This window comes from Triturus cristatus, chromosome 2_2 (assembly GCF_964204655.1).
Source record: "Triturus cristatus chromosome 2_2, aTriCri1.1, whole genome shotgun sequence".
Taxonomy (NCBI): domain Eukaryota; kingdom Metazoa; phylum Chordata; class Amphibia; order Caudata; family Salamandridae; genus Triturus; species Triturus cristatus.
Window position 1 is genome coordinate 239,735,004 of NC_140582.1, and position 72,089 is coordinate 239,807,092.

Below are 72,089 nucleotides of genomic sequence, written 5' to 3' on the forward strand. Positions count from 1 at the left end.
GGTGGGGGCCGGTTTTGGACCCCTGGGGGGGGCGGTTTTGTTACTGGGGGCTGGCAATATCGCCCCCCTGTTACAAAATCGGCCGAAACCAGCCCTCGCAAACTGGTTGGCTGCCCTCAACCCAGGGGGGGGCGGCTGAGCAGTTTGTCAGGGCCGGTTTCTGTTCCCAGTCCGGCCCTGCCTGATCCCCCAGGATCGTGGAAACGATACACTACTTTTCGCTCTTTCACTCGTGCTCACTTAGTTTGTCTCAGATATACACAGAATAAACAGTCTGGGCTTTTCAATAAAGAATTATTGAACAGTTGTTATTCTAGTGTAGAATAGATTTGCTGCTAGAACCATTAGACAGTAGCAGGGATATATTATTAGCAGTACTACGAAAGTAAAGGGATAGTACAGTTCTACCATTTTGCAGCAATCATGTATATATACAAGTACATAAAACACATAATAAGAAAGTGCGTACTCCTATGTTGCCTCCCTAACTAGGTGTACCTACATGAACCTAGCATCGGTGTAGGTGTTATGCCAAGAATCCCTCTAAGGTCTAGTCAACCCCATTACCTGAGAAAGAAGAGAATATGGGACCCCGTCCTGGTCTCAAGTTGGACACTCCGCAAGGGATGTTAGACCACTGCGAGCTGGAGTGTCTGCATGCAGGAACCTCAGCGTCTCTGGTCAGTGTGTCAGCTGGGAAGTCACGGTCTCCTCTGTCTTTCTAAGCAAGACATTATGTATATATACCCACAGTTATCCCCAGGAGTCCTACCTCGCTGTGTTACTGTGTCGGCCTAAAGGATGACGTTGGGCTTGAACTTTATACATAGATTAAAGGAAATCAGGATGCGTTAAAAAAATTAAAAAAAGAAAAGTTTTCTTTTCATTATTTAAGAGCAGGCAGTGGTCCCTAAGACTTAAATAAACATTCTTTTGACTGACTGACTGAGTGGCAAAAGACTAGCCTGATCAAATCACAGTCCATCTCTGTGAATGAAACAAGTCCCAGATATGGATCTTTGGAATCCATACCTATGTTTGCCAAACTATGATCTATATCAGGTAGAAACCCAAGTCAGAGTGCCAGGATTCCAATCAATCTGAGTGAGGACACAGAGCAGTGTGGGTGAGAAATAATTGTGACCCAGAGCCAGGATCCCTGATAGCAGGCCTCCTTTTCACGTGGGGACCTCCTGGACAAGACCCCTGCAAGGAGACCTGTAGACTGCATGGAGGAAGAACTCCCTACAGGAGGAAGAAGATTGGTGGACGATATCTTCATTAGGAGAGCCTGTCTTGTGCCCAGTGACTAAGGACCTTCTGAAGATGCTGCATCTATCTTGAGGGAAGAGGTTAACACATTGAGAAGGAGTACCGGGAGAGTACCATGCAGAAGGAGACCATCTAGAAAAACATGTTCAGCTGTGCAAGAATGACAGAGAAATATGACCATCTAGAGTTGACTCTAAGAGAGGGCATGGTCGGCTAGAATATAGCACTTGGGAAAGTGCAACAGTTGTCAAGATTTTGCATTTAAAGTAGGAGTGCGCTAAATTAACGCAATTTGCTTTCATGTAATTACACAACATTTCTGCAAAATTGTGAGAAATTACTTGAAATGCGAATCAGTTTTTAGAGTGAGGATGCTTAAAATAGTGCAAAAAAGCCTTGCAAACAACAGCCACTTGCATTCTATTGTTCACATGTATTCACTGTAACTTTTTACAGTGAATGGTGTGTTCGCTGTACGTTGTTAATGCAAATGGCACATAATTAGGTAAAGTGGCATAATGGCATAATTTCGTGAATTTCTCATAACAAACATAACACTAAATTCCCAAAACTATGAGAATTATGGTGCTTAATTCAAATTTCATCCAGGCATGATTTGAAGATGCCCTTTGTGTGAATCTTTGTTAGGCCCAAAAGTTGCAGGCCCCCATTAGGCAGGAAAATTTACACTGTGACTACGTGTTGTGAAGCTAAACCCCTTGGATGTTCTGGACCAAAGAAACTATAAAAATGTGTTGATGTTTCTCTATTCCCTTGTGTGACGAGACCACACAGGTGACTGGTGACCGATTATTTGCTTTCACCACCGCAGCCCAGGAATCAAGATCATGAGGGACACATTGCTGTAGGTCATACCAGGAAGATCCACAAGTCTATGCCTTCCTACCCTGATAGTAGCAGTCCTCGCTTTGGCAGCTTCCCAACCCAGCTCCCGTGGTGCATGTAAGTGTACCCATAGGGAAAGGAGCAAGAATGTGGGAAAAGCTGCAAATGTGCATGATCACTAGAGGCTGCAGAAGGAACAAGCTTGCTGCCTCTGGGCCTCCAGCACACCCCAGACACCCTTACATCAGGGAGAAAAGGGTAAATACCAGTAAAGGGGTTCCCCAGGGCACCAAAACCACACACACCAAGCATTCAGAGGGTCAAAAAGAGGACAACAGCACACCTCAGATGGACGCAGCAGAGGAAGACTGTGTGACGCATTACATCTACCCATAGTCAGATAGTAGGTGCACAGGAGCAGGATGGCACCTGGTTGAGTTGCCTTGCTCGGCCAAAATTGTGTCAAGGCCTTGTGACATAGGACATCTGCAACTGCTGTGAGGTGCAGAGGAGGCAACTAGTAAACTAAGCCTTAATGATGAGCAAATTACATCTCCCTTTAAATCATTATTCCTTCAGGAAGGTATTCACTATTTAGCACAATGTTTTGCCATTTATATGTTGTGTAATGTGTTTTAATTTTGCATGTAATATTTAGCTGTGAGCGCATTGAAATACTTTTCCTTTTTTTTAAAAAAATCACTGACTAGACAATGAGTTATTCAATGCTACTACATATGTTACTAAATTATGAGTTTCCAACTCACATCTCCCTAAGTGAGATATTGACTGCTCTTCTGTCACTAACTTAAGAGTGACCTTCACAGGTTTTTGCTCGGGTTTCAGTTTGGGGGGTGGCAACAGAGACCCTGGGACACCAGTGGTAAATTACCTCAGTTGACACAATTGAGGCCTAATACACCTTGCATGACATTGAACCCTTTGAACCAATCCTCATACACTGTCTCCCCATCCCACAAAAATCAGAGCTCAGTAACGGGCATATGTTTCTACTCCAGTCAGCTCAATTGATTTTGCCTCTTGGCAGCTGATTGGGACAAGCAATGCAACTTCTATAGAGGGAAGTTTACATTTTGCCTCAGAGTAATTTTAAGCTCGTCTAAGAAGCAATTTCCTTATCACATTAAGCTGCTCAAAGGTCAGCCTTCCTCTTGGACTCTGGCCCAGCAGACTCTGAATGTTGTTTTCCCTCCAAGATCCTCACTATACACAAATAATGATAGGAAGGGTTTCAAAGCACCGACCTTCTGCAAGCTGATGAGCTTTTTGACAAGATGTGCACTTCAAAAATCATGAACACTATATCCCAAAAGAAGAAATAGAACTTACAAGTTTTAAGGGATGAAGAACAGCAAAAAACATGTTCATGTACAACAAAGTTAATGCCAGTTTTTTGGCAATTATATGTTTTTCAGAAAAGTGCATCCCTACTGCATCCTCTTTTCTGGCCTTACTACATTGTTGTATTTTATGAGAAGGCAACTGCAAAGGTCATCTTAACTAATGACTGGGTGTCCTTCCTATGGTTTTCCAAAATCCACATTGAATTCTTCTTCTAGACAGCAAAATCTTTCACCCCATAGATTACTTTCATATTAGCCCCTACATGAGTTAAAATGCATGCTCGATATTGGTTTAAACAATTAACTCAACTGTATCAGTTTATTATTTGTGTCTGTCTGATCAGCATATATGACTGTGGAGCACGTTTTACTAGTATCATGTCTCAGTTTCAGTTTGTAAATAAAATGTATTTAAAGGATTTCAGATTTAAACTATAGGCTCTTGTTTTAACAGACTTAGGGCCTTATTACCAGTTTGGCAGTCTGACCGCAGTAGGACCGCGTCTGCCACCGCTAGCAGCCCACGGCACTGGCGGTTCAAAGACCACCGTATTACAAGTTGACCACGGTGCTGGTGGTGTGGAGGTGGGGATTTTGCAGCAATTGTGAGTACTTTTCTCAAATATAGCGATGCCTGTGTGTGCATTTCAACTGCAGATGTGTCGGATGCACACATATGCAGGATACGAGATTGCGAGATAGGCAATTTCCTAGCGGATCTTGCCACCCTCCAGCTTACACAATGTGTCCTAGGCTGCACCCACTCTGCGAAACACCTGCTAGATACGGTTTTCTCCAATCTATCTACCCTCGCGGTTAACAGGCCCATTCCGATGAGTTGGTCTGACCACTACCTGGTATCCATGGCACTCCAGGGAGTAGGATCCCTTCAGGGTGTAGCTTGGAAATCGGTCTTAAAATGCCGTGGCACAAACTTGACATCGAACATTTCCATGCCTTTCTCCTAATGAGTACACCCAGCCTGCCGGATGCCCCGGATGTGTCCGAAAGTACCCTATATGACTGGATCTTTCACTCCCTTGATACTCTCATTCCTGCTAGGTGGTCACAGAGCTACAAAAGTCAATATAATAGCAATCTGGCCACGGCCCGAAAAGCCTGCAAAAGCATGGAACGGGTGTGGACACGGGACTACGACCCAGTTCTGAAAAGGCAATATTGGGCAGCTATCAAAAACTATCACAGGGCGATCCAGAACGAAAGAGCAGCCTACTATGCGGATGAGATTAGAAACAGCAGCAACCCTGCCAAATGCATCTTCTCTATACTTAAAGATCTCAAATCCTCGGGCAACCTAAAGCTCCCCTCTCTCCTCTAATCAGCAATGTGAAGTCCTTGCCGCCTTCTTCCTCAATAACGTTGAGAACATCTACAGGACCTTCTCTCACACTGCGATCAGGACAGGCCCTGCACGAGGGCCCCACGTTACCCCCACACTTTCTGCCTTCCCGTCACTCTCACAAGAGCAGATGCACATGATCGGCAAGAAAATTAAATCAGGATCTCCTGCAGACCCTCTTAAACTGGATAAATTCCTTAAATCTCTGCCTCAGCTTCTCTCCCCTTTTTGCAAGGTGATCAATATATCCCTGTCCACGGGGGTAGTCCCCAGGGCCTGGAAACTGGCCAAGGTGTCCCCTTACTAAAGAAACCCACACTGGATGCCTCTAAATCAGAGAACCTTTGCCCTCTTTCTCTCCTGCCATGGGTACCTAAGATCGCTGAAGCCTATATCAACTCCATCCTAATGAGATTCATAGAAAATAACAATCTGCTTGACCCTTCTGAGAATGGATTCCGCCCACGTCACAGCACGGAGACTGCCCTCCTTGCTGTAACCGAACATCTAAGGGGCGCTCTGGATCCCAGGCGCACGTCAGCTCTGATATTATTGGATCTAAGCGATGCGTTCGACACAGTGTCCCACCAGATCCTGCTGCAGCGCCTAGAGGAGGCTGGCATTGGAGGCCCAGCCTTGGGCTGGTTTGCCTCTTTTCTATCTGAGAGAACCTTTCAAGTGTCGGTCCCTCCCTTCAGCTCCCAGGTACATGCTTTCCATCAAGGGATCCCACAGGGTTTAGCTTTGAGCCCAAATCTATTCAACATATACATACAACCCTTAGCAGTAGCCAGGAGCAGAGGACTAACTGTGGTATCCTATGCAGATGATACACAGTTAGTGGTGGCACTATCAGATGACTCTGCGCAGGATGCGCGTAAGTTTAGGGATAATTTAACAGTTATAGCAGACTGGATGACTGCCAACTGCCTCCAACTGAATGCGAGCAAATCTGAGATCTTGCTAGTGGGGAGAGATACTGAGCTGTGGAGTGAGCGTTGGTGGCCATCCACTCTGGGCTGTCCGCCCATCCATAAAAAGGCGGTCAAAAATCTGGGAGTATTGGTTGACTCCGCCCTTACCTTTCAGGCCCAAACGAAAGTGGCAGCTGGGACCTGTTTCGGACTCCTGCGTGGGCTCAAACCACTGTTGGGATTTTTTGACCCCACCGTCCATCAGGCCACCATTCTATTCTAATCTATCTATCTATCTATCTATCTATCTATCTATCTATCTATCTATCTATCTATCTATCTATCTATCTATCTATCTATCTATCTATCTATCTATCTATCTATCTATCTATCTATCTATCTATCTATCTATCTATCACCATTCTATGGACTATGCCAGCTCACTTTACTTGGGGGCAAATAAAGCCGAGATTCTCCGCCTACAAAGGGCATAAAATGCTGCTGCCCGGACACTACTCGGCCTGTTTAAAACTCTGCATCGCCCTCAGAATTCTGAACCTCCATTCTCCGGATCTCTTGGCGAATCTCATTTTGCCCTACACACCCACCTACCAGCTACACTCATTGGCCAGCACCTGGCCGATGTCCCCCGGGTGAGGAAAGTCGGAGCGGGAGGATGCTCCTTTCGCGTCCTTGTTCTGAAGCCCTGGAACTCTCTTCCTGTGTGTATCAGAAGTATTAAAAACCATGCTCCATTCTGCAAAGCCATTAAAACTCATCTCTTTCCTGTTTAAAAGGTCTCCGGTGTCTCTCCCACAGTGTTTTTAACAGTTTGCAGTTTCAGCGCTGGGACGCCCCTTAGCTGGGGCATTTGTGCACTTTACAAAACATATAACATAACATACATGTGTGAAAATACCTTGTACCTATTACCAGGGTTCAGCCCATATGTGGGCAGTCCTGGCAATGGGTATATGGTACGAGAAGGACTTACCTGTAGATTACAGCAAACAGGATCATAATCCTCTGCCTGAAGATCCTTCTGTGAAGTTGAGACATGGAGGAAGGAATCCACATCGGAATCTGCCTGGCAGCACAAGAAAGGGGTGAGTACGCACCCCAATTCCTTTGTCACCGCCACCGTAAAGCAGGCGTTCGAAATGCCGCGGTCCGCTCGGGGAACAGGCAACTTGTAATACCGATGGTGGTGCAGCTCCCATGAACTGTCCTAGTGCAGCTGCCTTTCCCCGATTCCGAACGTGGTGATCTGCTTGCGTTCTCAGCGGTCCAGCGGCAATCTTCGCAAAGGCAATCCACCAAACTCGTAATACGGCAGTCGGACTGCCAGGTTCTCCATGCTCGGACCGCCATCGAAAATAAGGTGGTCCACGGGACCACCAAACTCGTAATAAGGCCCGTAGTGATCAATTAGAGTATGGCAAGTGGTCCGCAAATCCTTCAGTGCATCAGACGCCCTCACCCACATTTCTTATAGCTCTCCACTGGCTTGTATGGGAGTGGTCTGGCGAAAGTACTTCCACCTGGAAGGTGAGAGCACTTTTGTCAAAACTGTAATGCTGCTGTAATATTTAACTTGCATCTGATTTTACTACTATAAACTGGGAGTGGCACGTCTTTGCATATTATTAGGAGTGGTTACACAGCATCTCCAATAACTCTAATATTTATCCTTCAACATATGCTGCTTGATGCACTCCAAGAAGAGACCTGCCTGAAACCTGAAGAGGAAAGGAGATTTCACTGACTGCTGCTGCTCAGAATCCCTTCCTGTCTGCCCCAGTATCGAGCTCTGGTTTGTAAATACTGCTCCTACATTTCCAGGGTGCGAGCTTCCTGCTTATCCAAAGGACTAAAGTGTTACCGGTGCTGTAGCTTCCGAAGTCAGACGATGCAGAAAGTGTTGAGATAACGGGAATAGCTCAAAATGGTTCATCACATGCCAACCCATTTCGATTTTGGAAATTAACCACTATTTTTGCCAAATTCAGTAATTGATAATGAAGTGAATTTGGAAGATAGTGTAATAGTTTGCCTCACTGTGATTTGTTTTTGTCTTTTGGAACTCTCCCTCCTAACGTTTTGCAATTGGCATCAACAGATGCCAGGCCTGATGAAATGTCTGGAGGAGGTTAAAGGCTGGATGACAGCTTCCGCCTTAAAACTCAACGGAGATAAGACTGAGGTCATGCTCCTGGGCCCAGCTTCCCCAGTACTTTTTTCCTCCCTATGGCCTCCATGTCTGGGCACGCCCCCCATCCCTAAAGAGAGCGTAAAGAGTCTGGGAATTTGGCTGGACAAAAATCTTACCTTCACTCACCAGGCGACCAAGCTATCTGCCACGTGCTTTGGCCTGCTCAGAACACTTAGGAAAGTCCTGCCTTTGTTACCAACGGAGGCCAAACAGGTAGCAGTACAAGGCCTGATACAGTCCAGGCTGGACTTCAATAACGCCCTCTACGTGGGTGCCCCAGAACTGACTCTACGGAAGTTACAAGTTGTCCAGAACTGTGCAGCACGCACCCTGCTTAACACTCCACGTACGCAGTCAGCCAGACCCGGACTGAAAAGTCTACACTGGCTACCGGTGAAGCAGCGAGTGGCTTTTAAGGCACTATGCATTTCACATCATGCCTTCTGGAAAACAGGCCCAGCGATAAATGATAATTTGGTCACCCGCTACCACCCAAGCAGGAATTTACGCTCCGCCGAAGCTTTCCTGGCCGTGGTCCCAAAAGTTAAGAGAGCGAGATCTGGAGGCAGAATGTTTGCTCTGAATGCCTCAAAACTCTGGAATTCACTCCCGCTTCAACTCAGATGCAATCCCAACCTGCAATCGTTCCGCAAACAATTAAAGACTCTTCTGTTTGCTAGGTCCGTCCTGACCTAATCTTGTCTTAAACTTCCGCCGTACCTCCCCTCTCTGACTGCATCCTTAGCGCTTGGACGCCCTTCGGGCAGCAATCGCGCTCTACAAATCGATATACAATACAATACAAGATAGAAAGGTAAATATTGCTTACCTGCTATGTTCTTGCATTCTCACTTGACCTTTTGCTATAAGCAATGTATGAGTCCAATAATGGAAACACTGGATGCAATGATGCCGTGGCTATAATGAGAGCTGATACTAATTAAATGTGCACAAGAAATGATGGTTGTCTATTGATGAAAACAATTTTATATTTTTTCAAAATAGTGATTTTCTTTCTCTAAATTGGTAATGATTTTTAAATCTTCACATAATATAAAAGTACTGAATTCAATTGTATTTATTGTGTTCTGTAAATAAACTCGTTTCATGTTTCTATGATGTAATTGCTTGATATAATTCATGTATTTATTGCTGTTTACAGACACGTTGGCCGTATTTGAGGTATGTGCAAGATATATATTTTCAAATGGATGTTCTGAGTGCAATATGCCCAAGAGGTTTGCTGTAAGCATACATGGGTGTAGTAATGGATACCACTGAGTAAATAGATTACAACCGAAGGAAACATAAAGTCATGTTTCAGTTATTAACCATGATACCCTGCTTCTTCTATTCATTTCATGACGACCCTTCTATTCATTTCATGATGAGCCATTAAAATAAATGCCAATTATTCTAAGCTGTGAAGTGACAAGAGGGGTGATGTGGTCAAAATGTGGGTACTGGAGATGAAGGGACCTATTCACAAAAACATTCATGAGTACAAGAAGTTGTACCACAGAAGTACTCTTTTAAGAAGCCTTACATGCTTTGTAAGTCGCCTGAAATATTCAAGTTTCTATTGGAAAAGGTGAAAAAAGGTGAAAAAAGGCTACAGTCCTTTCTCGTTGTACTAACTGTATATAAATATTCTCTGAATAATCATATTTTATTTCCATTATAGATATCTTGGAGCTAAAGGCATGTATAAGGGAACCTGCAGGAGAACAATTGTACGTATTCCAGAATGCCTCTGTGAAAAAGTCTCAAAGTTCACAATTTTATGTTGTGTGGCTTTGAGCGGTGCCAAGCAGTGTTTTTAGAAGACCCATAAAGAGGCCTTTGCCATAGTCAAAACAGGGAAGTTCGAGGGCCTGATTCGCACGGTACATATATAGGATCAGAATTAGGCGTTTACATTGGAATTAGAGACATTTAATCACGTATTTGAAGTGGAAGTCAAGTTGCAGCTTGAGTTCCAGAACACAACCTAGCAGCCTCTGGATATCATCTAAAAATTGCATAATATTTTGAAGAGGTGGCATCTATTTACAGTAAACAGAAGGTTGAAGTACAGATCAACACAAAGCAGAGTAAAGACTTGTGTGCCTGATTCACAAACTGCATTTTGTAATACAAACCTTACTACAAAATGCAATTCATAAAACAATGGTTTGAGATTTTCACCTCCACTTCTACTATCTTTTCTAAGGGCAGATCTCTGCACATGTAAGTTTAATACTTAGGGCCCGTTATGATGTCGGATGGACCGGAGTCCATCCGACATCGTTTGGGAACTAGAACCGAACTATCGCCTGTCGTCGGTTTCAGCCCAGCGAGTAGGATGCGACCGAACACTGTTCGGTCTCAATCCTATTCTTTACAATGGGAGCATGCTCTCATTGGAAAGAGCAGAGGTGCAGTTTATCCCTGTAACCCGTGTGCCTGCCACGGGGTGCAGGGATCAACAGGGACACACCATAGGTCCCCCCTAGGCCACCATCTGGAGGTCTTGCAACCATGGGGGCCCTGCTGGGGGCCCCCAAAGTCAGATTCCCACAGCCTTTCTTTGTCGGAAAGGCCGGCACTGAAAGGCTGTGGGAATCTTCCATCATAATCCCTCTGCCAGAAAGAGCCGCCCAAGGGATTGGTGGAGGATTTCCGAATGGCAGCCGGGCTCTCTGAGCCTGTCAGAGGCCATTCGGAAATCTAGTTAAGATTCCTTTCCGACTGACCCCATTAAAAGGGGTCGGTCGGAAAGGAACCTGAACGGGACATTTGAATGCAGTCGGAATGGTTCCGACCAATGGTCGGAGCAGTTTCGGACTGCATCGAAATCAGCCCCTTAGTAGTAAATTTGGGAGAAACCAGGAGGAGTGATGGGAAAATCAGGAATATCCTCAACAAAATGTGTGGGGTATAGGACAAGGGAATTAGGGGATTATGGATTAGCTAAGTACTACAAACAGCCTCCTTCAAAAGAGGAAGCCCATTGCTATTCACAAACAAAACTTCTAAAGGTACTACAGCCTTAACGATGACAAAACAGTAGTAAAAGTATCCCAGACTTACCTTGAAGTAAGTCATGCACCACACATGGCCACTCACAGGTACTGTAACACATACCCAAAGAAAATAATGGAGGTAGGGACATTAAATAACACCCCATAGCAACTAAAGGTAAATAGATACACTTATTTCAGCTTTTAAACTATGGGTCTAAAGAAGTTACACAACGCAGCATAGTAAGAAAAGTTTGTGCACTGCGTTACATCACTTGGAGAGACCAAAACCACACCATATCTTCAAAGAAATGGTGCAGTTCTGCTCTATCGTAGTGTTGGGGTACTTGTTGCTGACTAGTAGCAGCCCAGGCACCCTTGTGCCATAGAGTACGTTTGTCTGTGTTGTGGTCAGGATAGTTTTGTGCTGGAAGGGGTATCTTCCTGCACAAAAACCATCCTTTGAGGCTATTCCCTCTTTGCATTTGTGCTGCCGAATGCCGCACACATGCAGAGAGAAAATAATGGGAAGGAATTAAGATATTTCTCTTGGTACGTCAGCCTAAGGGAGGTGCACCAGTTTGGTCAAAGTGATGTCTGCATCTATTTGTAAACCCATGGTGAATGCAGGGGAACATCCATGCACCTCCCATGGAACTCTTCCCTGAGGCAAAGTAACAGAAGGCATTGCTATGAGCTGCGTTGCGTTACTTTTTCTTTTAAAGTCAAACAAATCAACATTTGCGTGCCTTTGTAAATACCAAAAAAGGATTTTGCTTCTGGCTGTATTGAAAAAGTAACGCAACCCATACACAAATATTTTGTAAAACTGGGTCAGAATTATTTGTTTTTCTGAAATGTTGAAAAATTACAAGTAATTATCCATTATGTTATTATTTTTAAATCTACGAACAACTATAATTTAAAAATTAAATTAACATTTTAAACTTTTAACAAAAAGCTAGAATAGTTTCATTTAATACTATACAGAACTTATCAAAATATAATACATTTTAAATGAAAATGAATATGCTATCGTGGGTGATCTTTTTTGTTTAATTATTCTTTAAGAAATATTATTTATAAATATATTTTAATTAGTTATTACCCGTGGTGGCTGTCCCTGGACTGCCAGACTGGTGGTCCGATTGATGTATTACAACTACGGTGATGGGACTGCCACAGGACTGCTGCAACTACTGGTGGCGAGTGATGTGAAACTATAATATGCTGGCGGTTTAGCTGCAGTACCGCCAACCATATTAAGAGTTTCCTCACTGTGACCCTTTTCATGGGGATGACGGGAGTGAATTTAGGGGGGCACTCGGAGTGTCCCCCTGCCTGTATGCACCCCCTGTTCCTGCACGGCATGGTCTGCACAGTTCATGCCATGCAGAAACGTTCTTTGGTGCTCCAATAGCGCTGCCTTTCTAAGGCTCACATATGAGGCTTTGAAAGGCACCGCCGTTGGATCACCAAAGCAGGACCGCCTGACCTGTATTACACTTGTTATCCGGTGGGCATTCTCACCATAGGTTTGGAGGTGTGGCAGTGGGGTGCAGTGCAGCGAATTACAGGGGAGGGCTACAACCGTAGGCCATGGAGGCAAAGGGGGCCCTGTAAGGGGTACCCAAAGTTGCTTTCTTAAACCCTTTCTGTGTCTGAAAGGCTACAACCGACATCGTAATCCCAACTGCAGAAACGCCCTCCTATGGGGATTAAGGGCCGGTCTCCAAGTGGCCTACGGGCTCCTTGAGCCCATTGGAAGCCAGTCGGACTCACCGGCCGGTTTTAATTCCAACCGCCACCGATGTCGATCAGGAAGCCTCAGACCTGCGTTCGAAGGCTTTCCAACCTACATTGTAATCGCCCCTTAGTGTGGTATTCATTGGTATTCTCTGGGATCAGGCTGGCGATTACCTCCTGATAGCAGGTTCAGACTCGAAAGTGAAAAATGTTTCTGTGAAGTAGATATTTTCTTAGCAGCAGCAAAGAAGGGCAGATGCATAATATGTGGGTGATAGTTTCCTTGTTCAAGCCAAAGAGAATCACATTGCTTCTTCAGCTGCAGTATTCCTCCATACCGGGAGGGGACTCCAGCAGATCCACTCCTCCAGTCTAAGTGCCAGTACGTTATTTAATTCACATATATTTAATTAGCTCGTTTGCTGTAACATTTTATTTTAGCAAAACCAGGGCCATGATAAATATTTACATTTACATTATCATATGTTTTAATATTTTTTTAAATAATAATATGCTTTCATAAGTTTCCCTGTACATTTCCATAGGGACATCTTCGCCACAGTGATGAAGATCTCCTCCTATATGTGGAAAACTACTGGTAGAAACTTTTTGTTCATAAATCCTGTTGTAGAAGGCGCCACCAGGAGGTGGAGACATGGGAGTCTACACTTAGGTGGTAATCTACACTCTGAAACAGTGAAATCATAAAAAAATGTACATTAACATCTAGGTGCAGAAGTAGGTTTACACACGAACTTATTTACATGTGTAAATGCACCTTTGTGAATTGCCTCACCTTGTGTTAATTACATTAGCCTCATTCCCAGTGAGCTTTACCTGATAGCAGATATGAAGGGAGACCAGATATCCTCAAGGACATTTAATTGACTGCACACTCTGAAAGATCTCTTTATATTACCATGGTAAAGAATCTATGTAAATACATGACTTTTTGTTCTTTTTGTTTTGTTTACCCCGCTAAACAAACTGCTTTGATGAGTCATCAAGTGTTCTGTTGACACTGAGAATGCGTTGCTCTCATCTTTGTAACTAGTCAATTTAAAAACAACAACTTAATAATACAATCGTTGTCATAATATTAATTCAATTCATATTTGAAAAATACTTTTTGCTCATCCAATTACAACATAGGTGCTCATAAAAAACTGTGAGCTAACGTCTGTCTTGTTTCACAGAATCAGGAATGGAGGATTTTTACACTTGTACATGAGATTTGCACATAAGAAAATTTAGCCAGTATGATGGAATTTCACCAATCACATACCTAGGATTAGAGGTGTGTGTGTGGGCTTTTCTGGATGTACATGCCTACATGAGATGATAAAGATTCAAAAACTCATATATTTGTAGGTAGTCGATAATTAGTAGGAAATTTCGCAGACTGGAGTTTGACATAAATCTATGGTGGTCAAGAGCAGGCTATAGGCCTTATTATTACTTTGGCAGTGTGGCAGTGGGCTGCCGTGCCAGCACCCCACTGCCACACCGCCAAAGCCATATTGAGACCACCTGCTGGATTCCAACTGGAATCCAGGTCGGGCGGTCCTGCGGCACCTGGCCCGCGGCAGTGCAGTGCTAAGGCTCATAAGCAAGCCTTAGCAAGGCACCACAATGGGAACGCCATTGCACATTCCTGCAGGACATGTTATGTCAAATTCATGCCCTGTAGAAACTGGGAGTGCATGCATCCATGGGGGACCACCATGTGCCCCCCTGCATGCATCCCTTGGCACAGAAGAAACAGGGGGCCTTGTAGGGCCTCCTATTTTTCGTCACGCCACCCTTTTCATGGTGGGCTCACTGCCATGAAAACTGTGGCGGTGAGGAAACTCTTAACATGCTTGGCCGTGCCACAGCTGCACTTCCACTACAAAAAAGAAAAAAGGAGACCCTGAAGGTCTGAGGGGACCAAGGGTGAATGTACGCTAAAGAGAACAGTGGTCCCATACATGTTAAATTAAAACAATATCACAATTTAGTAATCAAAATTGGAATTACAAATGTATCAATGAAAATTAAGGATTTTAATTAACAATTAGGTTGAACGCAAAGATAATATACAAGAAAGTGAGTGAGCAAGACGTGACAGGGCAGAGGGAAATCAGCCGATTCCTTACCACAGGCAAGTGGCTTAAAAGGTGACTTTTCAATATGTGAGATTGTAGGTAAACAAAAAGTCACAATCTGAGTTACATCTCATACTCCACAATTAAATACAAATATTAGTATAGAGTTGAAGATGTATGTGTCGACGACGTTTAAATGCCAGTAAAGGTATAGGGATCTCATCAGGACTACCTGAGAAAACACCTCCAGCTTATTAGGGACCTCAGAGAGCTGCAAGGATGCCAGGGATCGAGGATCCCTAGTGGTAGAAGTGGTCCTATGGTGGTCTGTCTGCCCTGCTTGTAATAGGGTGGTCGGACCACTGCCACCGTGGGTTTGGAGTTCTATCGGACTGCCAAACTCATAATAAGGTCCTTAGTCTATTTGTCTAGTGGGAATAAGAAAAAACACAATCTATTATTGCAGGAGGTGCAAGGGAACCAATCTGTCAAGAAGCAAAATATTCCAGTTGAGAAGCAAAAAATCTAAATATGTAACTGCGATTGGACTTCTAAAACTACTAACAATTTTTTAATGGTAACTCCACAGGAGCAATTTCCTTATTTTTTTCTCTCATACGTTTGTGAATGGAGCACTGGATGTTTTTGTCAGTCTTTGAGAAACTGCAACATGTAAAAGTAAGTATTTTCTAAATTTTAAACTACCAAGAACATTAAGCAAATATAGTTTGTTATAATCAAAAGGCTATAAAATCTGGTTATATGAAAAATAGCTGACACCACCAATTCAGTTTATTGTACTAGCCCACATCAATAACAGCACACCTAGCACATTATATATATTATTCATACCATATGTGATAACAAAGTCGTTATTATAAATACATTTCAAAGTGCAGAAACAAGCATGATTAAACACAACCTACCTTAAAATTCCCACTGTGTAAAAGATAATCTAAGTGAAATGTATCCTTTTATGCAATACAAGCCACGCTGAAATATCCCTATATGCAATAGAGTTATATGTGCCTGTGCACATATGCAATATGAATTAAAAGTATCTCTGCATAAAACATATTTTAAAAAACACTGTCTCATAATATAAACAATGTCAAAAGCATGTTAGCATAAAATATATCTGAACAACATATTATTCCTGTGTCCAAAATAAACCATTTTAAATGTGCCTTTCCATACAGATAGGACAACTAAAAAAATATAAGATACAACATTATCCTACAAATATAATTTATCTGCATAGCTTATATTGTGACATGAAGTATTGCCTGGAAAATATATTAAACAGCGAATTTATTTTTTCAAGAAACACTACCCTAAATTACAAATTCCTGGCAAAAATTGACCCACACATATTGTTCAATTTAAAATAAAATTGTAGGCACACATTGTTATTCATCACATAAATATCCCCGCACAGTAATATCCTGAAAAAATAAATACAATCAGAACATATTGCTTTAAATAATATAACCAGAATTAAAACACACCTGCATGAGATATGAGTAAAGCAACATTTTACCAGCATAGCATATACGCCAATGAAACAATTTCAAGGTCTAAAAAAACCCTGGCATGATGTCAAATGTGATGGTTTGTGGGTTACCAAAGGTTTACTAGAGGAACTCATTTAATATAAGGGGCCGTAAAAGATTAGGTCCTGAGTCACAAAAAATCATAAATCTAGCTTTTAAAGTTACCCCTTAGTTTTGTGTACATTTATAGTTTTTATGAATTCTCAAAGAATTCCAAGAATATCCTTGAAAGCTGTGACAATCACAGCTGTCCTGCACTACTCAGAGTTTAGTTGTATATGGTGTTCAATTACACATGCGTAAATGCTAATCAAAATTGCAGCACTGCTTTTTTCTTTTTGGTCTTCACTTTGAAAATATTTTTCTTTGTGGAGGAAGAAACCTCGAGCATATTTATAATGCCCCTGCTGCACTTTTACCACCCCGGAGCGTCACTTTTTTGCCTGTCCATATTTACAAGGCCATGCAAAGCCACCCTGCATGGATTTACATGGCCTTTCTGCGTGGAAGGGGTGTTGTATGAGTGTTGCTGTGCGTGTTCCTACGCAACACCTATGGTTTTTTACACTGCCCCAGATTTACAACATAGAGTAAATCTGGGGCTGCGCCAAAACTAACACCTTACCAAAGCAGGGGTAATGAGGAGGAATATTAACATTTCTCCTCGTTTTTTCCTCTTTCCATGTGTGCTGCATTTTGTAGCATACTTGGAATGAGGAAAATGCCTCCTTTGATTTTGTGCAGGAAGGTGTCCTTTCAGGGCAAAAAAAAATCATGCCAACAACACAGACACCCTTGCAATATGGCGCTCGGCTGCAGTTTGTGCGGCGGCGCTGGCAGAAAGGATAGGAATGCTTAGTATCTTGTATTGCATTCCTGCCCTTTTCTTTTGACGTAGGGCAGTGCAGCTAGAAGGTTTGCGGCACTGCCCTACGCCAAAATATTGTACACATGCCCCCTCTTCTCTTAAAACCACAGCATTGTTGGGGATATCCTCTCGCCTTTCCGATACTCAATAGACCCTTGCTCCTGCCCTTGACAGGAGTAAATCTCCAATCGTATACAGGACAAAAATGTGACTGGGAACGTTAATAAATACCCCAAAACCTATCCGTTTGTGTGTGTGATTCAAATTGTCGAGGCAGTTCCACCATGCAACGGCCATTCCCATCCCTGTGAACATGTTCAATTACCCATAACATTACTTCATACGGGACTAAAACTGTTTGCAAGAAAATTAAGTTAGTGGTGTAAATTCATGTTTGTGAATCGTAAACGTGAATCTGCACTCGTGAAATAATTTGTTCTGCGTATGGCTTTGTGAGCTGTCCCTAAAAACGCACATGTAAAACTGCATATTAATGTACGAGTTGCATAGACATGGAAAGACTTGATGCTGGGGCTTGTAGATATCACCAGTGCCAAACACACAATGATGCTATTCACAAAGGTATGGAGTTAGGCATACAATCTGTGCAACTCATGCAGGTGAGTTGGGAGTATTTGGGTATTCGTGTACATTTTTTTTGCAATATTAAGTAAAATTACTCTTTTCTTAGTATTTCTGTGTATAATAATGATGTAGTATAGTGCCGCTATCATGTATGACTATGTTTCTAATCCCACAGTACATTTGCCCAGTATGGGTAAACACAGAGGGCCTGATTTACAAAGGTAAACATAGTTTTGTGTAAGATTACAATTGTTTGCTATTCACAAAGGTATTTTGCGAGTAGTATTTTTAAAACTGCGGAGTCTCCGCACATACAAAGGTAGGACTGTCCTATATTTTAATGTACGGAGACTCCACAGTTGTAAAGATGCTGCTTGTAAAATACCTTGTGAAAGTGTAAGTTTACATTTGTGATTCAGGCCCTAGGTCTTTACAGGGTTGTGAAAAATTATAATATTTCTGAACATTATCTGTCAAAGCTCTCATTCTTTTCAGAGTAAAATGTTAACATACCTGGCTCTCCTCCCCACACAGTTCTTACAAATACTGCATGAATAGACACACTCTTCTGAACTTTCTGCAAAACATACACAAGTCATTTTCTTGAAAATCGGGAGCAGAATTGTACACGCCTACACATCTGTGAAGAATTTAATGCCTACCAATTTGAGAGTGGAGCTCCGGGCTAGATTAACAAGCAGTAGCCATAAATTTACTCCTGTAGCGTTCTGCCTAGATACAGTTGTGTCTGGCATGGCTCGCGGGTGGTGGGGCGTGGGGTCACGAGAGGAGGGGGGGTCATGTAGGGAGGTCGCGTGGGGGGTTAGTTAAAAAAAAAAATAATAAACTTAACTTTCCACTGGCCGGGTCCTGTCTCTTCTCTGCTCCTGCTCTCCGGTGAACAGGAACAGGAAGCAGGCAGCCAGGCTCCCTCCCCTAAGCCAATCACAACGCTGCAAGCAGCGTTGTGATTGGTCGGGACGCTGCCAAGCCAGCGGCTTATGGGAAGGCCATCTTCTCCATGGAGAAGGGCAGAGTATGCATGACTGGTTTGGGAGGCCCCCAGGGGGCCGACCAAACAGTCTTTGTGAACTCAGGAGTGGGCAGGCACACCGCTCTCCCCTGCCTGCTCGCAGAGCAGCCCTGCCCGCAACCAAACAAAAAAGGGTAATAACTGAAAGTTGTTACCATTTTATGTTTCTGCTTCTCACACTGCGATAAAGCAGTGGGGCGACGCTCCTCCACCCTAGTGGAGGAGCCGCCCCTGCCTAGATATGGAGTAAACTTCTGGCTCCCATGGAATGGATTCTACAACTCCTGGTGGAAATCTGCAACTATTGCAGATTATCAGGATCAGTACTGGAATAGTGTAATAGTTGCTATTTTTGAATGTGTAAACGTATATAGTGTGCATCTGTTCATGCTCACTTTTATAGCATACAATTCAGAGTGAACCTTCTCAGAGAAGCTCGACATTGATTATGATCTTTGAAAGAAGCTTTACCACCAGATAGATTGCTCTACCACCAGGCAGTTCTTTACAACCAAACAGATTCTTAACTACTAGTTGTGTTGAGTTAGGAAAGGACCACAGTGAGAGGAGATGGACCCAGTGTGGAGACAGCAGGATGACAAAGAAGGGTTCACTCCCGCTCTGGGTCGCTGCTATCAAGAGTGGCCTAAAATGGCAGACATCTGACCTTATTAAAATTGCATGCATGCATGTTCGCACAGTTCTCTACAAGACACCAGTAACATAAAACATTCAGCAATGAAAATGGGGCTGACTACTGACTTTCTGCCAGTACTAACCACGGTTACACTTTGTCTCTAATGCCAGGATTGAAACCAGTCTCCCAACGTCAAGTCAATTGAAAATAGGATTTCTAAACACCACTAATACCCGCGGGTGTCTATTGCTACAATCTTTGTAACTTTTGATTCATCTACGCATCACTCGACTATCTCTTGCATAAAATAGCTGACTCAAGTCACTGTGAATTTGTGTACAGTACTGTTTGATATTCTGAATTAAAATGCATAAATTCATTATAGCGAGGAAATATTTTCTATAATTTATTGTGGCATTGGATCAATTGTAGCTGCAGTGCAAAACACTGCATTTGCCTGTTATTCCTACGAATGTTTAAGGATAAAAGACAAAAGAAATATAACGCAGTTAGAACATTGTAACCAGTGAAGACATAATGCTCTGGGTTAAACTTGAACAAACAGAAAGATAATTAGAATACATGAATATTAAGAACTTTACTGAAGGAGATGGAATTGCTCATAGACAATAATGGTTGGTGCAGGCCTTCTGCTCCAACATCCTGGGGCCGTATTATGCATTGTGATTGTTTGCGCCCGGCGCACATTTTAAAAGGTGAGCCGGGCGCAAACAATCACAATGCGCCCTATTATCATGCATGCGCTGCCCCAGGTCAGCCGCAAACTCGGCTGCCCTGGAGGCAGCGCATTCATGTGAAAGCACGGAGCAGACGCTCCGTGTTTTCACAGTGCAGGCGGCAACCGCTTGCACTTTAACAGGGTAATAGAGATCCTCTTGCAGGCGGATGCAGTCACTGACTGCACCCGTCTGCAATGGGATGTCTGGGGGTCCATAGGACCCCTTTACCCCCTGCAGAGGGCTGCTCTCAGGAGGAGCACTGACAGTGTGCCACCTTTTAAATGGCGCACTGTCAGTGCACCTCCTGAGGGCTGCTTTGACTCTGCGCCCGCGTCTGTCATATGGCGGGGGCGCAGAGTCAAAGGAATTCCCTCATTTGTATAGGGCACGCCCCCTATGCAAATGAGGGAACGCCCTCTGTTGATAGCGCTGGCACTTTAAGTGCACCAGTGCTATCGGTATTATAGAAGGGGAAGCACAAAGCGTCTGCGCCACCTTCTATAATACCAATATGCCCCGGGGGCGTGCAATGCGGGCGCAAACATCCCATTGCACCCCCGGGGCACTTATTGTCATACGGCCCCTGATGTTTTTGGGCTTTTTTCTTTCTCCCTTTTTAATTTAGAACATTCTTCCCCAGTGGTTGGAATGTACTTATAGAATTACAGCCCTTCTACCCTGGGAATTATTGGTTGTCAAAGGGCCTCTCCCTCGTTAAAGGTCCTCGTCTGCAGCTCAGGCCTATAAATCGGGTTCGGAGCCCTTAACAAGCGATATTGCCCTCAGCAGCGGTCCATAACTTTGATATTGGGGTGTTGAAGCGGAAATCCCCGTTCAACACTCCAGTTTTCTAGCAGCTCTAGAAGCCTTTTACTATATTCTCAGGGCTTAGTCAGCTAAAAGTACTAAGGTGCTTAGAAGATAAACTGTGATGTCGATCATCAAACCGAATTGTCAGAGGACCAACATGTACAGCCCAGGCTTTTCCTAGTGCCTCAACCTAAAATGAGTTGCCCGCTCGTGCTGAGGAACTTTTATGCACAGCTTTGTTTCATTAAAGATTTTGAAAAATAAATTAAACGTTAAACGTTCGTGGCTTGATAATTATATAGCGCGCATTTGCCACCCCAAAGTATTTCTCCGGTGTTTATTTTTGGGGCTCAAATGGAAAGGAAACTAAATTCCACATAACTATAAAAATGCACTGAATTTTACCACTGAAAAGTAATTTGAATATTTATGTGACCGTAAAGTTTGCTAGGAAATTGCAATAAATAAAGGCTCATTCTGGCGTAGAATAGGAAGCTAATGTATGAAAATGGCAGCTTCCACGGAGTGCAGCGGCTCTGGACCGGCCTTGGCAGGAAGTGGAATTAGGAGTTTACAATATGTTCTGTTACAGAGAATTCCACTTTCATGAAGTCCGGAGAAGAGATCCTTCTCATTTATTTTAATTTAATTTAAATGTTTTCATTGCTCTTTGCCCCTCTTTAAAACTCGCTATAAATGTCTAGGTTTTAAACAAAACCCACACAGAGCCGAAGCTGGAAACGGAATATGAACCAGCTGCACTATAAAAACAGAGAAGCAAACCGGAGGGAAGGCCCAGCCAGGAAGAGAGCGAAACGTGTCCGCTTCCTGGTCAGCACACTGCTTAATTTGTTAAAAAAGAAGTGCCACTTTTTCTTTCTGTCCTCTCTCTTTCCTCTCCTTTTCCTTTCTTTCTCCTCCTATCCTCTCCTTCTTTAATTTCCCTCTTTCCTTTTTGTTAAAAAATTGACTCTTCTATTTAAATAGTATATTCACTCTATTACCTATTTAGGAGTTTTATATTTCATTGTGGTATACCATGCTTTGCTTTTTATTCCTTGTTCTTAGCAATATTTACGATTACTGCTTATACTGTTTATAACCTTTTTTTTTATGTAGAATTCGCCTATTGTATAGTCCTCATTTATATATGCTGACATGCTTACAACTTATTTACTCCTACTGGCTAAATATGTATTTGTAATCCTGTGTGTTTTTAACTTCAATAAAAACTATTTAACTAAAAAAAAAAAAAGAAGTGCCAGGGCTCTCGTCAGGTGGCCACTGCAGCTTGCACCACACATTGTCCCTGCTGTGCTGCCAATGATAGTAACAACACAACTAACTACTAACCATCACACTCTTACAAGTGTGACAGTTCAGACTATTACAGGCCCCCCAAGCTAAAATAAGGGCCTGGGCGGCACGTAATAGTCATTTTTAATGTATCTACAATTATTACTATTGTTGTGGTAATCTCTACATTAGCCAGACATCGCCACCTTGTTGCAGACTGTCAAACTCTGGGTGTTGACAATGGAGCACCGGAATCCACCGGCTCAAAGTAAGCACTGGGTCAATATAATCCACAGGGCGGACTGGCCTATAGTAGGGTAATCTGGTAGTGCCAGAAGGGCTCATCTGACCGGTCAGTGTGTGGGACAGTTTTTTTAGTGTGTATTGGCCTTTTTTCGGTCTGATGGGTCGGGTTTTACAATTGATTTCCATGACATTGCCACTTATGTTGCCTGAGCAAGTACAAATGTATGCAGTTCCCAGTCCTTTGCAAATCATCTATATAGCATGTCTTTAGAAGTTCACAATTTCCCCAATTTGCAAACGGGGGCCATTGTTTTAAAACTATTTAATTAAATAAATTGGGATGCTTTTTTTTCATGCCTTGGCCCATTTTCTATCCCAGTTCAACCCCCATAACGCTGGGTGCATCTCTACCACAATAAATTAACGAAAGTGAGCTTGTTTTTGTATTGTGAACTCAGAACACAAAAAATGAAATTACTTACCTCGTTTTTAACTTGTATACCTATTTGTATGAATTTTTTGTTTTCTAAATTGTCTTTTATTGTTTTGATTATATGGGATTCAAAACTATTCTGAAATAAAGCTACACATGATCACGTATCTTTATCTGCTTGAGGTCAAAATACTGTCAGTAAGATGCCTAAGACAGGCGAAAGTCTGTAAGACCCATATCTGCTGCATGTGACCTTGGACAAAAGGGCCTGGCCTAAAGGCAGGCCTTGTGTCCATCTCCTGTCTCACCCAAAACAACTGTGTACAGTTGTAGGCCATGAGCTGGTAGCTCTGGGAAAAGACCCAATGCTTTGCAAACAAGCGGTGCAAGACCCTGGCCTTGTACAGTAGGCTCGGTCATCCCATCCAGACAAGCTGTGTTTGGCCTTCGGATATGCAAATAGTATGTGGTTTAGTGGCATGTGGTTCAATGACAGCCTTGTACCAACCAAACCAGCAATGCTCAACCCTCGTCCATGTGCAGCAATCTTTGACCATACAGGGGCGACAGATATAAATATAGATAACAAGGCTCAAACAATTCATCTTTGGTTATTGGTTGAGCATTTACAATAGCAGATCCTATCTATTGACTGCTTGTCTGCCATTCACCCTTCTGTAACATACCCAAAGTGCTCTATGACTACTGTATGTTGATTTGCAGCACCGTACAATAGTCTGATCCTCGGCCACATTATGATTGTTTCTTCTGTAGTCCAAAATCCGCTTCGGAGTGAAGGCCTTCACTTTATAAGCAGTTGTATATAGCTAGATTTGTAACCAGAAATGTACGAAAATCTAGGTGTAAGAAATTGGGTTACTAATTGAGGAGTGTGAACCCCTTTTCAAGCAGCAACCATAAATCTTATCAGGGTGAAGTCACAAGTAGACCCTAAATTAACCTGTGCTAACCCTCAGGTAGCTTGGCACATAGCAGTCAGGCTTAAGTCCAAGGCAATGTGGAGCTCAGAACAAATAAAAAAAAAATAGAGTGATTTTTAATAAATACAACAAGACCAAAACAACAAAAATCTAATAAGTTGAATTAGAGATATTCAATGTTAAGTTTCAAGTTTCAAGTTTAAGTTTATTATGTTTTTGGCTCTCTTAAGAGGGCCACATAAAATAAACACACAATTATACAACAATACATACAATAAAATCACAAAAGGACGGATGAGAAGGTAATACATCATATTCTCTGGTCAAACAATCGTCTAATATTTCTCTATGTATCATTTAATAAATATCTAAAAAGCCTTTAACCCCTTCAGTGCCCATGACGAGCTGGACTCGTCATGGGCCGCGGTGGCGCTGTGCCCATGACGAGTCCAGCTCGTCATAGACCCTGCCCGCTAATGCAACGGCCGGCACTGGGCGGGGAAAGAGGCGGGCACTGAAGGGGTTAAAAAAGTTAAAAACTTTAAAACAAAACATTTCGTTTGGCGGACAATAAAGTGCATGGAAGAAGGTATTTACATTTAAAATTCCTAATTGTAAACAAATAGGTTTCAACCATTTATAACGCAATGAGCGTAAGGCGGGACAAATAAACAAGACGTGATTACGATCCTGTACAGTATAATGACAGAGATTACATATAGGAGATACACCATGCCATTTAGCTAAGAGGGGATATAGTGGGAGCAAATCTTGTCTTAAAAGGTACCATAACCTACGGACTCTGTGGGGGATATTCCATGTAAGGTATTGTTGTGCCAGCTTTGGTGTGTATGTATTTAGAAGAAGTTGCCTTTCTGTTTTTCCTTGTTGGGCAATCATATCCAATTTGTAACTGAGTTCCCAAGATGCACTTTTTAATTTAGACTTTAGTTCAGAGGGAGTAAGTAAAAACAAAGTGCTTACATCCAACTCTAACAGAGTTACTGCTTTTCTAAAGTTTTTTACTAACAGGGAAAACTCGTTAAAATTGCCCAGAAGCTCATTTTTAATGGCTTCCCGTAAGGAATCCGTTTTACCTCTAGCTAAGCAAGCTACCCACCTTACCAGGGCAATCAACCCCTGTACCCAACAACTTCGGAGTCCGAATTCCAGTCTACATGAGGATACAGAACAAGCTGTATTGATAGAAGTAATTCTTCTTAATATCTTTCCTTCCATTCTATGTAAAAATCCCCAATGTTTTAACTCCACTAAGTCTAACCCATACAGTAAGGTTGCGGGAATCTTTGCCCTAAATACATCCAAAAATAGTGTGAGATATCTCTTCCCTGTAGCCTTGTACAAGGAGCATAACCCCATACCATGAGCTAATGCTTTACGCGAATTATGGTCTGTATGGGGTTTCTCACTTAGGTTTGCAGAGATTATTTTACCTAAGAAGGTATAGGTTTTAACCACCTCTAGATTATGTCCGCCTATGGCCCATCTATAATTTTCAGACCTACATTTTTTCTTTCCAAAAATACACATGATTTTACTTTTCGAAGCATTAATCTTCATGTAATTTGCTTCTGCGAATTGATTTAATGCATGTAAGCGGTTAGACAAGCCCTTCGGGGTTAAGTCTAATATGAGGATATCATCTGCATACATTAAAATTTATACTGATGATCCTCCAATTATCGGGGCTATCCCACCGCACACTGAAATGGAAGAAGGAAGGTCTGCCGTATAAAGAGAAAACAATTTAGGGGCCAGTATGTACCCTTGTTTCAGCCCATTAGGAGAAGGAATAGATTGAGACAAACCTCTTTCTCCGCCTTGTAGTACCTTACACCACGTGTTCGAGTGAAGAGATTTTACAAGTTCAAGTAACTGTAACGGCATGCCTAAAGTAGCAAGCTTTCTCCACAGCGTTGGACGGTCCACCTTATCGAACGCTGTGGAGAAATCAATGAATGCCGCATATATTCCACCACCACGAACACGTACGTATTTATCGACAATCACCTGTAATGCTGTTAAATTATCAAGTGTACCATGCTCTTTACGGAATCCAGTTTGTTCCAAGGGTAAGATGTCATTTAGTTCTATCCATTCAGAAATTAAAATCAAAAGACATTTAGCAAAGATTTTCCCTATAGAGTCCAATAGAACTATTAGACGATAATTCCCAGGATTATCCGGCTCTCCCTTTTTAAATATCGGGATTAATATACTTCCCCTCCAAGAATTAGGGACTGATCTTGATAGAAAGCAGGCATGAAATACTGGAAGGAGAATCCTACTCCAGGAAGTGACATCTTGCTTTATTATTGACATGGGCAACTCGTCCGGACCCATAGCTCCGGAAGCACTCATACTCTTTATCACTGAAGCAATAGTTTTCTCAGTCGGAAGCTCTATATTAGGCTGACTATTCGGGGCTGGGTCCCAGTTGTCACCCTCTACGCTGTTAGGGGCATACAAACTAGATATAAATAATATCCAGACATCTTCAGCAATAGAGATGGGGATGGGGGAAGTTCTTACCCCACATCCTTTCCCTATTAGGGACCAGAATTCTCTAGATTTATTAAAGGCCGATGCCTCTCTTAACCTAATCTAGAGAGAATCTTCTTTTTCTCTTTTTAATTTTGTTCTAAGTCTAGCTCTCCTTCTTCTTAATAAGGCTATCTTATGCTCATTTTCCTTAGTTCTACTAAGGTACTGTTGCCTTACGAGTTTATTTATTTCCTTATTTAGGGGTATACTGGGAGGGAGATATAACTTCTTAGGTTTTCTTAATTTCTTAGCTCTCATGGTAAGCTTTTCCTTAAAAATTTCAAAATATAAGAATTCCCTACCCTGCCATTCGTCTAATTCAAGTAAGGTTTGGGCAAGAATATTTTGTACATCTTTCATAGTGGAAGGGTCCCAGAAGCACCTTCCAGACTTGCAATGAATAGAAACACCTTTATTAATTATAGACCAGGAATCAGTATCAGGGGGTTGTAATGAGACAATTATATTAATCACATTATGGTCGCTCAAGCAGGATTGAGAGATCACCATGTCCTGAATATAAAAAATGAATCATAATCCGTAATTACATAGTCCAGGATGGATTCACCCCTAAAAGAATTATGTGTAAACTTAGCCGGAGTGTCAGAAGGCATCCTACCATTTACGATTAGTCCCTCTAAGTAACTGAGTTCTTCAAGTAATATCTTTCCTCTTTTATTAGTTTTTATTTTAATAGGAAAGATTGCTTGGGGTATATTATATGCTTCTTCCTTAAATTTACTTCTAAACATATCTATACTAGAAGTGGACACTTTTCTATTTAGGTCACCCATAAGTAAGATATATGGAGGGTGATCAAGCTCTAGTAATTGTTTTACATAAGAAAACATTCGCTTCAGGACGATATTAAAGATATCTTCAGGTGGGATATATGCATTTAGGATTACGAGAGAAGTCCGTCTACCTGTAGACGCTAGATTATTAATAGTTATTGATTGAAAAAGATTACTAGTGTCCTTATAATGGGAAAATTGCCATTGTAATGAATTTGATAAAAAACAGGCTATTCCTCCTTTCGCATGACCTTTTTTTGAGGGTAAGGCGGCGGCCTCAAATACAAAATAATCTTTCCCCCCATAAAGGAAATCTTTACACCATGTTTCCTGAATACATAGCACATCTGCATTCAAAGAGAATAGATAATCAAACTTCTGTGGACAATTATATAATCCTGCAGCATTCCAGGATATGATTTTTAATTGTCTGTTAAAGATGTAGAAGCGGTCTTAAATTATTCGATGTATTATTAGATAAAACTCCTGGGAGCCAATTCCAGTGTTGATTATCTTCTGTTAAGGGAGTAACCAAATTTTCAGGGGGAGAAAGTACCTGAGAAACCATACGCTTTCCTCTAGAGACCCGTATCTTTAGATCTTTAATATGGATGGTCGGGTCTTCTTGCCGAAAACCCAGCTCTGAAACTCCTTTTCTAAAGAACGAATGCTTTCCATTATTAAGGAAGGGTAACACGTCAATCCCTCTACGTTGGAATGTTTCCGCTTGTTGAAGGACAAGATTAGCAATTATTTTTTAACAAAATTTTACCCTTACGCGTGGCCCATTTTCAAACCTTATTACTGAAACCAAATCAATATCACTTGACAAAATAAGTTTTAAGCTTTCAATGTCCTTGAAGGAATTGAGCAACCATGATCTGTTCATATTAAGGTCTGAATCAAATAAGGGAAGAAAATCCAGTGACAGGGTATCAACACATGGATTAGAAGTTTTTAGTGGTACAGTAGTTAAATTTGTGGTCACATGCGCTGAAGGCCAAAAAGTAGATGCCGATGGATTAAGTACCCTTATTACAGTAGGCATATTACTTGTAACTTCATCCATTGGTACCGAAGGCTCAATCCCACCAACCTCGGAACATAGGACTCCCCCATCCATAGTGCTGACATCAAGGGGACCTTCGACTATAGGGTTGGTGAGACAACCAGCAACCTCTATAGAGGAAGTCTCCAATAATAAACTATCTGGAGTTTCTATAACATCAAGTACTTCTGTATTTACATGCTTTTGAAAAATAATTTGCCTCTGTCTTTTCTTCTTATATTTGCGAACAGGTTTCCTATTTTTCCCTTTGTTCTTTCTACTTTTTTCTATTACTGTCCCCGTAATCACTACGGTTCCTTCAGGTTCTTTTTTATCCTGAATAAAAAGGGGAAAAAGTTCGTTTCCAGCGGTTGGATTAACCACTGCCGATTGTTCTTCCTTCAAAGTCGGTTCCAACTCTTTCCTCAAATTTAAAGAAAGTGGAGGAGGAGACATTGAGGGCTCATGAATGTCTACTTTTGCTGACATCCCCACTGGTACATTTTTTCTTAATGGAATATTACTATCAAGAACATTCTGGACAACGGGTTCGATAGGGAAAATAGACACGTTCACAGCATTTTTGACAGTTAATACTTTCAATATTTCAGTAACTGAGTCCAGAATACAGTCAGTGCTCCCAACAAATTTACCCAATAAACCTAATATAGAGGTCAATAAATGTTCAAGTGTTATCAGAGAATCAGAAATTGGTTTTTCATTTTTTATATATTCAGGTGCAGTGAGAGAGCAAATACCTGATAAGTTGAATTGCGGAGATTTCAAATCACTCTGCAATGAAAGAATGTCATTAGATGTAATAGAAGGAGTGCTACTATATAACAGTAATCCTGATGGCGTTGCTCCATTTAAGGAAATACTAGGATCAGGCTGTTTCAGGATTCTCTCGCCCATATAGCGACCACACAACTCTAGATCAATACTAGACGGAATAGAGATTTCTTTTATATCCACCACCTGATCTTCTGTATCCTTAAGAGTGTTAAACTGAAAACCTTTCGAATCTGCTTTCATAAGGACAGAATTGTCTCCTTTAGAGAAACATACTGGGATGTCTACATCTTTAGTCAGGAATAGGGTGGAAGAGTCTTTTTCCGTAGTTAACATAGGGTTAGTATCGGTCGCTACTTCTAACTGCGGTTCCGTCGTAGTTATCATCTCATTGTCAGTGACGACTTGAACTTCCATATATTTGTTCTCTGGTTTTCCCCATAATTTCAACAACTGCATCTGTCCCTTCAATTGTAAGCTATGTTCAAATTTATTCCTCATGGGGTTGGATCTAGTTTTTATGCATGACCTCCCCCCTAGGACTCTTCCAGAGCGTAGTTTTTTTGCTGTCATTTTGTATAAAATTAAAGAGTAAAAACAAAAACTACCAATAAACGAATAAATAAACCAATAATATAATTAGAATCAACAGTCAGAATAAAATATATATGCGACCAGTCAATAGTTGTATCACCCTCACCGTTTTATCGCCTTCAATAACTGTCAAAATGTACGTGCGATGAACATAAATATGAAAATAACAGGGCCCTGCCCGGCCGACCTCGGCCACTGAGGGCCACAGAGGGCCCGCCCTTTGCCCGGGCTTCGCCCGGCGCCGACCCGCGCGCGATCACGCGACGCGGGGGCTAGCAGTTGATTTATGCGCCTCTGTGTGCAATAGCGATGACGTTGGCGGGATTCCCCCGCAAGGGTTCTTGGGGGCTGTAGTCTCGCTGCACACTGCGGCCGCGAGGGCTGAAAGTACGGCGGCGGCGGCGGGGAGACGCTGAAGGTTGCGGGCACAAGCGCTGAAGGTTGCGGGAACAAGCGTGGATCCAGAAGGACAACCAGGAACACAACCAATGCACAGGTAGGATGAACTGCCCGTTAGTGACAGGGAACACCCGCTCTGCCGAGGCTAGCAGTTGATTTATGCGCCTCTGTGTTCAATAGCGATGACGTTGGCGGGATTCCCCCGCAAGGGTTCTTGGGGGCTGTAGTCTCGCTGCACACTGCGGCCGCAAGGGCTGGAAGTGCGGCGGCGGCGGGGAGACGCTGAAGGTTGCGGGCACAAGCGCTGAAGGTTGCGGGCACAAGCGTGGATCCAGAAGGACAACCAGGAACACAACCAATGCACAGGTAGGATGAACTGCCCGTTAGTGACAGGGAACACCCGCTCTGCCGAGGCTAGCAGTTGATTTATGCGCCTCTGTGCGCAATAGCGATGACATTGGCGGGATTCCCCCGCAAGGGTTCTTGGGGGCTGTAGTCTCGCTGCACACTGCGGCCGCGAGGGCTGGAAGTGCGGCGGCGGCGGCGGCGGGGAGACGCTGAAGGTTGCGGGCACAAGTGCTGAAGGTTGCGGGCACAAGCGTGGATCCAGAAGAACAACCAGGAACACAACCAATGCACAGGTAGGATGAACTGCCCGTTAGTGACAGGAAACACATATTCAATGTTAATTTTTTGTGTGAAAATAGAGCCTAAAGGCATAAAGCACTAACTGTGATTATCTGGTCGCTGTGAGAAGTTGGCCTGGTATATGCTGTTCACTAGTTAAAGTGACCACCTTGTACCATGCCAAGCAACCCTTATGGTGTGGTTGTAAGTCAACCTTTTCGGACTAGCTGCCCTAGTGGTAGCGTAGGCTAAGCAGTCTCTGAGGCTAAACTCGTTAAAGCGTGTTAAGCAAGCTGTTTTACCATATGTAACCCCCCTTTATACCAATGAAAGGACACCACACAGATATATATTCAAAATATATATGTATTTATTACTCAAAGTATCCCCTAGACTCTTTATGAGCACAGGAGCACAAATCGTTAAACAAGACAATGTTATAAAATACAGAAGTTGCACTTTATATGGATGGGCCCTGGTGGCCACTCAAACCATATACTAAAATAGTGGTATAAGTACCACGAACAGGAAAGGGAAAAGGCCTAGGGCCTCTAGAATCGCTGGGCCTACAAGGAGCTAACTTCAGTTAGTGACCAGGAGGTCCACGGGTCGTGTGTGCAGTGAGGAAAGTTACACGCGTGCTCCCATAGGTTTTCAATGGGTGCGTAAAAGTTCAAAAGTTACTGCTAGAAGGGTCTTCTGGATGGACTACGAATTTAAGATTCAAACCACAGACACTAGAGATGTTTCTCTACACTTGGGCACTGGAGTGCCAGCTTTACCTCACCCACAGGAAATGGGTGCATAGGTCTCGAAGTGCGTCGGGTTTCTTCTATCGATTCAATGGAGTCTGATGACAAAGATGCTGCAGGCGGTCGGTTCAGAAGAGATGCGGTGGATCCCAGAGTGGATCGGAGTTGTAGAAGACCTGAAAGCAGAGGGGACAGTGTTCACAGTCACTAGCCAGTGACCGGCGTGGCACCAGGTAGGTACCAGGCGATGTCGGGTGCAAACAGGTGAGGAAGGGTAGCTTGTCTCCGCAGCCGCGTGGTCCCTGAAGGTCGACGACGTCCAGGAGTCGCTTCACGAGCTGTCCCACGCAGGCTCTCGCTGTCGGCGGTGTCGGCGACTCGAAAGAGGCAAACAAGCCTTGGCAAAGGCAGGAGTCGTGGAAAGAGAAGTAAGCTGATTGTTCTGACCAGCAAGGTCAGAGGGGCTGCTCCTTTGGAGAGCAGCTGGGGCCAGTCTGGAGCAACCAGACCAGTGTCGTTGATTTCAAGTTAGGTCGCCAAAATGGCCACTAGCCAACGGGCCAGGGACCGGGCAGGTGCATCAAGATGCAAAGTGCAGAGGGGCCCCACGCAGATCGTGGAGATGCTGGAGGGGTCACCTTTGGTGCAGATGCTGCTCGGATGTTGGGCTTCTCAGGACCCAAAGCACAACTTGGAGGGAGCCTCTGTTGTCACGCTTGCAGCTTGTCGTCGGTCTTTCAAGATCGCTGGCTCCACGTGTCTCGGTGCCTCCACGGGTTCCTTCTTTGCAGGGACTGTGGATCGGGCTGTGAGAGGTCTGGAGGTCCAGGTCTTGTTGGGCTCTGGGCTCGGGCTCCGGCGGTAGGCGGCGGCAAAACAGACGTCGAATAACTGGTTGGTGCTTGCGTTAGCAAGATGGTCACTCCCTGACCATAGGGGAGATTTCCTTCTGTCCTCTGTGCAGCAGAGCATCGAAGTTCCCGTCTTCTTCTTGTGGTTAAGTTGATTCCAGGATGTCTGAAGTCTTAGGACACAGCTCCTACCTTTAAGCGGATTCTAGGGGCCGGACTACCTGCTAGGTCCCTCCCTAAGGGTGGGACCAGGAAGGGGGTGGTTACACCCCCAATCCTTTGTCCAGCTCGCCCCAGGTCCGGGGCTGGTGTGCCCCAGGAGCGGTTTGAACTGGCATATGCACCGAGGCTCCTTGTGAGCCTCAGGCATGTCTGATTCCTTTCAAGCCCTACCTGACCAATACACAAAATCCTGTCTGGGGTGGTGCTCGCACCTCCCCTGGCAGGAAACCCTTTGTCCACGTCTCCCAAGCTGGAAGGACTCCCAGCAGCAGGAGGGCAGACTTGTGCCTGTGGTGGCAGCATCCATTTTGTGGAGCTGAGGCTATGTCTGATTTTACCCGGGTTTCAGGTACTGTACGTGTCGTGTCCCTCTAGAAGGGTGGAATGCTAACCCCATCGCCAGAATTGGTGAGGGGTTAGTATTCCAATTCGTATGACACCTTACTCGACATGTTTTGATAAAGCCAAACCAAAGATAGCATTTAACCGCGAGGTTCATAATGCACTTAAGAGTATATGGTATGACGATATCTGGAAACGGTAGAAGGAAGTTGTTCCGACCACTGCAGACAGGCTCAGCTCATGCCAGAGCACCATCTCACATGGAACCAAGCACTCTGCCTTCAGGATTGTTAAGGCCTGCTATAGGAGTGACTTATAGGCTACCAGGTGTCCCATTTAAGGTTAGGTATAGGTATACTACACCTAAGTAAGAGGTGGTTACACCAACTTACCCCAGCTGAGTGATCAGCCAGTTGTGTCAAATTTGTTAGGCCAGACCTGGGGTGGCATAATACATGCTTCAGCCCCTGGTAGGCCTTAGATACACCAATGCCCTGGGTACCTAGTGTACACTGGTACAGGGACTCACAGGGTGATCCAATTCCAATTGGTTATGCACCTAGGGTGCATCGTGTCAATTTAGTTAGAGAGAACAGCAGGCTGGGGGTCTGATTAGCAGGCCCACAGCCTCAATATGTCAAAAACCAGTGAAGCAAACAGCAAAAATTTGGGGTGAACATAGGATAGCAGACCCTACTCTCCTACACAACCCCCCCCCCCAAACGCAGGGACATTAAACTAGCCTTGACCAGTCTCGTCTACATGTCCTAAGTGGAAGTACCTGGAGAGACCATCTGCATTCCCATGGTCTGTACCTGGCCGGTGCTCCACTGTAAAGTCCATCCCCTGTAGGGAAATGGACCACCTAAGCAGTTTGGGGTTTTCACCCTTCATCTGATTTAGCCACAAGAGGGGCTTATGGTCGGTCTGAATCTTGAAGTGAGTGCCAAACAAATATGGCCTCAGCTTCTTCTGGGCCCACACCACAGCAAAGGCCTCCCTCTCAATAGCTGACCAATTCTTCTCTCTGGGGGTCAACCTTCTGCTAATAAAAGCAATGGGTTGGTCTTGACTATCTACATTAAGTTGTGACAGCACAGCTCCCACACCCAACTCAGAAGCATCTGTTTGGACAATAAACTCTTTGGAGTAGTCAGGACTTTTCAGGATAGGTGCAGAGCACATGGCCTTCTTCAGGTCATCAAATGCCTTTTGACAGCTTACTGTCCACTGAACCTTTTTGGGCATCTTCTTGGATGTCAGATCATTAAGAGGAGTCACAATGGACCCATAGTTCTTAACAAACTTCCTGTAGTACCCAGTCAAGCCCAAGAAAGCTCGAACTTGAGTCTGGGTGGTTGGAGGGGACCAGTCCTTGATGGATTGTATCTTACTCTCCAGTGGTTGAACTTGGCCTCCACCTACAAGGTGGCCCAAATACACAACCTTTCTCTGCCCTATCTGGCACTTAGTAGCCTTGATAGTGAGGCCTGCCATTTGCAGAGCCTCAAGTACCTTCTTCAGGTGGATCAGGTGATCCTCCCAGGTGGAGCTAAAGACAGCAATGTCATCAAGATATGCTGCACAAAAGTCATCCAACCCAGTGAGGACTTGAGTCACCAACCTTTGGAAGGTGGCAGGTGCATTCTTCAGACCAAAGGGCATCACCAAAAATTGATAATGCCCACCTGGGGTTGAGAATGCTGTTTTGGCCTTGGACTCCTCAGCTAACCTGATTTGCCAATAGCCAGCTGTCAAATCAAATGTGCTCAAAAACTTAGCAGAAGCCAGTTTATCTATGAGCTCATCTGCCCTTGTAATAGGATGTGCATCTGTCCTAGTGACAGCATTGAGTCCTCTGTAATCCACACAGAACCTCATCTCTCTCTTGCCATCTTTGGTGTGAGGCTTGGGGACCAGAACCACTGGGCTAGCCCAGGGGCTCTCTGAGGGCTCAATGACACCCAGTTCCAGCATTTTGTGTACCTCAGCCTTTATACAGTCCCTGACGTGGTCAGGTTGTCTGTAAAGTTTGTTCTTTACAGGCAGACTGTCACCAGTGTCCACCACATGGGTACACCAGTCAGTTTGACTAGGTATCAATGAAAACATGTGTTGAAATGGTTATAGAACCTGTCTACATTCAATCTGCTGATGTTCAGTGAGGTTGCCTCCAAGGGTCACTCCTTCAACTGAGCCATCTTCAGGGTTCTGAGACAACAAGTCTGGGAGAGGGTCACTCTCTTCCTCCTGTCCCTCGTCTGTAGCCATGAGCAAGCCCATGTCTGCCCTGTCAACATATGCTTTTAGCCTGTTAACATGGAGTACCCTGTGGGGACTCCTGGGAGTTCCTAGGTCCACCAAGTAGGTAACCTCTCCCTTCTTTTCCAGGATTGTATGGGGTCCAGACCATTTGTCTTGGGGTGCTGCTGGGGCCACTGGCTCCAACACCCATACCTTCTGTCCTGGCTGAAACTCAACCAAGACAGCATTTTGGTCATGCCAAGCTTTCTGTAAGGCCTGGCTTGCCTCAAGGTTTTTGGATGCCTTCTCCATATACTCAGCCATCCTGGAGCGGAGACCAAGTACATAGTCCACTATGTCTTGTTTAGGCTTTTTGAGAGGTAACTCCCATCCTTCCTTCACTAAACACAGTGGGCCTCTCACAGGGTGCCCAAACAACAATTCAAAGGGGCTGTAGCCAACTCCTTTTTGTGGGACCTCTGTGTAAGCAAACAGAAGGCAGGGTAGAAGGATGTCCCATCTTCGCCTGAGCTTTTCAGGTAATCCTTTGATCATACCCTTTAGGGTCTTGTTGAATCTCTCAACAAGCCCATTGCATTGTGGGTGATAAGGAGTGGTGAACTTGTAGTTGACACCACATTCCTTCCACATAGCTGTCAAGTATCCTGACATGAAGTTGGTACCTCTGTCAGAAACCACCTCCTTAGGAAACCCCACTCTGGAGAATACTCCTAGCAGGGCCCTGGCCACAACAGGAGCTGTAGTGGTCCTAAGGGGAATTGCCTCTAGATACCTGGTGGCATGATCCACTACCACCAGTATAAATCTGTGCCCAGATGCAGTGGGAGGATCCATGGGACCCACTATATCTATTCCCACTCTTTCAAAGGGAACCCCTACCACAGGTAGTGGTATTAGGGGGGCCTTTGTTGTGCCACCTGATTTGCCACTGGCTTGGCAGGTTACACAGGAGCGACAAAACTCCTTGGTATCTTCATTCATGTGAGGCCAGTGAAAGAGAGGGACAAGCCTGTCCCAAGTCTTGTTCTGGCCTAAGTGTCCTGCTAGAGGAATATCATGGGCCAAGATAAGAAGGAAGCCCCTAAATTGCAGAGGTATAACCAACCTCCTGGTTGCACCATGTTTTGGGTCTCTAGCCTCTGAATAAAGGAGCCCATCATCCCAATACACTTTATGGGTACCTTGAGCATTTCCAGCAGCCAGCTGTCTGAGGGGTTCAAGAGATGGACAGGATAACTGAGCCTGCCCCAAGTCAGCCCTGGAAGGTCCCCCTGTCCCCATAAACTCAACCTGATCAGGTTCAAGCTCTTCAGGGACAGTTCCTTCAGGGTTCTCTAGATCATCTTCCTGGGAAGGCTGATCATCACTTGGAGGCAGGGGGGAAGGCACAGCCGTAACCCTCCTGTTCTTCTTCTTGGTAGGTGCTTGGTCCATTGTTCCAGGATCCAAGACCTGTGGTTCAGTAAGGCACTTTTTGGCCTGTGACCTGGTCACAGCAAGGACATGTGGTGATATACCTAACATCTCTGCATGTGTCCTGTACTCCACTTCTGACCATAGAGAACTCTCTAGGTCATTGCCCAACAAACATTCTACTGGGAGGTCTGCACTAACCACAACCCTTTTGAGGCCAGTTACCCCTCCCCATGAGAAGTTAACAACTGCCACACTATGTGAAGTAGTGGCATTGCTGGCATTGGTCACCAGGTAATTCTCACCTGGTATGTACTGTCCAGGGTCCACAAAGCCTGGTGTCACCATAGTGAGCCTGGCACATGTGTCCCTGTAGGCTTGAGCCACTTTTTCATTTATTAAAGGAGTCTGTCTGTACTTGCCCAGGTTACTGGGGCTCACAGTCAGGGACAAATCCATGTCCCCATCACAGATCAAGACTGCCTGTGTCAGGGTTCTGTCTAAGTCAGAATCTCCTTCAGTTCCCATAGTGATTCCCACTACACCCTTTGTCTGGGGACCAACACTGCTAACAGTAGTACTGGGAGCAGGTGCCTTAGGGGCAACAGTGTTGGGGGCTCCACCCTTCTTACAATCACTAGTCCAGTGAGTTGTATTCTTGCAAGATTTGCACCAGGGTTTCTTTGGACCTTCTTTCTTCTTCCCTTTAGGTTGGGACCCACCCTCGTTAGTACTAGTTTGGGGCCCTGTTGAAGACTTCTGGTCTTTAGATTTCTGATCTCCACCCTTTTGGTCTGTTTTCTTCTGATCACCCCCTTGGCCCTGGTTCTGGTTCTTTTGCTTAACCCTGGTTCTGACCCATTTGTCTGCCTTCTTTCCCAATTCTTGGGGAGAGGTCAGATCTGAGTCAACCAAGTGTTGATGCAGTTGCTGGTTCTGACAGTTATTTAAAATCTGTTCTCTCATCATCAAATTGTACAATCCTGTATAATCAGATACCTTACTTCCCAGCAACCAACCCTCCAAAGCCTTAGTGGCACATTCAATGTATTCAGACCAGTCCTGAGTCTGTGTCTTCTGGGTGTCTCTGAACATTAACCTGTACTGTTCAGTGGTTAAGCATAACCCATCAACTAGGACACTCTTCAGGGCTCTGTAGTTTCTGACATCCTCCTCTCTAACAGTGAGGAGTCTATCTCTGCCTCTTCCTTCAAAGGAGAGCCATAAGATTGCTGCCCACTGGTCTTCAGGAACCTGCTGCACTTTGCAGGCTCTCTCAAGAGCAGTCATCCATTTGTGGATGTCATCCCCACTTTTGTAGGGGGGCACAACCTTGGACAGGTTCCTATTGTCAAAGACCCTATCTTTGTCCTTAGGGACAATGCTGCCACCAGTGGGTATAGACCCACTCTCTCTAGGTTGCCTAGCCTTACTCAGTTTCTCTACCATCAGAGCTACTTCTAGCTCCTGTCTCCTGATTCTCAGCTGAGCTTCCTTCATCCTGGCCCCATGCTCCCTCCTCTGAGGGGTGGTCATCCTTCTTCTGGAGTGACCTTGAGAGCCTCTAGAGGCATGAGAAGCATTAGATTCACCTGAGTGATTCCTTAGCCTCCCAAACCCCTGGTTAAGTCCACTAGGGAGATCCAATGGGATGATCCCATTGTCAGTCCCCAGTAGCCTTAGGTTAGCTGGGCCACGTATAACACTTGGCACTGGGCTAGTTCTCCCTTCATCCTCACTACCTTCTGTCTCAGTACCCTTATCACTTTCATCCTCTGTAGTATGATTCTCATCTAAGGGGTGACTATTGGAAAGGAACACCTTCACTTCCAGATCCACATAGACCCCAAGACCACACTCAGAGGCACCCTCCTTTACAGGCCACCAGGACACCGTGCACAATTTAGTGAAGACATCACGGACTTCATCACTCCACACGCGCTCCCCTCCGAGGACTACATCCTTTTGGGAGACCTCAACTTTCACCTTGAAAAGAACAACGACCGCAACACCACCACCCTTTTGGACAACCTCGCAAACCTCGGACTTAAACAACTTGTCACTACCCCCACCCACATCGCAGGTCACACACTCGACCCTATCTTCACCTCCAGCAAGCATGTTTCCTTCAGCCACACCACAGCTCTCCTTTGGACTGACCACAGCTGCGTTCACTTCACCTACAACAAGCCCACATCCAACAACCACCCCCAACCCACTCTGCAAAGAAACTGGAACAAAATCACCATCGACCAGATCTCCTCATCGCTTCTTCAAAGGCCCCCCGCCCACTCCTCAAACCCAGACCAAGCAGCCACCAACCTCACCCAATGGTTATCCAACAGCGCCGACATCCTAGCACCACTGAAAAAACGACAAATCAAACTAGGCAGCAAGAAGGCCTCCTGGTTCAACGATGATCTTAAGAAATCCAAGAAACTCTGACGCTCCCTCGAGAAGGCCTGGAAAAAAGACCCAACCACCGGCACCAAGGACGCCTTCAAAAACGCCACCCGCATACACCACCAACTAATCCGAAATGCCAAGAAAGCAGCCCTCAAGGACCGTCTAGATAACAACGCCCACAACAGCAAGGAATTATTCAACATCGTCAAGGAATTTACCAACCCCTCAGCCAACTCCAACGACATCACCCCCTCTCAAGCCCTCTGCGACTCCCTAGCCTCATTCTTCCACAACAAAATTGCAGACATCCACAACAGCTTCGACAACCAACCCGAAGACCAACCCACCCAATCCCCTGCAGGACCCCCACCCCCCCTGAACATCCTCAATGACTGGAAGCCAGTCTCCACTGAAGACACCATCCATCTGATGAACTCTATCCACTCAGGATCCCCCACAGACCCTTGCCCTCACCACATCTTTAACAAAGCAGACTCCGTCATAGCACCACACCTCCGAGACGTCATCAACTGCTCCCTCAAATCCGGCACCTTCCCGGAAAGCTGGAAACATGCCGAACTCAGCGCCCTTCTGAAGAAACCCACAGCTGACCCCACCGAACTCAAAAACTACCGCCCCATCTCGCTCCTCCCATTCCCGGCCAAAGTCATCGAGAAAGCGGTCAACAACCAGCTCGCCGCCTTCCTCGAAACCAACAAATCCCTCGACTCCTCACAATCCGGCTTCCGAGCCAAGCACAGCACTGAAACCGCCCTCATCGCCGCAACAGACGACATTCGAACTCTACTGGACAATGGAGACACAGTCGCCCTCATCCTCCTCGACCTCTCCGCAGCCTTCGACACGGTCTGCCATAGCACCCTTCTACAGCGCCTCAAAAACATCGGAATCCAAGGAAAAGCACTGGAATGGATCACCTCGTTCCTCTCCGGAAGAACCCAGAGAGTCCGCCTTCCACCATTCAAGTCAGAGGCCACTGAAGTCATCTGCGGCGTACCTCAAGGGTCCTCACTCAGTCCCACCCTCTTCAACGTTTACATGAGCCCCCTCGCGGCCATCGCACGCCAACATAACCTCATCATCTCCTACGCCGACGACACTCAACTGATCCTATCACTCACCAGAGACCCTAACACGGCCAAAACCAACCTACACGAAGGAATGAAAGAAGTAGCCGAATGGATGAAGCACAGCCGTCTGAAACTGAACTCAGACAAAACAGAAGTCCTCATCTTAGGTACCTCCCCCTCCGTCTGGGACGACTCTTGGTGGCCAGAGGCCCTTGGAAAAGCACCCATCCCGACGGACCACGCACGGAACCTGGGCGTCATCCTGGAATCCTCACTCTCGATGAACAGACAAGTCAACGCCGTTTCTTCATATTGCTTCAACATTCTTCGCATGCTCAAAAAAACATTTCGCTGGATCCCTACCGAAACTAGAAAAACAGTCACCCACGCTCTGGTCACGAGCCGACTGGACTACGGAAACACCCTCTACGCCGGCACCACCGCAAAACTCCAGAAAAAACTACAACGCATCCAGAACGCCTCAGCCAGGCTCATACTAGACATCCCGCGTAAAGAACACATCTCTGATCACCTGAAAAACCTCCACTGGCTCCCCGTCAATAAGAGGATCACTTTCCGGCTCCTAACCCACGCACACAAAGCACTCTACGAAATCGGACCCGAATGCCTCAACACACGACTATCCTTCTACACCCCCTCCCGCCAGCTACGATCCTCCAACCTAGCCCTTGCCACTGTACCTCGCATCAACAAAACCACCATGGGAGGTAGATCCTTCTCCTACCTAGCTGCTAAAACTTGGAACTCACTTCCCACTCACCTTCGCCTTACTCAGAACCACCTAGCATTCATAAAGCAACTCAAAACGTGGATATTCGACAAGTAACTCCCCACCCTTCTACAAGCGCCTTGAGACCCTCTGGGTATGTAGCGCGCTATATAAATCTTTTGACTTGACTTGACTTGACTCAGTAGCATCTTCAGAAGGGGGGCCTCCTGTTCCAGTCCCTAAGGGGCCTAACTGGGAGGCTTTCTTGAGAGTTTTCTGATCTTCATCAGCTTGTAAAAGCTCTCTGAGTTCAGCAGAGGTAGGGTTCTTGGGCTGTTTAAGGCCCCTGATATTTGCCAACTGCCTGAGCTCATTTTGGTTTAGGGTAGCAAAGATGGATGGTGCCCTCTGGGGGTCACTCTCAACAGAGATGGGTACATTAGACCCCTCTGCCCCAGCCATTGCTCTTAAGTGTGGGTGGATGTGTTGCAATCTACCTACACTTGGGTTTTCCTACTAAACCTATCTAGTAGATGTAGTCAGTGTGTGCTACTCCCTGTGCTCTACAACAACTAAGTTCAGTAGAACTTAAGTATATCGATCTTGTTTTATATGCACCTAAAGGTACCTGTATGATCTTTCAATTGGTAACAAAGAGATTACAGAGGTAAAACACAGCAAGCTCAAATCCAACCGCTGCTCACCAATGTGAGAAGTTGGCCTGGTATATGCTGTTCACTAGTTAAAGTGACCACCTTGTACCATGCCAAGCAACCCTTATGGTGTGGTTGTAAGTCAACCTTTTCGGACTAGCTGCCCTAGTGGTAGCGTAGGCTAAGCAGTCTTTGAGGCTAAACTCGTTAAAGCGTGTTAAGCAAGCTGTTTTACCATATGTAACCCCCCTTTATACCAATGAAAGGACACCACACAGATATATATTCAAAATATATATGTATTTATTACTCAAAGTATCCCCTAGACTCTTTATGAGCACAGGAGCACAAATTGTTAAACAAGACAATGTTATAATATACAGAAGTTGCACTTTATATGGATGGGCCCTGGTGGCCACTCAAACCATATACTAAAATAGTGGTATAAGTACCACGAACAGGAAAGGGAAAAGGCCTAGGGCCTCTAGAATCGCTGGGCCTACAAGGAGCTAACTTCAGTTAGTGACCAGGAGGTCCACGGGTCGCGTGTGCAGTGAGGAAAGTTACACGCGTGCTCCCATAGGTTTTCAATGGGTGCGTAAAAGTTCAAAAGTTACTGCTAGAAGGGTCTTCTGGATGGACTACGAATTTAAGATTCAAAACACAGACACTAGAGATGTTTCTCTACACTTGGGCACCGGAGTGCCAGCTTTACCTCACCCACAGAAAGCGGGTGCATAGGTCTCGAAGTGCGTCGGGTTTCTTCTATCGATTCAATGGAGCCTGATGACAAAGATGCTGCAGGCGGTCGGTCCAGAAGAGATGCGGTGGATCCCAGAGTGGATCGGAGTTGTAGAAGACCTGAAAGCAGAGGGGACAGTGTTCACAGTCACTAGCCAGTGACCGGCGTGGCACCAGGTAGGTACCAGGCGATGTCGGGTGCAAACAGGTGAGGAAGGGTGGCTTGTCTCCGCAGCCACGTGGTCCCTGAAGGTTGACGACGTCCAGGAGTCGGTTCACAAGCTGTCCCACGCAGGCTCTCGCTGTCGGCGGTGTCGGCGACTCGAAAGAGGCAAACAAGCCTTGGCAAAGGCAGGAGTCGTGTAAAGAGAAGTAAGCTGATTGTTCTGACCAGCAAGGTCAGAGGGGCTGCTCCTTTGGAGAGCAGCTGGAGCCAGTCTGGAGCAACCAGACCAGCATTGTTGATTTCAAGTTAGGTCGCCAAAATGGCCACTAGCCAACGGGCCAGGGACCGGGCAGGCGCGTCGAGATGCAAAGTGCAGAGGGGCCCCACGCAGATCGTGGAGATGCTGGAGGGCTCACCTTTGGTGCAGATGCTGCTCAGATGTTGGGCTTCTCAGGACCCAAAGCACAACTTGGAGGGAGCCTCTGTTGTTGCGCTTGCAGCTTGTCGTTGGTCTCTCAAGATCGCTGGCTCCACGTGTCTCGGTGCCTCCACGGGTTCCTTCTTTGCAGGGACTGTGGATCGGGCTGTGAGAGGTCTGGAGGTCTAGGTCTTGTTGGGCTCTGGGCTCCGGCGAGAGGCGGGAGGTGGAGGCAAAGCAGACGTCGAATAGCTGGTTGGTGCTTGCGTTAGCAAGATGGTCACTCCCTGACCATAGCGGAGATTTCCTTCTGTCCTCTGTGCAGCAGAGCATCGAAGTTCCCGTCTTCTTTTTGTGGTTAAGTTGATTCCAGGATGTCTGAAGTCTTAAGACACAGCTCCTACCTTTAAGCGGATTCTAGGGGCCGGACTACCTGCTAGGTCCCTCCCTAAGGGTGGGACCAGGAAGGGGGGTGGTTACACCTCCAATCCTTTGTCCAGCTCGCCCCAGGTCCGGGGCTGGTGTGCCCCAGGACCGGTTTGAACTGGCATATGCACCGAGGCTCCTTGTGAGCCTCAGGCATGTCTGATTCCTTTCAAGCCCTACCTGACCAATACACAAAATCCTGTCTGGGGTGGGGCAGGAAACCCTTTGTCCACGTCTCCCAAGCTGGAAGGACTCCCAGCAGCAGGAGGGCAGACTTGTGCCTGTGGTGGCAGCATCCATTTTGTGGAGCTGAGGCTATGTCTGATTTTACCCGGGTTTCAGGTACTGTATATGTCGTGTCCCTCTAGAAGGGTGGAATGCTAACCCCGTCGCCAGAATTGGCGAGGGGTTAGTATTCCAATTCGCATGACACCTTACTCGACATGTTTTGATAAAGCCAAACCAAAGATAGCATTTAACCGCGTGGTTCATAATGCACTTAAGAGTATATGGTATGACGATATCTGGAAACGGTAGAAGGAAGTTGTTCCGACCACTGCAGACAGGCTCAGCTCATGCCAGAGCACCATCTCACATGGAACCAAGCACTCTGCCTTCAGGATTGTTAAGGCCTGCCATAGGAGTGACTTATAGGTTACCAGGTGTCCCATTTAAGATTAGGTATAGGTATACTACACCTAAGTAAGAGGTGGTTACAGCAACTTACCCCAGCTGAGTGATCAGCCAGTTGTGTCAAATTTGTTAGGCCAGACCTGGGGTGGCATAATACATGCTTCAGCCCCTGGTAGGCCTTAGATACACCAATGCCCTGGGTACCTAGTGTACACTGGTACAGGGGCTCACAGGGTGATCCAATTCCAATTGGTTATGCACCTAGGGTGTATAGTGTCAATTTAGTTAGAGAGAACAGCAGGCTGGGGGTCTGATTAGCAGGCCCACAGCCTCAATATGTCAAAAACCAGTGAAGCAAACAGCAAAAATTTGGGGTGACCATAGGATAGCAGACCCTACTCTCCTACAGTCGCGCATGAGAAGAACAAAGTCAGGCTGACCGTGATGGAGTGTGGGCCATCAAAAAAATACCCAGTTAGACCCGCTGAACAAAATACCTTAAATCCTGGTTTGTGGAGTGTTGAGAGGATATGCATCAAAGATGCATCATGCAGCCGAAGTGATGCATTGGTTCTGTGATGCAGTGAGGGGTGCAGTGCAAGGTCCTGCTGCGTCGTTGTCGAAGAGCCTCTCGACGAGGGATTGAGATGCAAAGTCTGGAGTCGAAGATGTGTCATGTAGTCGGGGCAATGCGTCAGTTCAGAGGAACTGCGAAGCTGCAATGCGGAGTCTGGGATCATCATCGAGGCTGCCATGGATGAGAGACGCAAAGCACGTGTCGAGGATGTGTTGCACAGCGGCGGTTCCAATGGGTTGTGATGCAGGTCTTTCGGGCAGTTTAGATCCACGCAGCAGCTGTGATACATAAGTTCTTCTCAGGTTGTGCCACGCATCAGAGGAGATGCATCAGTTCCACTGGATCCACAGAGGCTGGCATAGCACCTGAGGCACACTTCCAAGAGTCTGGGCTGGGGTGGCACCACCTGGCAGGGGAGATTCATAGATGACAGAATCCAGTTGCAGGAGCACGGTTGCTGAAGCCTTCTGTTCCTGGTAACACTCACCCGTCGTCGTCAATAAGCACACTATGCTCAAGATATAGGCATTTCAACATTCAGCGGAGAGATGCAGGCAGGAGCACTGTAAAGGACGGTGTAAAGCATAACTTATACATCAGTCTTAATATCCTCCAATACATGATGCATTGAAATTCCTACTTAAGTTGTATAAGGCCATATGAAAACGCCTATAACCACGTTCCATCTTGAGCATAGTGTGGTCATTGAAGGCGGGTGCGTGATACCACCCATTAAAACAATCTGGTAAGCCCTAAAGTGTAAGGCTTCCATATTTTTGGTCCTGGCAAAGGCCATAGACCCTCAAGGGCTGTTTCAGGCCGAAACATGTCAACCCGACCACTAGGTGTCATGGATCAGTGACTCATGCACTCAACTCCACTTTGTTTTTAGGTCTATCCCTATTCTATTTTTTTCCCTTAATAAAGATTGACCTATAGGATAGGAGATCATTTTAACGTATTTACCACTGTTGACATCCAGACTATCTTCCTCCTGATGGAGGTTTTGATGCCACTTGGAGAACAGGGCACTCAAGTGGCAGACCCTATGAGGACGCAATCCACCAAACCACACTAAGAGGAGATTATATACAGCTCAGAATGTGAACATTTAGTTTAGGGACTCCAAGGTGCGTTTCTCAGACTCTGGTATTGAAACTATTGTGGTTTATTCTCCCCCATCTGTGATTTAGAATAAAGGATTTTTTTGGCCAGGTCAAAATGGCATTTTGAACTGTACACACAGGCTGCAATGGCAGGCCTGAGAAATGTTTGAAGGGTTACTTAAATGGGTGGCATAATCAGTGCTGCAGGCTCACTAGTAGCATTTAATTTAAAGGCCTTGGGCACATGTACTGCCACAGTACTTGGGGCTAACAAGTTAATTAACTATGCCAATTGATATAAGCCAATGTTGCCATGTTTTAAGGAGGGAGCATGTGCACTTTAGCACTGGTTAGGAGTAGCAAAGTGCGCAGACTTCTAAGTCCCAAAAAACACAAGATCAGCAAAAAATGGAGGAGAAAGGCAAAACGTTTGGGAGAAGACCACGTTCAGGCTAACAGGTCTAACACAAGGACATGCTTCTGGAATTGGTCTAGTGTAGTTTGTTTGACGCCTAAATATAGCACTTGACATTTTAACCAAGGGTCTCTTTTATTAGCAAGTGCCCACGCATTTTTAGAAAGTATCTCAATTTTGTACGGGGTCCTTTAGAGAAGTGGTGGGTAGGAGCTGAGAACGAGATTGGTGCAGATAGAGGGCCGGTCAAAGCGTCATGCGCAAGTAGGGAAGGAGTGCAAACCACTCCTGCTCCCTCTGCGGCGAACCAGCCCCGCCCCCCCCAGGAGTCGAAAAGGAAAATAAAATGATAATAACTTCTTGTTATTATCATTTTATTTTTATTTTCCACTGCTCAACGAGCAGTGGGGCAACGCTCCTCCGCCTTTGCTGAGTAGCCGCCAATGTGGTTATGATAAAATATCGTCTCTCGTAGGTACTCTTTATGAACCTCAAAAACAATCCAACTAGTCTTCCACTAACTTAGACTGAATCATTTGGATATGTGAACTGACAGTAGCTGTCATGCTTTGATATCACTAGCAGGGAGCATGCTGAGCGTTATGAAATATGAATCACACAACATTATGCATCACACTATACCATAGTAAACCAAGACATAACATAAAACGTCATGCGCCTTACCAGTGTCAGTGTCTGTGTTATACATATTGCATTAACCGAACATACATTGCATTGCATTTTTATGTAGAGTAATTACTTCATAGAACCGACAGGGCTTAAATGGAAACGAAATTCACCCTTGGCAAAAATGTTTAAAACACCCCCACAGGTTGTGTCATGACCCCCCACCACCACACACACACACACTTTAGGGCGCAACTTGACTGTGTACATAGCATTAAATCTTTGAAATGTTGTTTATAGCTCCTTTGATTTTGATTGTAGTTACTGGCATCCAAACGGAAGTTCGTCAACCAAACTGCAAGAGAATAGTATGAGAGAGCTTTTTATGGGGGTAGCTGGAGGGTTGTATAATAAGAGAGCATGAATTGCCAGATTATTGAGAATTGAGGTGTAAAAGTTATCATTTTTGGCTGTAGTATTTTCAGAATTTATCCAGAGATGTTTGTTGGGCTTTCTCGCAGGCGCAGTCATGTCATGGAATCCAGTCTTGCTGTGAAATTCTCTCTCTTACCAGCATCTGACCGGGCAAACCCTTGGGTGACATTATGGACTGAACAGCCCTGAAGAACACCTCAGTTTGAAATATTTAAAAACTTCCAAACTCTGCAAATGTAACCAGAATATGAATATATATATATATTCACTGAAAAAACCATAGGTTTCACACATGTTATAGTTAGCTGGACATTTTACTGATAAAAAACCAATGAAATTCCCCCGTTATAGTTACTGTAGGCAACTATAACTCACGCGACCGCAATCCTCTGCTGATGCTAATACTGTATTTAGACACTTATTTGCCCATATCTTCTTCCATTAAATTTTAGCTATACATATATTACAAATATTTTTTTTTCATAAAGACACATATGTCATCAGCAGAGGATTACGGTCGCGTGAGTTATAGTTGCCTACAGTAACTATAACGGGGGAATTTCATTGGTTTTTTATCAGTAAAATGTCCAGCTAACTATAACATGTGTGAAACCTATGGTTTTTTCAGTGAATTAGCAAGGTTTTTTAAATGCTATTTCCTAACTATAACGTGTGTGAAACCTATGGTTTTTTCAGTGAATTTGTACGGTTTTTTAAATGCTAAGTTACTTTACGCCATTTGTGGCGTGCGCGCCCACTTAACGCAGTTCGTTCCGTGCACGGTTTTTATCAACTTTAATAAGCCCTGTACATTTGGTGGCCTTCGGCCACCAAAAGCACAGGGGGTGAGGTCAATGTGGATAGTGTTTTTTTTATTTCGATTTTATAATTTCATGTTGCCAAAATTACGTTTTTTTTCTCTATTAATAAGCCCTGCACATTTGGTGGCCTGCGGCCACCAAAAGCACAGGGGGTGGGGTAAGTGTGGATAGTGTTTTTTTTATTTTTATTTTTTTACCGTAAGCTTACGGTAAGCTTACGGTAAGCGTACGGTAAGCGTACGGTAAGCGTACCCCGCGAAATTGCCGAAAAAAAAATAAAACCGTTTTTGCTCTTGGGGGATGTTTGGGGACTCCCTCAACATGACTATGTGGGAGGGAGTTGTCAAAACAGCCCCGTAACATGTTTTTGGCCATCATGTTTGATAAACAACACTCAGTGCGAGAGACAAAATGGCGGACGCCGCTTCCTGGTTTCGGCCGATTCGAATGTTTACTAAGATCTAAGAGCCTATCAGAATCGCGCTCGCGCACGCCACCGTAAGCTTACGGTAAGCGTACGGTAAGCGTACGGTAAGCGTACCGTAAGCGGGCTCAGATATATATATTGATTTAAAGGCTATTTTCTCAGAATCTACTGAACAGATTTACACCAAACCTACAAAAGGCACTTCCTTGACCTAGGGACTACCTCTCTGCCAAATTTCTAGTAATTCTGTTCAGCCGTTCGGGCTGTAGCTCGTTCTAAAGGTCCTATGGAAAAATGCATGGGAAAAACGCGTTTTGGGACCCCCCTTTTATCTCAGCCCCCGCTTGACGAATCCCCCCGAGACTTTCAGGGTAGGAGCGGAGCGTAGCGCCCCACCTATTTTGAGAAATTCGCGAGGATTCGTCGACCGGCGCCAAAGTTATTCAAAATAGAATGTTGAGGTTTTCCTATGGAAACGTGGTCCTAACTATAACTACCTACTGGCGACCGCCAGTAGGTAATATATATATATATATATATATATATATATATATATATATATATATATATATATATATATATATATATATATATATATATATATATATAAAAAACAATGAAATTCCCCCGTTATAGTTAGTGCAGGCAACTATAACTCACGTGACCGCAATCCTCTGCTGATGACATATGGGTCTTTATGAAAAAAAAATATTTGTAATATATGTATAGCTAAAATTTAATGGAAGAAGACATGGGCAAATAAGTGTCTAAATACAGTATTAGCATCAGCAGAGGATTGTGGTCACGTGAGTTATAGTTGCCTGCACTAACTATAACGGGGGAATTTCATTGGTTTTTTATCAGTAAAATGTCCAGCTAACTATAACATGTGTGAAACCTATGGTTTTTTCAGTGAATTTGCAAGGTTTTTTAAATGCTAATTCCTAACTATAACGTGTGTGAAACCTATGGTTTTTTCAGTGAATTTGTACGGTTTTTAAATGCTAAGTTATGTAATTATTATTAAAATTTTTATTTTTTTTAAGGTTTTTCACCGTGCGTGTACCGTGCGCGCACGGTGCGCCCAAGTTACGCCGTTCGCATAATTTTCACGTTTCTACCGTGCGCGCACGGTAAGCGCACTCCGCTATTTTTCGTAAATATATTAAAAACATTTATGGCCCTTGGGGGTCCTTTGGGGACCCCCTGACAATGGCTAGGGGGTCAGGAACTGTCCACCCTGCCCCCTTTTCATGTTCTCCACCTTTATTTTTCACCTCCCTCGGACTGCGAGAGACAAAATGGCGGCCGACACTTCCTGGTTTCGACCGATTCGAATGTTCACTAAGATCTAACAACCAATCAGAATTGCGCTCGTGCACGGCAGGGTGCGCTTACCGTACGCGCACGGTGCGCGCCTATAGATATATATATGCTTTTAAATGCTATTTTCTCAGAAAATACTGAACAGATTTACACCAGACCTGCAAAAGGCACATCCCTGACCTGAGGACTACCTCTCTGCCAAATTTCAAGGTTTTCTGTTCAGCCGTTCGGGCTGTAGCGCGGACTAAAGGTCCTATGGGAAAATGATTGGGGAAAACGCGTTTCGGGATCCCCCCTTTTTCTCAGCCCCCGCTTGACGAATCCCCCCGAGACTTTCAGGGAAGGAGCGGAGCGGAGCGCGCCACCTATTTTGAAAATTTCGCGAGGATTCGTCAATCGACGCAAAAGTTATTCCAAATAGAATGTTGCGGATTTCCTATGGAAACACGGTCCTAACTATAACTATCTACTGGCGACCGCCAGTAGATAATATATATATATATATATATATATATTTTTTTTCTTCAAAAGTTCCCCAGAGATGAGGCCGCACTCCTAGGCAGGTAAGCGTCACCACTTTTATTAGGAATAACGGGTTGCTTCTCACCTCCTTTAAAGCCCCCTGGCCTGACGCGTTTCAGGGAACCCTTCCCTTTCTTCAGAGGCCACACGCGAGCCACCTTGTCATGTGCTGCTACAATATCCTCTGCAAGCTTCCCTTTAACAGGCCTCAGGTGTGCCACTCGGTTGATCCGTTTTTTTCTTTTGCCTGCTGGGATTTGTAGTCTGTTGCAGATTACATCCCTCCAGTGGGTTGGTAACTCGTGTCTCTTTTGGGGCCAATGTTAGCTCTCCATTAAGCCCGGGTGAATCCGTTTGAATTTCGTTGCCTGCCACGCAGATCACGGAGATGAAGTTTCTCCGCGCAGACCCCAAACGTTCCTGGGGAACTTTTGAAAAAAAAATATATATATATATATATATATATATACATATATTTTTAAATCGAGATTTATATTGCTTACATTGTAAAAGCATCACTGAAAGTTATAGTTTAAGCCTAGTACCCATGCACTCTGCAACATCTGAATGAACCGGATGACCAGGCTTCCGCAGCATTCAGTTTGTGGTTTTTATTTGGAGATGCGGTAGCACATATTCCCTTTAGAAAATACCTCGGTCAGCACAGATGGACGCATTTTCATGTGGGCTGACATCCGTGGTCAGAAAAGATTTTCACACACATCTTTGCAAAGTCGGGACGAGTGAGAGAGGCATGAAATGACATTCATATTCTGAGAGTCACATTTTTTAACAGGAATTAAATTCCTTCCTCAAAATGTCCAATGCCACCTTTTTGTTGCTATTTAAGGGGCATATCAGCAACGAGACGATATAAAATTTTAGCCGCTTTTGCGTCTGTTTTCGGGCAAAAAGTGGCGATAATTTTATCGCCTAATCAGCAAGGTCACGCTATTGCGTGAAACCTTGCATTAGCGCCTGGATTCTTAACGCCCAGCTTTGCATCTCTAATGAGATGCAAAGTGGGCGTTCCTGACCTGACATGACTGGAGAAATGTCGCTAAGCGACATTTCTCCTATCAGTAAGTCCCACGCTATGAAGCATAGCGGCAAGAAAAGTAGCGATAACCCCTGTTATCGCTACTTTCCTTACACCTGCTTCAGGACTGACTTAGCCATGATATCCTATGGAAGGTGGATATCATGGCTAAGTTTGCCTTGCCCTATCATCAAACTAACGCCTATCTTTGTGAGATTATCGCTGGGTTTCCAGCGATAATTTAACGTTTGGCTGTTAGCGCTAGGATTTTTATCGCTTTTGAGATAAGCGTTGCTAATAGCACACTATATCAGCGATAAAAATCCACGTTAGCCGGCGATAATTATCCTAGCGCTGAGTGCGCTTAGCGATAATTATTGCCGGTTGTTGCTGATATGCCCCTAAATTTATTTTTCAGATATTGCATCGAACTAAGGGGCATATTATCAAGAACCGGCGTTAAAATTATCGCCGCTTTAGCGGCAGAAAACTGCTGCTAAAGCGGCGATAACGGGCTTGATAATATGCCGCAGAGAAATCCCATAGAAGCCCATGTTCTGGTGTGAACATGGGCTTCTATTGGAATTCTCAAGGGCAGATTATCAAGCCCGTTATCGCCGTTTTAGCGGCAGTTTTCTGCCGCTAAAGCGGTGATAATTTTAACGCCGTGCTTGATAATATGCCCCTTATTTGGTAAACAACCCTAAAATTCCACAATGTAGTCAAGAAATAGCTTAATTATAGCATAACAAATTACAAGGGTTGAACACAAATGTCTTCTGTATTCAACATGCTCGTCTAAAAGCAGAGCAAAGACCAGGGCAGGGAAAAACAAAGAATTTTCTGTGTCTTACTATTTTCATACTCTTGGCTTATGAACAGAGTTCAGTAGTAAGTCAAGACTATTACAAGTCTTAGTCATCAGCCCACACCACATTTTTTGTGTATCGGGTCAAAGTTCTGTAGTACCTAAGGGTACCGTCAGAACCAGGCACTGCGTTGATCCAGTACAAATGTTGAAATTGTCAACCCAGCCAGAACCAAAAGTGTTACAGTTCTTGGCATCCACTATACCTTGATCTGAAGGCAACAAACAACTGAAATTCATTTTGCACCATTTATTCTCAATACAATGCATATTTAGAACCAAAACATTCATGAGCAAATTCACAAAGAGAATTTGCACACATGCATTTTACACCTGCAAATCCATTTTGCTTCTTGGGCATGCCACGGGCGCTGCATGAGGGCTGGGGCTATTGATGTGACATGTTCATATTATAGCACATCCCTAATTCTCAGAGTGGTGCACTGGAATGTGTATTTGGCACACCACAGGCGGGATTGCATTAACACCGAGCATGGTCCCCGTCTGCACAGGGCCCACTATCACTGTGTGCGACATTACAAAATAGGCCAAAAAAGGGCTCTCCCTAGTCCAGGCACTTGCCCTGAGGACAGCACATCAGTAAGCGAGGGGACCACAGTTTCAAAATGCCTCACTGCTTTGCACTGAAACCAGAATTGCCTGATCTTGGAGAGATAGGTATAGGAGCAAATGTGTTACCCTATTTATATAGGATCAAAGTCCTGTACAAATGATGAAATGCCAACTTGGGATTGTACAGACACCAAATGTGTCAAATCAGTATTACTGAGGTGGCAGTACAAATTCCCATTTTACCCCAGGGTTCCTTCATAAGAAGGAACAATGGAGGCACGACATGGAAATTCCACTGTTTGAATTGCCAACCAGTATTTTTCCACACTTAGTTTACATGACCCTCGGAGTACTCATTTATATTTGCACACTCAAGTGTGATGAAGAAATGTAAATCTGAGTATTGACAGAAATGGGCTACTTAAGACCTGTACCTTTAAATGCTGATCCTTTTGGTGAATAAACTTGAAGGGGGAGTCTGCAGTCATCAGCAGCTCATCCTATACCCAAATGGCTCATGGGAGTCAATGCATAACAGAGCAGCAGGCGCACCTGCTGTTTTGTTAGGTATGGAGTGGCAATCTCATGGACATCATTTAGGGGCCGCCAGGGGCCGCAGCTTGTGACTTCTATCACTGCCTTTGTGACCCCTGGCCTCAGAGGCCGAAAAATCAGTGCCAGAAACACAGTGGCAGGTCATCCTTGTGGACGTTTGGTGCTCCACTCTCTGTTTTCTGCCATTTTATTATTAAACTAATAGAGAACAAACGTATATTATTAACTATTGTTTAATATTTAATACAAATGGAGTATAATTAGCTAGAATATGACCTCCCTTGCTAGTTAAAGTAAGTAAACAAAATGCTTTAAAATGTATTTTGTGGGCATGCTTGACGGTGAGAGCGTATTTATGTGAAAGAGTAAGTGTGTGTGTATGTAAGCATGTCTGAGTGAAAGTGAAGGTCAAAGGGAGTGTGATGTCACTTCCGTTACCCCTGGCACTTTGGTGAACTGACATCCTTGGCCAGTCTAGAAATACAATTGCAGCATCTGCCCTTGTGCCCACGTGATCCCACTGAAATATACGACTAGTTCAAACAAAATGCAACAAAACATTTGAAAGGGCGATTTAATCCCTTGCAAATGCGCAATCAATGTTTTGTGAATCTGGGCTTTTGAGTTTGGGCATGTGTTGTGAGTGCACAGGTCGTAAATTTCTCCTAAATATTTATTTAGATAAAAAAATCAGAGCATGTTGCTGTCCCTGTATGTAATCAAAAATAGGAGCATAATGGCCATTTTGCCCGCAGCAGTTCAAGTCAAACACATATTTTGCACATTAAAGGTTAATGAAAGTAGACTTGTTTATTGTCTGGATTATATTTTTCTAGAACAGCCTTTTGCATCATCTGCACCGCACAGCCTTTTCAGTCAGTGTATGTAAGAGCAAGCAGAACCTCAGTTACCTTCATTGGTGCCTCCCATTTTCGGCCAGACCTCTATATTCTGATGCAACCTGGAGTGCAGTCATATCAGTGGCACCACTTTGCTAAATGTTCACTATGGCACAAATGCGTTATGGTTTGCGCAGCTTACGGTCAATGGAGAATTGCAATAGTTTTTTAGGTTTACCATTGAAACCACAATATCACTTCAACTGAAGTTTTCTAAAAATACATTTTGGAGGTTTTTATAAAAAAGTGTTAAAATGTTTTTTTAAGTTTCTTCAGTGAAATTTAGATTTTTTTTTATGTTATTCTCCAAAAGCTGCCTAAAACAGTAGTGCATGTTCTATGGCTGGGCACAGTAGGCTCCAGACAGAGAGGCTTGTCTTCAGGCATACCCAGCACCCAACCACTGCCACTTCAAAATCAGCTGCATGTGACCTACTGATTTAAAAGGGGTCTCTCTCTGTATCTGGCCTGGCCTACAGCCTTGCCAAGCCCCACCTATACCAACTGGATGCAACCAGCACCATCTACACAATTTTTCCCTTTTTAAGTTTGCAGATTTTGCCAGGAGTCCGCAGTTTTAGGATGGTACCCAGATTACACAATTTACTCGCAGACCTTCAACACAGACCCTTGACAAAGACCCCAGACTTAAAATGGCACCCAGAGTCTGCGTCCATTTCGGTAACCTGAATCCCACAGACTTTGATTAAAGTCTAATGGGTTTGTAGGAAACAGGTGGTTTTTTTGGAAGAGAAGAGTTGGGTTCTTTTGAGCCACACACATTGTCCATGGGGCTTGGGGATTGTCCTGCTGAACCTACACACCCACCTAAAAGTTTGGTATATGTATGTGGGCTTGGTATCTTTTTTGTTTTGCTGAGCTTTATATAGCGCAAACGTGACCCGAATCCAATCAGGTATCAGAGTGCTTTACAGAGCACCAGTTACATTACATGAGGACACACATTCATTTTTTGTTAGGCACAGGAGATTAAGTCATTTGCCCAGAATCACAGGAAGTTCAGCATCATTACTGAGACTCGAACCCAGTTCCCCAGGTCCGAGGTCGAGCACCCTAGCCGTTAGGCCAACTCCTCTCCTCTCCTCTCTTGCTTTCCTTCATACTGCAAATGCTTCCCAGGCTCCTGTCAATACACTTGGATGCCAGTAGAGTTATGTTATGTAGAAAAATATCTAGATCCAGAAAATCTGTCCTTTTATGTGAATGTCACACACACCACCACATGACACAATGGCACAACACTTCCACAACAGTCAGATCCCAAGCCGCACCCCAGCAGGTGACACTGTCTATACCTGGAAGTCCACAATTGAATGGAAATAGTAACTGTCTGGACAAAATGCAAAATAAAGTGAGTGTTGGAAAATGGCCCTCTCTGAAGGGTCTCCTCAAACCATTTGCCTTCCTCCTCCTCTTTTTTGACCTTCTTTTTGTTGGCCTTAGAACTCTGAGCACTTTACCACCGCTAACCAGTGCAAATGTGCATGTGCTCTCCTCCCTAAACAGGTTATACGTGGTTTACACCTGTTTAGTAGATTTAATTTACTTGTAAGTCCCTTGTAAAGTGGTATGCCATATACCCAGGGCCTTTAAATTAAATGCTACTAGTGGGCCTGCAGCTCTGACTGTGCCACCCACACAAGTAGTCTTTTTAACCAGTCTCAGGACTGCCACTGCAGGGCCTGTGTGTGCAGTTTACTGCCACTTCAACTTGGCATTTAAAACTACTTGCCAAGCCTTAAACTCCATATTTATTACACATAAGTCACCCCTAAGGCAGGCCCTAGGTAGCCCTAATGGCAGGGCGCTGTATAAGCAAAAGGTAGGGTATGTACTGGTATGTTTTGCATGTCCTGGTAGTGATAAACACGAAAATATGTATTTCAATACTGTGAGGCCTACCTCTCTCATAGGCTAACATTGGGAATCCCTTAAAACACTCGTAAGCTGTCATTACTTGTCAGAGATATGTAGCTTTTTCATGTTTCATATCTTTGGAATTGCAATGATAAATCCTCCTCACTGGTGAAGTTGAATTTAACATTACAGTTTTAGAAATGCCACTTTTAGAAAGGGGTCTTTTCTCTGCACTTACCGCTTTGTGTGCCCGACAGACTGTCTCCAATACATGTCTGGGGTGGGTGATATACTTTGTGCATTCCCTCTAGACAGCCACAACACAGGAAGGATAGGTGTGTCTGAGTAATCAGCCACATACATCTGCATTCTTATGGCCTTGCCCGGGCAGGATGGAAGGGAGGAGCTAACCACATGAATAGGCAGTGCCCTGTACTCACACAAATGCCTGATTACCCCCGTGGATAGCCCTCCAGACAGGACTGGGATGAGATGGATACTTGTGCACTTCAGAGAGAAGTCACCCCCACATCAAAGGCACTTTTTGGTATAAGTACTGGGTCTGTGACCCCCTAAAATCAGACACAAGTGGACTTGCAACTGAAACTCTGCCAGAAGAACTGATGTGCTGCTTAAAGGATTCAACTGGACTGCTGATCTGGAAGGCCTGCTTTTCTCTTTGTTGCCCTGCTGCCTGCTGCTCTCTGACTCTTCTGGGGGGGGCTGGACTCTGCATTACCATCCAAGTGTGCTGCAAGGGGTTATTGGTTTCCCTCCTGTTATTGAGACTCAGGGAATTTAAGGTCTCTACTCCTGCTCCTGGGTCACAGGAAGTGGACCCAGATACTTGCACAGTGAAATTGTGATGCATCTCCTGCCTGCTGGAAGCAGCATCGGCGCATTCACCCTGTCCCAGGAGCAGAGACCGGCACATCACATTTGGAGACCAAGCTGGGTCACTAGAATCGCCACATTGACTGACACATCACCACCAGCACAGAAGGACGATCAACACATCCCTATGACAAACATGGAGAAACCTGATGCATCGGCTTCACTCCAAGGGATCTCCAACGGCGTGTTGGCTTGCCTCCTGTTGCTTGAGACTCAGGGATCAAAATCTCTACCACTGCTCCTGTGCCTGGCTCACTGGAAGTGGCCCAAATACTTACAACATGATTTTCAGTGCTTCTCCTGTCTGTGTGTAGCAGAACCGGTTTATCAAGTCGGTTACAGGAGTAAAGTCGGCACATCGCCACTGAACCAGTGATTTGCCTCCGGAGATCGATGCATCGCACAGCGTATCGCCGCCACTGCAGCTTGGTGAGACTGACTCATACCCTTGACTGTATGGCAGAATCAGGCACATCTTTTAATGCCTCTCGACTCAGGCACCAATCTTCAGAACTGACACTTCGCCTTTAATACATGAAGAGGAGCAATGCATCCTGCACATGCCGGCCTCGACATCAACGCATCATATTGTTTTTGATCAAGGAAGGTACTTTGTTCACCAGGGCCTGCGTGGGTCCTTTAGCCAGCCAGATCTCCATCGCAGATAGCCCAAACTTTGACTTTGCCATGGTTTAGCACCTCCTAAAGTAACCTTTTCAGCGTTACTTACTTCTAAGCACTTTACTGCATTTAGTTTTTTTAAATTCAATATCTAAACTTCTATACATTGGATTTTTGTCGTTTTGGTCTTGTTGTGTTCAGAATAAAATAATCTATTTCTCTAAATCTGTGTGGAGTCTTTTTGTGGTGTATTCATTGTATTACTATCTGTGTGCTGCACAAATGCTTTACACATTGCCTCTTTAGATAAGACTGACTGCTCTGTGCCAAGCTACCAGAGGGTTAGCAAAGGTTATCTTTTAGTGTGTATCTAGCTTACCCTGACTAGAGGTGGTTCCTGTCTGGCCTGGGTGCATAGCTCAGCCAACTAGGAATCCTGGGGCATATTATCAAGGACGGCGTTAAAAATTATCGCCGCTTTAGCGGCAGAAAACTGCAACTAAAGCGGCAATAATGGGCTTGATAATATGCCCTTGAGAATTCCCATAGAAGCCCAGGTTCTGGTTTCAACCTGGGCTTCTATTGGAATTCTCCAGGGCATATTATCAAGCCCATTATCGCCGCTTTAGCTGCAGTTTTCTGCCGCTAAAGCGGCAATAATTTAACGCCCTCCTTGATAATTTGCCCCCACGTTTCTAACAGTGAGGCACTAGGTTATTGAAACAGAGATTTATCTGCCTCCCTCTGGGAACCTGTCAAAACCGCATTTACCCATTGAAAGCTGAGGCAATGCTACATGCTATCAACAGGTTACCTCCTGTTCCATTGGCCCACACTACCCTAACCAGGGCCAATGTGACAATTATTCTGGATTGGAACAGTTAGGCAAATACCTCTAAAGCAGCCTCTGTGGAGAGCAGCTCAGTAAAGAAAAGACATTAGCACATGGACTGTATTACAGACTCTTACAAAGTTAGGCACTAAAGAAGGCCTTAATATGTCTCCCAGGAGTGCTGGGAGAAATGTGGACTGTCTGAAGCCTCCTAGCTGATTCCAACCTATTCACAGCCATGGTTATGGCCCCGCAGCCACTTCTCTGGACTCTGTCACAATTCCAGGGTACTTCATAGGGAGGGCAGGCAGACATGGGTAGTTGCGAAGGATCCATCGCTGTTCAGATCCAAAGGAGGAAACATTGCTACACCTGCAAAGGGCTGTGATGACAGCTAATGTTACCTGCCTGCTCTGTGCAAGAACACCCCTAGAGAGACTCAATGCAGCAGTGTCAGATGGCAAAAGGGCAGACCTGTGAATAGACTGCCAGAACGTGTATCCCAATCATGTTTTCATTTCAGAATCGTTAATTTTCCAGTTTATACTTAAAACGTAAGAGCTACAATCCAAAATAAAATGCACTATTGAGTTACAAAAGTGTCCAATTTCATTTTTACAGAACTGTGACATATAACAGTACCCTCATTACTCCTGACTCAAAGCCCTCCGTTAAAAATGTATGTCTTAAAAGTCTAGTGCCCTCTTGCAATCAGGATTTGTGCTTCTATCGGTGCAGCAGCTGCATGTGGTGTTCTCCGGCTCCCGCAGTCGTAGTAGCGGGCCTGAGACTGCCGGGGAGTGCCGACTAGAGACTATGGCCTTAATGCAAAACACAGGAGCCTCACTGTGGTTTGAATGGGTCCGCCGTCGTAGCCCTAGTGGCGTACGTACGTGCGCGACCGTCTTTTATTTAACCTTCTCACGTGACTCACGCGTACGCTCGAGGCGTATCGCGTCATAGTCACGACATTACATGCCTCCCCAACAAACATGAAAAACAAAACATTGCTACTACCCTCTCGGGGTTGACTCCCCGCCCAGCATCCGCCAATAGCGGAAAGTTCGAACCCCCAAACAATGTAAAATGAAACAGTCGTAAGGTAGTCTTTCAATCGACAGGATGGCTCAGGATTGCCCCTCAGGCTGTACTGCGACATACCACGGCCTTGTGAGTCTCCGCTCTCGCCATCCGGCAAATCAGCGGGGGTCAGAGTCTCTCGAGACTGGGAGCCATGGCTCACCGCAGCACTGGCTGGTCCTCTCTGCGGAGGTGACCTCGGGATCTCGGACTCTCCGGTGTCCGCCATGACCGGCTCCATCTCTCCTCCGCCCGGCCTGATGTCTTCCACCCGTCTCGTGGTGAGGTTGTCCTCCACTTGGTTGGGGGGTGGCCCTGTTCTCTCAGGGTAATATTTCTTGAAGTGCGATACATTCCTGGTTATCCTCTCTCTCCCTCGAGTGGCAACAATGCAGGTTCCTCTAACGGACACCACCGTCCATGGTTCCTTTTCGAAGTTCAGATGGAATTTGCCTCTCTTGCTTCGTTTTTTGAGCAGTACAACATCCCCTCGATGGATGTGTGGCATTGCGGCTCTCTGCCGGAGACTGACGTGAGCGTGTGCCTTCCGTCGCCGGGCATCAATGAGGCTATCCTTGGGGGTTTCCGGTTGCCACTCTGGGTGATGAGGGATTGAGTCAGTGACTACCCGTCCCATCAGCAAATGAGCAGGAGCCACACCTGTAGTCGTGTGGGGTGTTTGACGATAGCTCCGGAGAAAGGTGAATATAGCCAGCTCTAAGGACTGAGCCTTTTGTCATGTGCGATTCAGATTACTTTATTAAGTGTTCGCATAAATCTTTCAGCCTCCCCGTTCACCTGAGGCCACCGTGGGGTGACTCTGCGATGGTGAATACCTAAAGCCTGCAGATATGAGGCGAACTCTTGGCTTTGGAAAGGGGATCCATTATCAGTTCTTAGTTCTTGCATGAGTCCATGGGCGGACGAGATTTTCTCAAGTTTTGGTATGACCTTGGTGGCAATGAGTGCTGATAGTATCTCAACTTCAGGATATTTGGAGTGGTCATCGATGGCTACCAGGGTATGGCATCCATCTGGGAGACTGCCAAAGTCTAAACTCACTCGGGACCATGGGACTCTCGGCCGAGGTTCCACAATGACAGGGGCCGGTCGAGGTGTCTCCCCTGTGTCCTGGCACGCCAGGCAGGCCCGGACCGTGGCCTCTACGAGGTAATCCATCAGTGGGAACCACACCTTGGTATGAAGCCGCGACTTTGTTTTGACCATACCCTGATGCCCCACATGGGCAAGGTCCACCACTCGTTGTGTTAAGGATGTCGGGATCACCAGCCGTCGTCTCCTCAGTAGGCACCCCGTGTCATCCTCCGTGAGCTCCTCTCGGACATGGTGCAGGCTGTCCATGATCCGTTGTGTAGTGACCGTCAGACTCCTCCATTCCTCCTTGGCCCGGTGCCAGTTGCCATTTCGTAATGCTTCCTTCGCACGTTGCAGACATTCATCTTGGCTGCTTGCTCCCCGTAGGCTCTCCATGGAGATTGGTATCGGGCAGGACCGCGTGATGACGCACCGGACGTATTCTTCTGTGTCTGCCGCATCTTCCTTTTCCTGCTCTGTGACATCCCGGGGATAGCGGGATAGGTAGTCAGCCGGATTCCTGGAACCGGGTTGGTACTCTACTTGGCAATCGTAGTTCTAGAGCTGTAGCATCCACTTCTTGATCCTTGGTGGTGGTTTGGTTGAGGTTCCAGAGAAGAGGGCCACTAACGGCTTATGGTCCGTTGCCACTACGAATGGTTTCCCATAGACAAACAGGTGAAAGTGGCGACACCCCCAGTGAATGGCGATGACTTCCTTTTCGATTTGGGAGTATCTTTGTTCTGTTTCGGTGAGGGATCTGCTGGCGAACGCCACGGGAGCCCAGTCTTCATTCGGGTTCCGTCTTTGTAAGAGCACCGCCCCCAACCCTACCGGGCCAGCATCCACGGTGACTAGGGTTAGCTTCCTGGGGTCAAAGAACGCCAGTGTGGTGGCTTCCGGAAGGGCCTCCTTGATGTTTTCAAAAGCCTGGACTTGCTCGGGCCCCACTTAGTGGATTCTTTGGTGAGTTCCCTCAACGGTAGCATTAGGTTGGCCAGGTCTCGGATGAACCTCCCGCAGCAGTTCACCATGCCGAGGAAGCTGCGGACTTCGGTTATGTTGGTGGGGGCAACAGCCTCTTTGATGTCCCGAACTTTTTCCGGGTCTGGGTTGACCCCCTCTGTGGAAAACGTATAGCCGAAGAATTGCAACTTTTGGCGTAGGAATTCACATTTCTCTCTGTGAAGGGTGAGGCCTGCATCCCTCAGGCGGCGTAGCACTTGAAGGAGGCGTTCATTGTGTTCTTGGACGGTTTTGGCATGTATCATAATGTCATCACTGACATTGATGACACCTGGGATGTCCGCAATCAATTCCTGTATCACATTCTGGAATACCTCCGCAGCACTGGATACCCCGAAACTCAGCCTTGTGTACCTCCGGAGCCCTACGTGCGTTGAAAATGTGGTGATGTTGCGGGATGCCTCATCCAACACCAGCTGATGGTATCCGGACCTCAGATCCAATTTGGAGAACCAGCAGGCTCCTGCCAGTTCCCCAATGAGGTCGTCTATCATGGGGGTAATGTGACGTTCCCGCTTGATCGCGACGTTGGGCAGCCTCATGTCAACACAAATCCTCACTGCGCCTGGCTGTTTGGGCTTCCGAGTGACAACTATCGGGGACACCCACGGGATGGGACCGGACACCTTCTTGATTATTCCGACGGCCTCCAATTTTTAAGATCTTCTTCTACCAACGGTCTCAGGTGGAATGCTATCCGCCAGTGTCGTAGTGCGACGGGCTGGACCATAGGGTCAATGTGGAGGTGTATCTCTTTTCCTCTGAACCTCCCGATCCCTTGGAAAACTTCCGCAAATTCGTCCAGGAGGTGCTGAAGGGACTCCTGGTACACCCCAAAGGCAAATGTTACGACTCCCATGTCCTCAGCCGCTCGGCACCCTAGAAGCATCCCCTGGCCATCTTCTGTGACGTAGATGTTTGTGGTTACAGACTGTGTGCCGTGGGATAGGACCGCCCGGAATCATCCTTGTATCTTCAAAGGAGTGTCTTGGCCATATGCAAACACAGTTATGGTCGATGGGTGCTGGGCCGGCCTCGGGTTCATGGTGCTGTGTAGGGTGGAGGCCATGATGTTGATGGTGGCCCCCGTGTCTACAACTGCGGTTACCTCCTGGGATCCTACTCGAATGCTGCATTGTGGTAGGAGTCTTGCCTTGCGGGTGGTGGTGCCAATCATGTGGATCTTGTGCACTACTTCCTCCTCATCGTCGTCCATGTCACTGGGTCCTGGATCCTCTTCCTTGAGAGTGTTCGCCACTTATCGGGGCTTGCGATACTGCTTTGACTGGCACACTTTTTCGAAATGATTGAACCTTCCGCACCCCGAACACCTTTTGCCTTTCACAGGACACTCGGCTGCTTCGGTGTGGCGATCCTCCACAGTACCCGGCTTGTCCTTGAGAGGATGTTCCTGTTCCTTTCTTGCCCCACCTCTGTGGGGGTTTGGTCAATATCACATTTACCGGCTCGGTTTTCACCGGTGCTTGGAGAGCTACTTCCATGGGCGCCGCGTGCGCTTTTGACAACTCTTTGGTCCGACCCATGGTTAGGATTTCTGCCAGTGGCTTCCCGGACTCTTCTAGTATGCGCTCTCGCACCTTGGCCGACGCACAGCCCTGGATGATCTGTCCCTGGATTTCTTCGGTCTCATCACGGAACCCGCACGTGGCCGCTAGGTTCTTCAGGCGGGCGTGATACGTGTCTAGCGACTCTTCCGGAAGCTGGCGCGCTTGTCGGAAGATGAACCTCTCGTAGTCTTGGTTGGCCATCGGTTCGAAGTGTTCATTGAGGGCAGTTATCAGTGTGTGGTGGGTCTTCGGAGTGGCCTCCACTAGCGTTTTGACGATGTTGTGAATGTCTTTTCCACCCAAGTGTATGACCGTTGCCCTTTTCTGGTCCCTATGGACCTTGGTGGCCTCGAAGAAGATACACAGGCGGTCTTCCAAGTCCTTCCATTTGGCCGCCAGCAAAGAAGGTGACCCCTCTACTACGAACGGTTCTATTGGCGGTATCGTGGCCGTCTCCGTTGCCTAGCTCTATGTTCTGGTCCTTGCTGACCTCCCAGTGTCTTTGGGCCGTCTGTGGTGCCCCAGTCCGTGTGGGTCTTCCCCCTCTCTGGGGCTCTCACTGCTTGCGGCGTCACAATGCTCCCCTTTTACGCTGGGGATGGTTATTGCAGGGTGGTGTAGGCAGGCTCCCCCTCACCCTACGCCCCCCATTCCGGTGCACAGTCGCGATCGGCCTGCTCTTGACCACTAGGCCTCCCTCTGGTGTAATGTCACTCAGGGCCCTTCCTCCACACTATAAATTCGATCTTCCCCCTTCTTGCTGACAGTCAGGGAAGGAGTGGTACTCACAAGATGTTCAGGAGCAGTGTCAGCGCTACGGCGAGACCAGCAGCCAACAGCAGGGCTCAGTTGCATGGAGCGCCCCAGACAGCACCAGTGAAGGTCGGACCACGTGGCCGGCGGGTCGACGCGCGTTGCGTCTTGTGCTTTACTCGGCAGCACTCCCGCTGGGCAGGGCTACCGCACCACTCTTCAGGCGCTTCCACGTGGTGCACAGCGGAACGCACCTCGTGCCACATGCTGGGGCACGAGCGCCGCGAGCCAAAGGCAGCTCTCGCGGCCGCCACACCAGCGTTCCGCACATCGGCGATGGCACACCCACCCTCATCGCCAATTATGTGGTGTTCTCCGACTCCCGTAGTCGTAGTAGCAGGCCTGAGACTGCCGGGGAGTCCCGACTAGAGACTATGGCCTTAATGCAAAACACAGGAGCCTCACTGTGGTTTGAATAGGTCCGCTGTCGTAGCCCTAGTGGCGTACGTGCGCGACCGGCTTTTATTTAACCTTCTCATGTGACTCACGCGTACGCTCGAGGCGTATCGCGTCATGGTCACGACATTACAGCTGCAGTGCACCAGCGCCCCGAGGCTCGAAGGGCCCCCTGAACCCGAATATTGATGTATTATCGAATTCAAACAGCAGTCAGACATATGTCTTTGCTTGTACTAGGTCCCATGACACACTGGCCACCCCATTGCTTGCAATCTTGTTAGAAAGAGAAGAAAAACTTTATTTAGACAATCACGTCCATTAAAGTGTCAAGTGCAAATTTATAAGTACATTGAAAGAGGTCGGCGGCGTAATGCACAAATGCAGCCTTTTATAAAAAAATTAAAACATGTGATATCAAAGATATATTTCTTTGAAGAATTTACGCTTTAAAAATAATTTCTCAACACCTTGGGGTGAGAATGTTGATGCAATCCTATTAGATTTACTTCTCTGATCCGAAAAATCTACACAATGAAGTAAAGTAAGCTCCCCATTTTCCATTTTGAGAGAACTAAGGGACATATCATCAAGGGCCATATCGCCGCTTTCCTGGCTTTAAAAGCCAGAAAAGAGGCGATATTCACATCGCACTATCAGCAAGCTCGCGCTAAGCCTTGTTAGCGCTATTTCCCATGAGTTTGCTCCCGTTTTTCTAATCGCCCTGCATGTCATCGCTAATGACATGCAAAGTAGGCGTTCCGGAGCAAAACTTCATGGAAATGGACGCTAACAAGGCTTTGCTTTATTAACAAGCCTGCAGCAGACCCGCTTAGCGACAAGATTAATCGCGCTAACCCCCGTTATCGCAGGATCTTAACACCTGCTTGAAAGTCGACTAAGCAATCTACATAATGGGAGGTGGATTGTAAGGTTAAGGTCACTGGGGCATATCAGCAGTGATCTCCTTATCTCCTCCAATTGAACTCTTGTTTTCAGGCAATACTGGCGCTTTTCGCCGCTATTGCTGGATTTCATATCGCCTTAGAGATAAACCTTGATAATAATGCGCTATCTCGGCGTTGAAATCCAGCGGTAGCTGGCGATAAAATAAATAGCGCTAAGCGCGCTTTGCGATGTTTATCGCAAGTTCTTGTTAATATGCCCCTAAAAGCTGCAAGCGATTTCCTTCAGTCTAAGCAGCCGAACTCTGAGACCATTACCGCCAGGAGCTGATCAAACCATATACACAAAAGACAGTGCAGAGCGAATCGCAAACTTTCTTTAAGTAAAGCAAAAGCATCGTAAATGGTGCATACTTCAGGTACTATTTTTCAGATACTATTTACCTAACATTTGTGTTGCAGAGAGTAATACGTCGAAGCTTTTCTGAAAGACTATGGGGCCGATTTACAAAAGTGGCAATATTTAGGCTAATCTGAAAAATCTCTTACCTGAGTTCTTAAATGGCACGTCGTTCTCCACAATTCACAATAGAATGCCAACTAGTGGAATGTAACTGAAGAATGTCTCAAGTTTTAAAAGAAGGTAGATTTTATTTTCAAAAACATGAGTTTAAGTCAATGGTCTGCGAATAAAATGAGTAATTTACACTACGCATAAAATACTCCACTGGGGTAATTGACAATCAAGAATTGAGACAGATAAAACAAAGCACATCTTTTTCTCTACCACCATTTTTCCCCCAGAATGAACCTTCTCTTTCCCTTACCGCTCTATGAAAAGGGGTGTGATTGCAATTTATTCACACACGGTTCCTTAAAGTTAAGCGCTTTGGGGTGTGTCTCATTATTCACCTGCAAAAACAACAGTTGATGGACAGAATGCAGAACAATGTCATACATTCACCCCAGTACAGAGATATGGGCATAAATCCATCGGTTTTTTTGCTCATAATGCCATTCCAGTTTGAACCCAGCCATATGCAAATCAGTCTTGACCCTGTGCCTCATGGGAACAGTCCAGCCTGAACTGCCAAGCCAGGTCCTCCATAGACTGTAAACACGCATCATAGGACCGGTTTCGAGGTTTCACCCCTCTTCAGCCAGGATAGCTTGATTCCAGTGGCATGGAGAGCACAGGACCCCCGTCTGGGCATAGCCGTCCCACTCGGGGTGACAAATGCAAAAACAACAGTTGATGGACAGAATGCAGAACAATGTCATACATTCACCCCAGTACAGAGATCTGGGCCTAAATCCATCGTTTTTTTGCTCACCATTGTTTTCTCATTATTCACCAACATCAAATATTCCCTCACATCAACTAACTGTAATCCCACCCAGCAACACTCAGAATTAGTGTGTGAAGAGTAGTTATGCATCTATTCTACTCATGCATAGAATATTCGCAGATCAGGTGAGTATTCTGCCAAAAATTATAAATATTTTTCATACAAATGCACACGATATCCGCTCTTGCACATAGGCATCAGTGTCAGATGTTTCATGGAGTGAGATATGAATACGTGCATTTATTAGGCATGGAATGACTTTTAATGTGTGTGCGTTGGTGCACATGTATCCTTGGATGTGATTAACTCGTGCTCCTGGAAAGTTGATATAGCATGTGTATTATATTTATGTGTGGCTCCAGATGGTGGCCACTGACTGTAAGCCTACAGGATATGTGATATAGATATTTTCCTTGTTTTCTCCTGGGTATTTTAAAAATCAATTAATTTTGTTGTACGATTTTGCGATGCCATGAAACATGCAAACATGCATAACATCGGAATTTTTTAGAACTTTCAAAGAATCACACAGCAGTTTCTGAAATTCAAAAACTAATAATTTGAGTAACTTAGGGGCTTTTTGTTTAGACATAAGCACATTTAAGTCTTGATTTCTCCTTTGTAAATTGGTTCCAATATTTCTCTTTATCCTCCCCCATATCAAAAAAGGAAGCCGACCAAGGTAGAACTCATGATGGTCTATATGAGTATAAGTTCTGCAGCAGCACACCAATGCATATCAGTTTCAGATTTAATACTAGATAAAATATTGCCAAGATGATTGATCTACTGGTTCTGAAGTAACTATGCCACACTGTGCCATCAGCATAATTCTATCTTTAACCAGATTTAGGTCCATGAAGCAGCTCCATTGAGTATTGTTACCATAACCTTCGGCCAGAGCACTCGTATATCAGGGCTCAGTAGAGACTCCGCAAAATGGAACTAAATTGTCATAAAGACATTATAGAACACTGAAATCCCACTACTATCTTCAGTTGAAAATGACCTATCCATGAGTTGTGGGCACAAACTGCCAACTCCTTACACTTAGCGTAGATTCTACCTGGAGTGGAGGACTATTGGGATATGGTAACACATGAAATTACTAAAAACTAATGAGGTGGAGGTGTCAAGTGAGCCCTTAGTGATGTTTCTGGGGTACCCTAAACATTTTCTGAAAGGTGTGTGGATGCTAGTGGCCATGGCTGGCATGCTGGCCAAAAGAAGACTGGCAATACACTAAGGGGTCTATTAGGATGGCGGGCGGATGGGCGCCATTAAAACCCCAAAAAACGCCGGTCCGATTAGCATCGTGGCCGTGACCGCTGCGGTGTGATATTCCGCCCACCACTCTTCCACTGGTTGCAGTCTGCCCGCTTGCCTGGCGGGCAAACCTGGACCACTACAATTGTTGCGGATCAGGGCCAAGCACCACCAGCACGATTATGATGCCGGCGGTAGCCAGCCTTTCTGCTGCGGTGGAACCGCCATGGAAAGGCATGCGGAGACATGTTCCGGGGGCCCATTGCCGGCCCCCAATGTGTTGGGGGAGTGTTGGTGCACTGGGGGGGGTCCCCATGGTACCCCCCTACATGTCCCTGTACCAGGTGGCAGGCACTGTGCAGTGCCTGCCACGCAGTGCAGTGACATGCATGACATGCTGCTTTTCACACCGCGCACCGCGGCGGTGCTGCTGGCAGCAGCAACCTCCACAATGTTAATCACCAGAATCTGACCGCTGCGGTCGGATTTAGACTGTGGAGCATCCTAATTGGACCGGCGGTTATGCCGCGGTCCTTGCGGGCGGTCTTTTCCCGCTACCATGGCGGTCGGGGAGATTTTCCAACAGCCATCCTTATAGACCCCTAAGTTACTATAGGTGTAAAATACGACAAATAGAGGACAGGATTAAAGATATGATTTATTGTAATGAACACAGGGAAATGTACTCTAATACATGCCGAGTTAAATCCAGGCCACGGGACTTCTGGGCCCTCTTCAGAGATTATGTAGAGAACAGAGAAAATGAGGAGGAAGCAAATGTGGAAGTGCATAAAGTGAATGATTTATGGGTCTGGGAGCTGAGAGAGGCAAATTATGCTGCCTATAAGGGGATTGGCTTTGTGATAGTACTCAAAGAGTAAGCAATAAACACTTTACCCCCTCATGATTGAATCTCGGCTGAGGTTTCAGTGAAATATAACTTTTCTGTGTATGTGTCTAGCATCAGAGAAAGAAAGTCATAATTGAATAATTACATTGTGCTTTGATTGACCTGTTGAGAATTTCTACTAGCAAATGACTGTCATTTGTACATATACCATGCTGGTCTCTCAGCATATTCTTCTTGTTGCAACGCTGTCAAAACATGTAATCAAGTAATAAACTGCTTTTTTGTTACTGTTAATGCTTATAGCTGAAAATCTATCAATAAATACTAATAACAAAAAAAGTAAACCAATTACGCACCAATTAAACATAGAAGAATTATCCCTCACACTATCAAATTTGAGATTGCATGATCAATTTTATTGTTCAAATCATGACATGGGGCCACATAAACCAAAAAACAATGGTGCAGACCCATGGGAGCGTGGTTAAGAAGCTTTGTGTCGTCCGCATTAACATAAAATTGGACAATTACTTAGCTCAAAAATTGGTACAAAACAGCACCGTCTACATTTTACCATGTTAGGTCACAGCAAAACGGTGTTAATCAATGTTAAAAAGAAAATTGGTTCAATCACATAAACCTAATTTCCCCCACAATCTGTGTCTACCTATTGTGGGGTTCTGCTTTTCTTGGAATTATCATCCAAGTTCTAAGTGCAGAGTTTGTTTTATTTTTAAAATTGATCTAGGGTATTTCCAAAGTTGTCAGATTTCTCGACAATAGTAGCCATTGACTTCTTCAAAAGTGGCATAGACCTCCATGGATGCCAGTAAAGCAGCACTATGGATTTCCTTAAGGTTTAGCCTGCTCCGAGCATTGAAGCCATCTTGTTGTCCATAGTTGTGATGCCCTTACAAAAACGAATTTGCATAGCCGACAGTGTCTGATGCTTGTTAAACCCACTCAGGGACCTGCAATCGGAGGTGCTCAGTGTGAAATCCTTCGGCTCTATGCCCACATGCCATGGAAATAGACAGACACCAACACTATGATTCTAGTTGCTAGTACTGGCCACGAGTACGTGCACTTGGACTCCTTTATTAGCAGGGCACCTAATTGGTAACACCTGTGTTGGATGGGTGTGGGTGAGTGTATGGGCCAGCCCTCGAGGGAGTGTCCAACAGGACACAAAATTCCTCCCAAATCTTATTAAAAACAAAAACAACAAACAAAAGTCCAACCTATGGGAAGGAATGAGAAAACAACTAAAAACAACTAAAAGTCTCACAGTGCAGGACAGCGGTGGAATGGAGCGGCCTGAAGCACCCGGGTATCTTGACATGTGTCCATATTTTAACCAGATACATCTGGACCCGAACACAGTGCTGATGAAGACCGGCCCTTTCAGCTTTGCGTCAGTCGAGTGAGAGTCCACCTAAAGGAGGTTAATCGGTCCAGCATACTCTTGCTGTGAGGCAATTGGTGTTTATGCAGTTCATACATAGGTGCATCAGGAGCGTGAATAATACTGATTGGAAGCACCTTAATTCATTGACAACAGTCTCGGCATTCGGCTAATTTCTGAAATCCACGGCTGGGGCAAAGTAAAATCCAGCTCTCACGCTCGGGGAGGCCCTTTACATGAGTTGCCATGGGGCCGCTTATGGCCTGGACTGGGTCTGCACGTGTCTGCATCTAGACAGCCGCAAGATTACCTCGGAGCCACCGCCTAGTCACTTGTGCAACTTCAAGGGTAGATGTAACCAGGACAAAAACATGCTCACACTACCGGGAACAGGATGCACGCCAGCTAGACAACTGGTCACTGGGTCATTGGATTGGCACACGGTGCAGGACTCCATTCATGTTATTGAATGCTCCCTGGATGGTAGTGATGAACATGGATAATGATGGAATGGCAGCCATGAGACGACTCGTAAAAAGTGGCGACAGGCCAGGCAATGCATGTCCTTTATATACATGCCCTGAAATGTGGCGACAGGCCACGGAAACTCACACGAGACTCCTACTCACTCCGTCACATCCTTAGGACTACGCATCTTCTCCCGTCACGGACCACTCCCCGGTCTGGGCCTGTCAATATGACTGGGAGTCTTCCCAGATGCACCAGCCAGCTCAGGGACGGCAGTGAAAGTAGATGTACCTTGACGGATCCAGTCTGTAGTGCCTTCCATACCCATCTTCCCCTTGATAAAGTATTCCGGAAACTCGGGATCGCTGGGGGAGGTACAGGACTCCCTTCTCATTGACAGGTGTGGCAACCTGCCACTAGGAGTATGGAAATCTCCTTGGCGCTCTCTAGCTGTACTTGCCTCTCTCTTTCAGCGGTGGCCATGTGCCACCAGAGACGTATGCCCTCATCCTCAACAATGCGGCAACGTAAGAAAGTGAATAGAATCCACATGCACCGCGTGAAGCACAGCAGGTAAGTGACGGTGCGGGAGTGGCATGGTTATCCTGGTGGCAGCAGACAGCAGCAAAAACTGATATACAGGCCACCTTGGGGCCTCACTACACCCCTCAGGAGCACGACCATCCTCTCCTCTCCAGGACCAGTGGCGGCAGGCTCAAACAGCTACTGGAATGGCACTCGGTCTGCAGAGTAAGGCAGGGGCCCGTCATATCTCAACAAACTCGTCCCCCACTGGCATCCTGCTGATAGCGCTGCCGTCAGCCTCCCAGCGCCCCCTACTGCACACAATCACAGAGCAGTCCTCCACAGCGAGGAAAATGGAGCGTCTCAGCCGCCACCATCACAAGCAGGGAAACAGTTCACTCAGCCTGGGGTGACACAAAACGCCCTACAGCAGCAAGATACAGCAGCGCTTGATCCCAACTTGTGAGGCCTTTCCATTTGCCTACTCTGTTCTGCATGTACGTTCAATGCAGTGCGGTCAACTCATAGCGTTCCTCTCTGCAGGCCGTATGCAGGATGCCAGAGACATAGGTGTGGGGAAATCAGCAATGGTACGGGTCACGGAGAGGATACAGGCAGCAACGGCAGGTGGGCCACAATGCTACAGCACTGCTCTGATCCCGCCCTGGCTGCTGCCGGAAAACGTCCCCCTTTCTTGCGCAAACGGCAGGCAGGTATGTAGCATTCAGTGCAGGGGCGGCCTCCGTAACATCGCCTTCCCAACTGGCCAGTCATCGTACCTCCCTGCACCTCACATCCAGCGGCAAACTGTCTGTCATGGAAGGAGTTCAGATGGCCACCAGGTGCACCGAATTCTAGGTATGTGGAGGGCACTCATACCACTGCAGCTCCACTGCACACTGCACTGCACACGACACAGGGCCAGCGCGCCACTTATCCACAGCCGAGGCCATGATCTCCTCATGTCCAGCCTTAATGAGCCGTCTCCCCTCTCCCGCCAGCAGAAACATCGACAGCTGCAGGCACTTACAGCACAAGGCTCAGCAACCACAGGG